Below are 72,089 nucleotides of genomic sequence, written 5' to 3'. Positions count from 1 at the left end.
AGGAATACATGTCAACAGAAAACATACATGGTCAATGAAATGTCAGCAAATGGAACTTTTGAATTGGTGCATTTTGTAAGGGACAACACAAAAAAGGAAACCACCTGCGGAATACTGCAGAGTAAATCGAATTAATGTACAGCTTTCAGGTCACATGGACAGCCAAGACACAGATGCATCAAGTAATTGAAAACCGAAAGGAATTGTTTCCTCTATTTCAACCAGCTTGACTAACAGGAGTACGATGCTGGAATACTGTGAACGGTTCTGAAGCCCTTCAGGGTAATACCGTTTATCTTATCGTTGGCAGCAGTTGAGAGAGTGTTCATTGACCTAATCCCTCGTAAACACAGATTGCCTTCTGAGCAAAGGATACAGCTGCTGGCACAACCCATTGTAATTCACAAAAAATGTGGAATAATTTCACTGAAGCAATCAGTATTATTCAGGTTTGATCGTATAAATGTTGAGAGGATGCTTCCCCACATCTAAGAATCTCGACTCAAAGGACGGAGTCTCAAATAAATTTAGGTCACTTTAGACGTGACAAAGAGGAAAATGTTTTCTCAGAGGATTGGGTACCTTTGAAAGACTATGCCATGCAGGGTTCGGGTACTCGCCCCCTGGTGCTTATGTTGGTGTTATGTCAAAAGCTTATTGACCAATAGAGGAACAAATGGTTATTCCTACAAATAAAACTAAAGTCTGGACGCGAAGAACGTCGGACAGCCATAATCGTACTGAATGGAGCATGCTGAAGGATATCAATGACTTAACGCTTTACTCATTTCTCATGGTAATGTGGTCTTATAGAAATAAAAATTGAGAGAAAGCAGCGGAGGCACCAAAATCTCAACGGTCTCCTTCTGTCCTGGAGAAAACTCAGGAAAGGACCCTCACTGATAATCATGTCACGAAGTAATGCTGCCCCTTAAAATGACAAAAACACTGAAAATAATACAGAGACCAAAATTGGTTATGATAATGAAATTAAGATGAGCCTGAGATGAACACAGAAGTTGAACACTGTAGTTATCTCGAAGTGTGCACAGTTCCGGACATGTTGGGTAGGCAACGTCTGCATCATTGCATACAGAGCTGGAATTCACATTATGAGAAATATGTGTTTTTTACTGGAGATTGTACAAAGAATATTTGCCAGAATGTTGCTGGGGGCTGGAGAGTTTCTGTTATGAAGAGATTTCGACAGACTGGTCTCGTTGTCCTCAATGCAGAATAAATTGAGACGGGGAAATGAAAGAGATGTATAAAATAAATTCTGAGGGGTCAGACACAGTAGATAAGAAGAAAGTTTTCCCCGTGATGCAGGGAGCAGTCACAGGGGCTTAAATCTTCGATCGCTGCATAAGGCTTAGAGGATGCCTGAGGAAAAGTCTTTTCATCAAATGGATCGGTGGAAAATGGGAGTCACTATCTCTAAAGGTGACAGGACCATTTTTGCCTTATTGTCCGAGAGCAAATTGATACAGTGAAGATTTTTTTCTCTAATATGTTATATATTTCTATGATCAGTTGCTGCCAGTTATCTGCGTCTTCTGTGTGACATGAATGTTAAAAGTGTTGTTGAATGTTCTCAATGGAGGTTGGCTGATTTAAGTTGCAGAATGGTGCCCTGCAGAGCATGCGTTCACTTATCGAAGAACATTTTTCGTTTACATAAACGATTTGGATGAAACATAAAATGTGTGGTAATATTAGTTCGGTGGACGACTCAAAAGTCGCTGTTATGTTGACCAGTGAAAAAGGACTTGTCAGTTTTAAAATGGATCTGTACCAATTGTAGAATGATCCGAGGAGTAGCAGATGGAAGTCAATTTGGGTCATTGCGAGGAATTGCGTTTTGTAAAACAACCATCGTTAGAACATGTATAATTAATGGTAGATCCCGAACTGAGTTGGTGGAACAGTGAGATTCCGGGTTTCAGTTGCATAATTCATTCAAATTTACGTCACAGATAAACACCTGGCTAAAAAAAAACACATTTAACATGCTTGTCTACATGGTTCAGTCCACTCAGCAAAGGATTAGGGACAACATGTCGAGGGTGAATGGACGTTGTGAAGCGTCTTCTGGATGTCTTTGTGGTGTTCTGGTCGCACTGCTTCTGGAAGAACATTATTAAATGGAAGAGGATTCAGAAAAGATTCACCATGATGTTGCCGGGACTGGAAGTTGTTAATATAAAATTTAGTCTGGATTGCATAGGACTTATTTCACTGTGTCGTGGAAGAATGATGGGTGATCGTATCGAGGTTTGTAAAATTAGAGGGTCATGGATTAGGTGAACAGCAGGGCTTTGCTTATCCTAATTTTGGAAAAAGCAAAATTGTGGGATCCATTTTTAAGGTGAGGCGAGAAAATTTCACAAAGAGCAAGAGTGGCAAATCTTTTGCATGAAGAGTGGCTTGCATATTGTACAAACTGCGAGAGGAATTTGTGGATCTATGTGCTGCTGCAGTTAAAGAAAAACATTTGGAAAATTACATGAACAGGAAAAATTTGGAGGGAAATCAAATAAAAGTTGCTGTGAAATCTCTGTAGGTCTGGCCGCATCTATGGACATAAATCAGAGTTAATGGTAGCGTCGAGTGACCCTCTTACGAGATAGAGAGAAACAGACGAATGACGAGGAGAAATAACGAGAAAGAAGACTGTTTCAATTTGAGACAGGAAAAATCAAAAGTGATCGAGGGGAATCTGCTCGATGTGGGGTAAGGAAGTAAGGAATAGAAGCAAAGGGAGACAAAAGGGTGTTTGTGGAATGTGGTGTGACAGACAGACAACACACACTCACACAGAGAGAGGCAGGCAGGCAGACAGACAGTAATAGAGACACACGGAGGCATAGACAGAGAGATCGAGAGAGAGAGAAGCGGTCAGAGACTTCATGGGGACAGATGGAGAGAAAGACAGAGAGACAAACAGAGAGAGTGATATATGCAGAGAGAAAACAGAGAGAGATAGGTAGGGAGAGGCACAAACAAATAGAGCGAGACAGTTACAGAGACAGATATACAGTAAGATAGAGGGGCAGGAAGAGACAGATGAACTGAGATAGAGGAACAAACAGAGCGAGAGAGCCAGAGTAAGTGATGCGCAGAGAGACTGACACACAGAGAGATACAGAAAGTGACAGATATGACAGCAGATAAAAATAGAAGTAATAGACGGGCAGCAGTGGACTGAGCTTAAGAGACTGAAATACCCCATAACGAGTTAGATGTCTTTGATTCCCTGCCTATGCTCAAAACCATTCTGTGGTGTGAAACGTCCTTCAGGATTAGATCGCAGAGGTACTGACGTGAATCCTATAGGTTATATAGAGCAGATCAGACAGAAGCAGGGTCTTGTATAAAACGTATCTGTTCTCATGATGTCGTTTGCTAAAGAGAGCTTAGATTATTACCTGTTCAAGATTAAATGTAAGTTCAGATCCACTAGAATGTGCTTGGCTGTATACTTCCTTGGGGAATGTTTTCAGAGTAAAGGTCAATTGCTGATGGTCAACAAATGCTGTCCTTGTCAACAATGACAATATCCCATGTAATGACAACGTTAAATATTAAAACAATCAATGAAAAGATTCTGGAGGTCTGAAAAAATAAAATGGAAAATGCTCGTGAAACTGCACCATTATGGAAACCTCTATTGAGAGTTAGCATTGCAAATCTCCTGACCATACATCGGTACTGAAAGAAGCTGGAAAACAGTATGATTGATTTTGGTCTCAGGAATGTCTGTTTTGAATGGAAGAAGGAGTAAGTTCAACAGGTAGAGAGAAAGAGAAAACCAGTATTGTCGATGATTATCTGAGGTAGGAATGGAATGTGATGTAAATGTCTTTCTTTTTCTTGTCCCCATAATCCTATGTAACATCCCCATGTAGGTTACATCCCGTTCTTTGATTAAATTGAGTTATGACCCTGCTATCTCTCTTCCGTGATTGTCGTAATCATGTCTACTCAATAATACGGTAGGCGTGTTGCTACTTGGGGCGGGGGGGGGGGGAGGTGGGGAGATGGGGGGGATTTATTTTTCTTTACAAGATTCGTTTGTGAAGTTGTCATCGCATTGCCTTCTTGAAATACTGCAGTCCATGTGTTGTACATTTCCGGTCTCTGCGTCCATCCAGATCCATTTTTTATCATTTGAAGGGATTCAAACAGCGGAGAGGCTGGCTTGCCTATTCCTAATGTCAACACGATTGGGCCTGGATCTGTAATGCAAAGACCAGACCAGGTGAAGATGACGGATTGGTTCCGTGAAGGACACTAGTGAGCCAGACAAGTTCTTGCTAACAATAGACAAGCACTTCATAAAATCCAAAATTCCAGATAATTTATTGACTTCAAATTCCACCATCTGCCGTGGTAGGGTTCGCATCTAAGGTCTGGCCCCTCTGTCACTGGATATAGTTTTAGTCATAAAGTTGCGAGGCCATTGTCTCCCCAGCATCTCCAAAAATTGTGGACTGCACAAGGATACAGTTGTATTTTTACAAACACGTTGTACATGCCAGGTAATTGGAAAAGCACATGTAATAATAAAACTAATAGTTTTCATACCAATTCCTGCATTTGAGGACCGTTTTCCAAGAGTCTTAATTGACTGTTTAGGATTTCTATCTAAACCTAAAAGTTAATAAAAATATTTGTTGAAAATAATGGGAGTGTCCACTAGATTTCCAGAGGGTGTTACACTTCACAATATCACAGCCAAAAAGATTGGCGAAGAGTTACTCAAACTGGTGTTTTAAAAACTTAATTCGAGCGCCAATGACCTCCAACTTTACACGACAGGAACAGCAGGAGCTATGACCAGCTGGCTACCAGTAAGATAAATTACTGCTTTTCAAAACTTACTTTGTGAATAGGTGGAGCGTACACTGAGCAGGAGCAGCCACGGGACAAATGAGAAAGTGAGGCAATATACTTGTGTGGATGCGTTATCCGAAACATTACTTATTTAGTGTCCCCCATGCATTCTGTTCCACACACCAAAAATATGTTCTGTGAGCCGGACTGGTGATGTTCGCAGATATCGTTTTCCAATAATATCTTCGGGAATTTAGAACAGAGAAAATTGCGTTTCGGGCATTTTAATCCCCCTCCAGTAGAATGTGGGAAGTAGGGGTTACCACTAATGTCCCTTTTTTCTTTATCTGCAGGAAGTGCGCGCAAAACCAGCTCCTCAGCAATTAGGTTAAGGAACTGGAGCTGGAGCGGAATGAATTTCAGATCATTCAGTCGGCTGAAGGGATAATCATGACGCGTTATAGGAAGGGAGTCACACCTCAGTTACAGGAAAAAAAGGAGATGGGTTGCAGTTGGATGACAGAAAGGGGACCGGTAGGCAGTTCAGGTATCTCCTGTGGCCATTCCCCTCAGTAACAAGTACAGTTTTTTAGATACTGTTGGGCAGGGGACGACAGACCATGGGTAAGTCACAGCGTTTAATTTCCTGGCACCGAGTCGATCTCTCTCATTCAGAAGAGAAGGGGAGAGGCAGCAAGTATTAGACATTGGGGATGCCATAGTGTGGGGGAAAGATTGGAGTTTCATGGGAACGAACGAGACTTAGGGTTAGTATGTTGACTCCAAGGTGCGAGAGTTTGTGATGTCACGAATCGTGTTTTTGGGAACATTAAGGGGGAGGGGGAGCAGACCAAAGCCGTGATCCACATACGTACCAACAAAATAGTTTGTAAAAAGGATCAAGATTTCATGCAGAATGCAGGGAGCAATTATGGAAACATACAGTTAGAACAAACAGATTTGTTATGTTTGGTTTGTTACCCGTGCCACGTGCTAGCGAGGCAAGGAAAAGGGAGCGAGAGGAGTTGAACGCGTGGCTACAGTGATGGTGCAGGAGGGACGGATTCGGATATCTGGAAATTTGGGGCTACATCTGGGGGAGGTAGGACCGCTAGAAACAGCACCTGAACCAGAGGTGTACCAATACTATGTGGCGGGAGGGAGCGAGTGGAATTAGCTAATACTCTTCGAGGTGGTCTAACATGCATTCAGCAGTGGGATGGGAAACGAATGTGCATAGCAGGTTGTGAATAGTGAGATCATAAATTAGGATTCAAGGTCGCAAGAGTGTATCAGTTGGCAGGAAGCTGTCTTGAAGTGTGTCAACTTCAAAACCAGGAGCATTTGGAATTTGGTTGGTGAAATTGTGGCATCGTTTGGTATCTGGAAATTCGATGTAGTGGCCATTTCGAAGACATGGATAGAGCAAGGACAGAAATGGGTGTTGCGGGATCCAGGGGAGATATTCAGTAGAAAAGGGTAAGTGGTCAAAGAGGGTGAGGTATGGCATTGTTAGTCAAGGATAGTGTTGTGGTGGCAGAAAGGATGCTTGATGAGGTCTCGACTACTTATGTTGATGTCATAAACAGGAAAGGAGAGGTGACGCTGTTGGGAATTTGTACAGGCTTCCGAAAAGTTCCAGAGATGTAGAGAAAAGGATTGAAAGGATGATTGTGGATAGGAACAAAAATAACAGGGTAGTTGTTATTGTGGAATATAACTTCTCAAAATTTGTCCAACAACGCAATAGTTCGAGCCCTGCAGATGGGTCAGGTATTTTTCCAATGAGAACAGGAAGGTTTTTGACACATTATGCAGATACATGAACAAAAGGAGAGGGCCACAGTGGATTTGGTACTGGGTGATGTATAAGTACAGGTGAGAGATTTGGAGGTAGGTGAGTACTTTCGTAACAGTGATCACAATTCTTCAGGTTCCCTTTAGCGATGGAAAGAGATAGACTTATAGGGACGGAGGGCAAGAGTTCCAGCTGGGAAAAGGCAATTATGATGCGACTAGGCATGAGTTAGAATGCATAGCGGATGGGAAGGAAACTGCAGGGAAATTGGGTGCAATTGAAATGCAGAGCATATTCAAGGAAAAGCGACTGCGTGTTGTTGGTATGCATGTATCTGTCAGGCTGGGGGAAGTGTTGGAATGAGGGAGACATGTTTAATCAAGAAGCTGACTCTCTTCTCAAGCAGGAAAAGAAAGCCAATGTTGAGATGAGACGAGAAGGTTCAGTTTGGGCGCTTGACATTTACAGGTTTGCAAGGGAGGCTTTAAACGGAAAGCTGAGAAGAGCCAGGAGGTGACATGAAAAGTCTTTGGCAGTTGGGATCAAGGAAAACGCTAAATCTTTTCATAGGAATGCCAAGACCAAGACAATGACTATAGCAAGATTAGGGCTGGTCAGGAGCAGTAGTGGGAAGTTGTGTGTGGAGTGCGAGGAGGTGGGAGAAACGCTAAGTAGATGTTTTCCCACAGTATTCACAATGCAAAATGATAACATTGTCGAGGAGAACATTGAGATGCAGGCTATCAGACGAGATGGGATTGTGGAGCATCGGAAGAGGTGTTAGCAATTATCAAAACTGGGGAAAAGATTTGGACCACTTGGACGACAGGGATTTATTTTAGGATCGCAATTCGGGTTTACACCAATGGGGACGTTCAGTCTGAAAGAAAAATGTTTATCATTTTACTTCCTGTGATCTCGGATGATTTTATCCTGTAATGGTCAATGTTAATGTAGTTAACACAGTTAACACACAGTTATCGCTGTGGCATTTTGGAGTAACGTTCCGTGTATCTTCATCCCTTTGTGCTGGAATTGGGCTTCATGCTGAAGCTCCTCAGTTGCTGCACAAGCACCGCGATATATACCGTGACCCAGACTAGGTGGGGAGTGAGGCCAACTGGCGGACAGAGAGAGAATGGATATTCAGGAAGCGATAGAGAGAGAGGAATTGGAAGGTGGGGTGGAGAGAGTAAGTTGGGGTTGGGAGACGGAGATAAATTGGAGGAGGCGAGGCAGAGTGGGGCGCAGGGAGAGAGAGAGGAAAAGGGAGTCGAGATAGAAACAGAGTGAGTGGGTGGTGTGAGAGAGAGTGGGGTTCGAGTTAGAAATCGTGTGTGGAGGGAGAGGCAGCAAGGTGGGAAGGGAGAGAGAATGGGGGTGAGGGACAGAGAACCAGTTGGAGGGGTGGAGGGGTGGGAAGAGAGGGAGAGGGAGAGAGAGGAGAGAGTGAGGGAGCACAGATACAAAGGGGTAGGGGTGAGAGTACGAAACAGAGGGAAGAAAGAGTGGGGGAGAGAGGAGCACAGACGGACAGACAGAGTGGATTAGAGAGACAGAGAGAGGGTGGAAAGAGCAGAGAGAGAGAGATAATGAAATATTATTATGGAGAGGGGTGAGAAAGGGAGAGAGAGTGTGGGGGAGAGAGAGAGAGCATGGGAGGGTAGAGAGAGGATCAGATTTGGAGGGGGCAGAGAGAGAGAGAAAGTGGGGAGGGACAGAGACGCAGATACAGACAGAAAGAGAGCAAGAGAGGGGTAGAGAGACAGAAGATGACAGTAGAAGACATAACAAGAGATAGGGGGAGGGGGGAGTAGAGAGAATGAGGTCGGGAGGGGTTCGAAGAGTCGGACAAAGAAAACGGGATGAGAGATGGAGATTGAGAGAGAGATTGAGAGAAAGGGATTGGAAGGTCGGTTAGAGAGAGTAAGAGAGAGCGTTGGGAGACGGAGAGAGAATGGAGGGTAGAGGCAGAATGGGGCGGAGGGAGAGGGAAAAAACGTGTTATGGCAGACAGACTATCGAGGAAAGAGAGAGGGCGTTGGAAAGAGGGAGAGAGACAGTGAGTGCGACAGAGAGAGCGAGAGGGGGTGCATAAAGAGAGAGTTGAACGGGGGAGAGAGAGAAATCGATAGAGGTGGTATGGGAGAGATTGCATGGAGAGAGTGCAGGGGAGATAGTGGAAAAGTGGGAAGAGAGAGAACGGAGGATAACTTGAGAGCGAGAGAGAGTGAAACATATGTGTGACAGAATGGGAGGGGGACAGAGAGAGTGTGAGGGTCGGAGAGAGTGCGGGTGGATAGAGAGAGTGAGCAAGGGGGTGGGGAGAGTGTGTGGAGCGTGAGCGAGGGAGGAGAGACAGAATTGAATGGTAGTGGAAGATAGAGAGAGTCAGGGAGGGTAAGGTGTCAGAGAGACAGAGAACGTGTAAGAACGAGGGAGAGAGAGTGAGACAGAGATTGGGAGAGAGAGATCAAGAGAAAAAGAGCAGAAGAGACACAAACAGGCAAGGGTGAGGCAGCGAGAGAGTGGGAGGTGAGAGAGAGATGGCGAGGAGAGATAAGGAGAGTTGGGAGTGGGGAAAGAGAGTTGGGGAAGAGAGAGGGAGTGGTGGAGAGAGGTATTGGGAGGGAGACAGAGGGAGAGAGTGGGCGCGTTTGTGGAGAGACAGAATGGGAGGGGGTGCGAGAAAGAGTGAAAGAGTGGGAGGGATTAAACAGAGAGAGCGGATGGGGAGTAGAGAGAGTGGAAGGAGGTTAAAGAGATAGGGTGGGGGTGTGGAGAGAGAGAGTGAAGGAACTGGAGGGAAGAGAGAGGGCGAGACCGTGTGAGAGAGAGACACAGAAAACATGGGAGGGCGAGAGGACGAGAGAGTGTAAATAGGACAAGGGAGAGGGGTAGGGGGCAAACGGTGTCCGGGAGAGTGGGAGGGGGAGAGCAAGACAGATTAGGAGGACATAGAGGAGGGAATGGGAGTGTGGAAGAGACAGTAATGTGAGACAGAGCGAGAAAGGGGGGGGAGCGTGTAGAGGGCGTGGCAGTTGAGGAGAGAGAGTGAGCGGGAGAAAATGAGAGAGGATGTGGGGAGAGAGGGGAGCGTACACAGAGTGTGGGAGTGGAGGAGAGAGAGTGGGAGAGGGAGAGGGGGTGAGAGAGGAGGGAGAGAGTGGGAAGAGAAGAGGGTGATAGAGAGACAGAGAGAGCAGTTGAGCGTGGAGGTGGAGACAAAGAGAAGTTGGAAAAGGGAGAGGTTTCGAAAGAAGGAGATGGGATGGAGAGAGCGAGAGAGAAGGAAGTGGGAGAGACAGAGCGAGTGGGATTGGGAGAGAGAGAGCCAGCGTGTGAGAGGTTTAATGTGAAAGACAGAGCGTGGTGTTAGAGACATAGAGAGAGTGGAAGGGCTGTAGAGGGAGAGAGAGCGGGGGAGATTGGAGGTGGGTAGAAAGAGATAAAATGGGAAGGGGCAAAGAGAAAAAGAGAGAGAGTATATGGTGTAGTGGATAGAGGAACAGAGAGTGCCAGGGAGAGAGGGAGAGACTAGATTTGTATGTGTGAGCGAGAGTAGGAGGTTGGGGAGGGAGACCGCGGTGAGTGGAGAGAAAACGGGAGAGTGGGAGAGGAGAGAGAATGGGGGAGGGACAGGCGGGGGGATTGAGAGTGGGAGTGGAAGGCATAGACAGAGTGAGACAGAGAGGGAGAGGGGAGAGAGGGATTGGGAGCCGGGGAGATGGAGAATGAGGAGGAGGAGACGTGAGAGAGAGAGAGAGGGAGGGTAAGAGTAGAGAGACAGAGAGAGCGTGGAAGCGGGGAGAGAGCTAGGGAGAAAGTGTGTTGGGACAGCGTGAACGAGAGAACTATTGGGGCGAGATAGAGAGAGTGGGAACCATGGAGATGGAGAGAAATGGAGACAGTGGGAGGACAGAATGGGAACGAGCGAGTGACAGCGAGCTTGGGGGAAGTGAGATGCTATTGCAGCGACAGATTGAGCGGAGAGATATACAGAGTGTTGGAAAAGAGAGATTGGAAGGGGAGAGAAAGAGAGTGGACGTAGCAGAGGGATTGGAAGTGAACGATAGAGAGTGGATGGGCGGAAATGAATGAGGGGGAGAAAATGTGTGTGGGTGGGGAGAGAGGGAGTCGGAGTGGGAGAGAGTGTGGGGGAGGAGAAGATTGGATAGGGACGGGGAGATTAAGGGGGAGAGAGAGAGAGACAGGGAGCGGAAAGGGGGAGAGAGGGAAAGAGAGAGCGAGAGAGGGCATTCGGGGAGACAGAGAGAAAAACAGTGGAACACGAGGAGATGTTGACAGATGGAGAGAGTGGGAAGGCACATCGGGAGCAAGCGGTAAAATGAGGGACTGCGGAAGAATGGCATAGAGGGAGTGGCAGAAGGAAATAGAGAGAGTGGAAGGGAGAGAGATTGGCAGGGTGAGAGAACGAATAGGGGGAGAAATTGTGGTGGAGAGTGGGAAGGGCCAAAGGGAAAGAGAGAGAATATGGTGTAGTGGATAGAGGAACAGAGAGTGCCAGGGAGAGAGGGAGAGAATAATTTGGTATGTGTGAGCGAGAGTAGGAGGTTGGGGAGGGAGACCACGGTGAGTGGAGAGAAAACGGGATAGTGGGAGAGGAGAGAGAATGAGGGAGCGACAGGCGGGGGATTGAGAGTGGAAGTGGAAGGCAAAGACAGATTGAGACAGAGATGGAGCGGGGAGAGAGGGATTTGGAGCCGGGGAGATGGAGAATGAGGAGGAGGAGAGAGAGAGGAAGAGTGTGAGGAGCTACAGAAAGAGGGTGTGTCAGCAGGGAAATTGAGAGAAAGAATGGGCGTGAAATCGAGAGAGATTTGGGAGGAGTGCATGCAGCGAGAAAGAGTGAAGAAGAGAGGGAGAAAGTGGGGCATCAGGGGAGGAAGATAGACAGTGGGAGGGCGGAGAGAATGTGAGAGAGGGAGAGAGGGTGCAGTGGTGGAAGATAGAGAGTGTGAGAAGGTGGGGGGGGGAAGATCGCGAGACGCCAGAGAGGAAGACAGATAGAGTTTGGTGAGACAGGGTGAGAGAGAGATGGTAGTGGGTCAGCGGCAAGTCATAATAGGAGGGGGAAATGAAAGAGAGTATGAGATAGAGAGATGAGTGGGAGTGGTGAGCGGAATGATATCGGTAGACACTGTAGGAGGGGAGAGAGAATGAGAGAGGGAAAGAGTGGGGGAGATAATGTGAGAGGAAAGAGATGGGGAGAAGGGGGACAGAGAGAGAAGAAGGGGACAAGCTGTGTAGAGGAGAGAGATAATGGGATGGGGTATAGTGCGATGTGGACATTGAGAGATGGGAAAGACAGAGGGAGGAGAAGAGTGAGGGGAGGGGGAGGGGGAGGGAGAGAGGGAGAAAGTTGGAGGAGCGAGAGAGACGGTAAGAGTAGGAGAGAGAAACAGTGTGAGGGGAGGATGTAGAGTGGGATGGGGAGAGAGAATGGGAAGGGATGAGAAAGCGACTGGGATGCGGAGGTCGAGGAGAGAGAGTGAGATGCGTGACAATGAGGGCTTGAGAGAGAAGCTGAAGTGAGATTAATGTAGAGAGAGAGGCAAGAGAGATGTATGAGCAGACGAGAATGAAATTGGGTGGAGATAGAAAATTAAAATAGGAAAGAGTGATAGTCAGGGAGAGGGAAAATTTTGAGGGGACAGTGAGAGAGTGGGACAGGTAAAGAGTGGAATGGGCGGCGGGAGAGAGAGCTGTGCAGTAGGATTGTGTGCCAGAGTCTGGGAGGGGGACAGACAGATAGACTGAGGGGAGAGATGGAGTGGGATGGAGAAAGAGAGTGGGATGGGTGAAAGAGAGTGTGACAATGGACAGAGAGAGAGAGAAAAAACACTGGTCTGGAGAAAGAGAGAAAGTTTTAGAGCATGTACAGAGAGAGAGTGCGAGTGGAGTAGAGAGCGAGAGACAGTGGGAGTGGTGCACAGAAAAGTGGGAGAAGCATAGAGTGCGAGAGCACGTGAGAGGCTAGAAAAATTGGAAGTGAGAGAGAATCGAAGCGCAGGGGAGAGAGAGTGTGAGGGGATGAGAGAGTGCGAGGCGGGGGTGGCAGAAAGGAGCATAGGGAAGAGCAATAGGGGAGGAGGGAGCGAGACTGAGTGAGGAGAGAGATGGGTTAGAACGAGGGAGGGGGAGAAAGACAGAGTGGAAAGGGAGGGAGTTGAGGTGAGAGAGTGTTTGGGGACATAGACTGAGAGAGAGGAATGAGGGCAGACAGTGTGGGTGATGTGGCTGGAGAAAGAGAGATCGAGAGGTAGAGAGGGTGGGATGGGAGAGAGAGATGTCGAGTAGAAAGAGGGAATACGTGTCATGCGGGACGAGAGAGTGGTGTGGGCTGAGCATGGATTGGGAGACATAGACAGAGAAAGAAGTGGAGATAGAAAATGAGGGATGAGAAAGAGACAGGGTGGGAGGGTACAGACAGGGAGAACATGGGAGTGGTGTCGGGAGGAAGGTGGGACGGCTGCAGACAGCAAGAGACAGTGTGGCAAGAGAGAATGCGGGAGACAGAGAGTGTGGCATGGGGAGAGAGTTAGATGGGGAGGGAGAGAAATAGAGATGGGGAGCGAGAGTGGAATGGACAGAGGAAGAGCGTGGATAAGTGAGAGAGAGTGGCGGGACGAAGAGAGAGTGGGAGGTGGAGAGACACAGTTAAGAGGGATGAAGAGAGCGAGAGTGATTGAGGGGAGAGGGCGAGTTGGGGAGAGAGAGAGAAAGATTGGGAGGGCAGGAGAGAAAGAGGGAGAGCGAGGGATGAGAGAACACTGGAGGAGAAAAGTTAAAGGGAATGAAGAAGTGAGAGAGTGAGCGAGGAGAGTGCGTGTGAGGAGGATATTGAGAGAGTGAGATGGAGGAGGGTGTGAGAGTGGAATGAGAGAGGGATTGAGAAAGGGGAGAGAATGAATGCATGGGAGGGTATACAGAGAGAGAGCTTAATTGGTTTGAGAAGGAAAGAGTGTGTGCACGGTGTAGAGGAAACTGGGAGGGATGCAGAGAGGATAAATAGCAAGCGAGGAATGGAGAGAGTGGGCCAGCAGTTGAGCAAGAGAGAGTGGGCGAGAGAGCAAAACAGGGAGGGGAAAGTGAGTGTGGAACAGAGAGAGAGTGGGAAGGCGGAATAGAGTGTGTTGAAGAAGAGTTTGAAGGGTGAGAGTGGAGAGGGAAGAGAGAGATCTTGGTGAGACCGAGCGAATGGGGATGAGAGAACGCTGATTAGGAGATACAGCTACAGAAAGAGGGCAATGGGACAGAGACAGAGCGCGTGAGGGAGACAGGGAGAGAGAGAGAGATGGAGAAAGTAGATGTAGTATATGACATTGTGCATCTGTTGCACAAACACAAATTTCATCTACAATGTGAGATAGTAGGCAGACAGACTGGGAGGCGGTACTGAGAGAATCGGGAGTGGGATGGGGAGACAGTGCGGGAGGCAGAAAGGGAGAGAGGACGTGAGGCAGAGTGAGGAAGAAAGGATTGAGAGAGAGTGGTGGTTTCGAGAGAAAGAGAGAGTGGGAATGGCGAGAGGAAGAGAGTGGTAGTCAGGGAGATAAGGAGGGTTGGTGAACAGAGAGTGGCGGGAGGTAATGACAGAAAGAGAGCGACTGGGAGTGGGGTAGTGAGGGACCGTGGGTGTCAGGTTGAACAAGAGAGGTGGTAGGGGAGTAAAGAGCGAGAGATATTCGGAGGTTCGATAACGTGTGGTGAGACCGACAGTTGTAGGGTATCCAGAGTCGCTGGAGAGAGAGATTAGGAGGTTGGGAGATAGATAGAGAGTGGGGAAGAGGGAGGACGAGGGAGAGAAAAGTGGCGGGGTGGGCGAGCAAGGTGAGAGACAGTGGGGTAAAGAGAGAATGGGAAGGGGAGAGAGGGAGCAAGAGAGAGAGGGCAGTGGGAGAGAGAAAGAGTCATCTGTGAGAGAGAGAGAGACAGAAAAATTTTGAGTGGAAGGAGAATAGAGAGAGAGTGTGGAGGAGAGAGAGTGGGAGACGGGAGTTGGCGAGAATGACAGTTAGCTATAGAGTGGGAAGGGGTGAGAGAGGACGTAGTGTGAATAGGATGGTTGACTGGGACGGTGGGGTTAGAGAGACAGAGTGGTGGAGAGTTGGAGAGACTGTTGGTGACGAGATAGTGGGTGTGGAGAGTGAGTGGGAGTTGGGCAAAGAGAGAAGGACAGCGTAGTAATGAGTTGAGAAAGAGGGAGAGACAGAGTGAATGGGTTAGAGAGTAAGTGCTGGAGAGGGAGACAGAGAGTGGGGGTTGAGAGAGAGTGGATGTTAAGGAGAGAGGGTGGGGAGAAAGAGGGCGGCGAGAAAGAGTGGAAGTGGAAGGAGAAAGACAGAGATTGACGGGACAGAGAGTGACGCATTGTTAAGGGGAAAGAGTGTGGGGAAGAGAAAGAGTGAGAGGATGGGAGAGGGCGTCGTGGTTGGACGAGGGAGAGACATTGAGGAAGTGTTAGAGGGAAGTGAGAGAGGGGACAGGAGAGAGATGGAGGGAACAGAGAGAAGAGGGGCGAAGAGAGACTGGAGGACTGATAGACAGACAGAGAGGAGTGAGAGAGAAGGAGGGAGAGAGTGGTGCTGCGAGATTGGGGAAAAGACAGAGAGAGTGGGAGCTAGAGATAGATTGAGAGGAGGAGGGCGAGAGTTGGAGCGAGAGAGAATGGGAGGGCGTAGAGAGAGAGAGTGGGAGTGGGGTAGATAGAGAGGGGGAAAGAGAGGCTGTGTTTGGAGATAGAGTCAGAGGGTCGCAGAGAGAGATGAAGATAATGGAAAGGGGAGATATAGACAGAGTGGGTGGGGCTAACGAGAATAAGGGAATGAGAAAGATGGGAACAGAGACAGAGAGAGGATGAGGCAGAAGAGAGAGACAACGTCAGGGGGTGCAGAGAGAGTCACGGAGGGGATAGAGAGTGTGGGGAGCATGGAGAAGGAAAGAGCAATTGACAGAGAGGAAGGGACGGATGTGAGAGAGCGGTGGGCGGAGACAAAGAGCGCAAGAGAGTACTAGTCCGGAGACAGCGAGTGTGAAATGAGGAAAGCGAGAGAGAGGAAGGGGCAGGTGGGAAAGAGCACGACAGTGGCAGGGGCACTGACAGAGAGAGAGAGACTGGAAGTGGCGTAGAGGGGGAGAGAGAGTCATAGTAGAATCAAGAGAGATGGGATGGTTGTAGAGAACGAAAGACAGTGGTTGCAGCGAGTGGGAGGTGGGGAGGCAAGTGTGTGGTGATACAAAGAGTGGCAGGAAAGAGTTGGAAGGCGGGAGAAAGACAGATAATGGGAATTGGAGACAGAGAGGGAGAGGACATAGAGAGTGGAAGGGGACAGAGAGAGAGGGAAGGGAGAAAGGAAGCGAGAGAGAGATGGGAGTGGGAGAGAGGGAGAGACAGAGAGAGGTTGCAGGTACGGGGAGAGACACGGAGAAACTGCAAGGGTAGAGATAGGTAGCTGGGCGGAGATCGTTGGAGGGGGAGAAAGTGGGTTCGGTGACAGAGAGGAAGAGTGGGAGGGGTAGAGAGAAAGATTGCGGGAGTGGTGTAGAGAGAGACAGAGTGGCGGTGGTAAAGAGAAAGAGACAGAGAGATTGGAAATGGGTTATAGTTAGTATGCCAGAGAGGAAAGTGAGAGCGAATTCGAAGGGATTTATCGAGAGAGTGGGAGGGTAAGGATAGGGTGATTGTGGAGAGAGATCGAGAGACATTAGTGAAGTGAGAGAACGTGTGTTTGGGACAAAGATCGTGTTTCTGGGGGCAGAGAGTGCGAGAGAGAGAGGGAGGAGGAGAATGAAAATGTGGCGGACGAGAGAAAGAGTGGGAACATGGGAGTGGAGGCAGTGGTGGTTGGAGGAAACAGTGCGAGAGAGGTTACTGGGTAAAAATAGAGGTGAGTCGGAGTGCGGGGAGTGAGATTCTTGGACTGAGAGAGACATCGAGAGAGAGTGGCAAGAGAGAGTGAGTGGGAGGGAGAGAGAGGGGAGGTAGTGGAGACAGATGGATAGTGGGAATGGAGGGAAATAGAGAGAAAGAGGAGGGCGTAGGGAGGGAATGAGGTGGAGAGACAGTGGGGGCGGGGGCATTGAGAGATAGTGCGAGAGAGAGTGAAGTGGCAGAAAGATAAAGTGGAAGAGAGAGAGGGAGGTGACAGTTGGAGACAAAGACTGAGAAAGTGGAAGTGTACAGTGAAGAGAGAGGGAGGAGAAAGAGGGTGGTAGAGGGGAGAGAGGAAGAGTTGGAGGGGAGAGATAGAGAGAGGGAGGAAGGAAAGAAATAGCGAGAATGACTTTAGGGAAGAGAGGGAAAGCGAAAGATGGGTAAGCAAGAGCGCGTGGGAGAGGGAAGCTCGAGCGAGAATTGGAGGGATATGAGACAGCGAGAGAGAGCGTGGAAGGGGGAGATCGAGAGAGTGGAAGGGTGAGAGAGCGTGGGTGGGAGAGAGGGAGTAGGTGAGAGAGAGAGGTTTAATGGGAGGTCGTTAGAGAGAAAGTGTGGGTGAGTGAGCGAGTGAGTTTCGGAGAGAGTGTGGATGTGAAGCAAGTGTGGGAGTGTTAGAGAGGGAGGAAGGGTGAGCGTGTGACAGATGTACAGAGAGACAGAATGGGAGGAGGCAAGAGAAAGTGAGTCAGTAGGAGTGGTTTGGAGAGAAATCGAGAAACGTGGTGCAGAGAGCGCGCGCAGCGCTGCAGAGAGTTGGGTAGTGAAGAGAGAGTTGGAGGACAGGAGAAAGAGAGAGTGGGGACAGAGAGATTGGGAGAGTGAGAAAGACAGTGGCACGCGAGAGAGAGACTCATGTTGGGAGCAGAGGAGAAAAAGAGTTAGAGGGAGGAGAAAGTGAGTGAAGGTGAGAGAGGGAGAGTGGAGGGTGGGGAGAGTGTGGGAGGGAGAAAAGTGTGTGGGGGAAGATCGAGAGAGTGGGGGCTAGAGCGAGTGGGAGTAAAGAGAGGGTGAGGGAGAAGAGAGTGTGGGGGAGAGAGACTGGGGGTAGAGGGAGAGTGGGAGTATTTAGAAACAGCAAGAAAAGAGAGGGTAGGAGAGGACAGATGGTGGCAGAGCACAGACAGCGAGGTAGAGATGGGGAGGGCAATAGACTGAGACAGAGTGGGAGGTTTAAGTGAAAGAGAGTTTGAGATGGAGCAGGCAGATAGTGAGAGAATGATTTTGCAGATAGAGAGAATGAGACGGGATAGAGAGAGTCACGGAGGGAAAAGTTGGAGGGAAGGGATTTGCAGAAAGAAAGAGAGGGCGTGAGACCGAGGAAAGGATGAGAGAAAGTGGTTGGTGTAGAGAGAAAGAACGAAAGAGTGTGTGACTCAGTGAGACAGAGAGAGGAGTTAAGGACAGCGTGAGAGAAAGAGGGGCTAGTGAAGAGAGCATGGCGGGGTAAAGACAGAGAGAGGTGGGATGGTTATAGAGGATGAATGATAGTGGGTGGGTAGGTTGTGTAGGTTGGAGGTAGTTGGACTGGGAGAAAGAGTGTGCCTGGAGACAGAGAGAAAGGGAAGGCGGGAGTGAAACAGAGAATGGTTGGAGAGAGAGGGAATGAGAGACAGAGAGAGTGAGTTGACATTGAGGGAGCTGAGACAGAGTTGGAGGGGAGAAATAGAATGATGAGTGAGGAGAGGGTGCAAGAAGAGGGGAGTGTGAGATTCAGAGTGAGAAATATTCGGGTGAGAGAGATGGAGTCGGAGTAAGTGCGAGGGGATAAAATGAGGAGAGAGTGGGAGTGGGCAAACAAGTGTGGGAGAGCGGAGATAGAGAGAGTGGAAGTGAGAGATAGAATTTGGGCGGCAGAGAGAGTGGGAAAGGCAACAGAGAGGAATATTTGAGGGGTAGAGAGGCAGTGGGGTGAAGAGAGAGCGGGTGTTGGGAGAATGCGAGGCACGTGGAGAGAGAGGGAGAGAGTGGGAAGGGGTAGGTAGAGGGTAGAATAGAGATAGAGAGTATGAGATGGTAGAGACAGTGTTCCAGAGAGGGAGAAAAAGGAAGTGGGAAGGAAACGAGCTCGTGTAAGTGTGTGAAAAAGAGAGGGAGGGTCCGACAAGAGAGTGCGGTGAGCAGACAGAGAGAGTAAGATCGACTTAGGGGGAGATGAGTGTGGACAAGTGCAAAGAACAAGAGATTGTTTGAGGGGACAGAGAGCGCGACAGTGTGTCAGAGGGAGAGAGATTATATAGGTGTAGAGAGAGTGGTAGAATGGGAAGAGACAGAGGTGTTTGGAATGAGAGAGCTAGAGCGACAAGACCCTCGTTTGAATCCCATTTTGGCACACTTACACCTTCTCCCTGACTATCTGGGTTTCCTCTGGGTGCCTCGGTTTCCTTTCGCAGTAAAAACACTTGCAGGTTCAGTGAACTGATCATGTTAAATTGTGTACAGGGATGTGTCGCTTGGTTGCATTTATCCGAGGGAAATATAGAGTAGGAGCGGAATGGTTCTGGGTGAGTTCATCTTTGGATGTTCTTGTTGGGCTGAAGGCCCTGTCTTCATATTCAACGAAACTTCAACGGATTTTGCTGACTATTCAATATACAATTCGTTTTCCTATAACTTTTTTTATTAAACGATGTGGATGTAAAGCGATTAGTGAATTGAAGAATTTTATATATATAAATCGAACTCCATTTCACTGCTACACAATTCTATCCTGGCGCTAACTGATGAGCAAAATGCAACCTCAGAATCCACTGCCTGGAAAATGCAAAGCAGAGCTACAACAGGAAAGGAATCAGCTCGATAAGCCTGAGAAATGAGCTTGAAAGTGGTAATCTCTTGTACATTTAGAAGGAACTTAATTTCACACTGGACCAAAATTTAGAGAGAACTGGAATTCCGTGAAGGCATCATGTGCTCAGTCAGTTTGCACTTTCTCTGATGAAGCACATCATGAAAGGTACAATGCTGCAGTCAGTGATTGTAGTATTAAAGTGTTTCATTTACAGAAAAGTTTCATTACAATATATAATTTAAAATTGAACGACACTGTGTTAAGGTAATCATTATTTCTGTTTTGATTTTTAACGAGATTTGTGGCATTTCGCCCGAGACATGTTTTTCGCATAAGTTTCATTATTTTAATTCCATGGTTTTGTATAACATGGTGTTCCACAGGAACTCAGCTGCCAGCTTATAAAAACTAACTGTAATGACTGCTGATCCTCGACCCAAAAGCCACAGCTTGCATTGTTTCCATTACTTTCGTGTCCAGAAATCCTTACATTCGATGCCTTTGGTTTTTATTGCCTCATCTGTGAGAGAATTCTGAGTTTCGCCAGTGTCTGAGTGCCGACGTTTATTCTCATCTCAATGCCTTTACCTAATATTGTTGCTGCTTGTTTTAGAAGTACAAGCCCGGGGAATTATCATCCTTGCTTCCAATGTGTCTCAATCTTTGACAGTTTGTCCCTGAGATCTCCAGTCAATCTCCTAAAGCTTGCGGAATATGACCCCAAACCTGATCCCACGACAAGCTTGTCAGCCCAGAGATCAGTCTGGTCTTTCTTTGCTGCAATCCATCAATGTCGGGTTTGTGCCTTATTATGAAGGGAAATTAGAACTGCACTCATTCCTCCACAATGTTGGCGATGAGGTCTCACCAAGACTCTGTACAGCTGCACTAAGCGACCAATAGCTGCACTATTATAGGGCAAGCCAAACAGAGAACAGCCAGGGAATTCCTAGAGGCATGGCAATCATCCACAGACTCTATCAACAAACACATCGACCTGGACCCAATATACCGGCCACTGCAGTGGACAGCTTGCACTGACAACCGGAAGCGGCAGAGACAGGCCACTATAAATGCCGGAGGAAACAGCACAGAAGCGCTTCACAGGTGGCTCCCAAGCACTGAGGATGTCACCTAGACAGGGGACGAAACGTTTGCAAGACAAATTCCCAACTCGGCGAACAGAACCACAACAATATCACTGGATGAATTTTATCTGTTTTTAATTTAGTTTAATTTAAATCTAGTTCAATTTAGCAAAGGGCTTTACCCTGTGCTGTAACAGCTTAGGGGGTCGTAGACAGAATTTGAACAGTTTGGGTCATGGATTCGTGATTTGAACACGTTTAAAAAATCCAGACAGCGATTTGGATAGATTTGAATACATTTGTGGTCCTAAAAAGCCCAGTTGATTGAAACATTAATATTTTAGTGTCTTGATCATTAAATAAAACATGGGCCATACAATCGATGTGATTTCAGTGATTAAATGTGGTTAATTAAATGAGAAGTGAGAGGAATGGCTCTAAAATTGCTAAAGAGCTTCTGCGATATTAAGATGATTATGAACTTTGCCAAGTAAGTGTACAACTAAAGAAAAAGGCCGTCCTTTTAAAATTATAAGAAGCAGTTTGATTTGCGTTAAACTAATGACGAATGTAAAGCTAACATTGTAAAGGAATTACTCAAACATTTACATGAGTCAGAGTAACAGATCAGTGCAGTAGATGTAGAGAAAAGATAAATAGCAACTGACGAAAATTGAGGTCGAAGATAAACAAAGGGAGAGACAAAGAGAAAGTGAGAGAGAAGAAAGAGGAAGAGGGAGAGAGAAGAAACAGGAAGAAGAGAAAGGAAAAAGAGAGAAAAATTGAGCAAAGAGAGAGAGACGAAAGGGAGACAGAGAGGGAGAGAGAGGATTTGAATTTGAAAAGTTGCGACTCAGTCAGCAAAGACAAGTTAACAGGATGGAGATTAAAAGAGACGGTATTGATATTTAAATATATGTCAAAACTTTATCATGATGTAATGCGAAATATGTTGAAGACTTCTTTATTTCAATATAAAAATTGGCTGGGCAGATGTCGTGGTTCGAGGAATAATGGGTATTCCAGAATAATGTTTTCGGCAGAGTAAGTAAGTCATTTGCCGCATTGTCAGATGAGGGGTCTAGACATTATGAAGAGGTAAAACAGGCTATTTTAAGTGCTTATGCATTGGTATCTGTGGAAGCCGTTCTCTTGGCTATGGCTTCCCTCCTGGTTAAGGAACCCTGTTGTTGAAGGACCCCTCCCCCAACAGATCAAAAGCATTTGGTATGTAGCCTTGTGTGGCTGTCTCGCAAATAGCTTAGTTCCTGTCCCACTGTGATACTTTTCTGGTTTGTGCACCTTAATTGCTCAAAGACGCCTCGTCTTGTCAATTAGCGTCTCTCTCTCAACGTCACATTAAGGAAATCTGTCCAGCATTTGTCACGGACCTTTTGGTAATAGCATGTTAGGTGATAACTTTCACTGCTGTTTACTTGCAGAACGTGCAGCATCTTTTAGGGATGACCTTGACAGCTGACCCCTGATTCGCTACCTCCTCGGACCATCCTGACCCTTTATAGTTAATGGTCAATCTGTGTCTCAGTCTTGTCTTCTTTTCTATATAATCTTGTAACTTTGTGCTGTACTTCAGAATCCAACCGAGCCACATTTAAGGCCAAGGATATATCCATGATGAGTCTTGTAATAAACGGACTAATGCTCAAGTTCTGCCTCTCAAGATTTTCTTGAACAATTGGTACAGCTGGCATGGTCCCCGTCATTACGGGGTCTTGTGCAGAAATGAATTAGTGCTTTCAACAGTTTAAATTTGCGTAAGTGTAAATGGGAGTGATGCATGGGGCGAATTAAAATTGCAGTTTTCGGTTAAGTACATTATCCTAACCTGTGCTGAACACTACTAACTTTTGATGACCTTGAGAATTGTCTATAGCGCCACAGTTTTGTCTTTGTTTGTGCCCTCTTTGTTTGCCGAAAGGTAACGTTTCCGTGCATACGACTAGGCAGGTGACAATTAGATCAAATCATTCTACATGTAAGATCAAAACAGCGGTGACGGGGTCAAGGCAATCTTGTTCTGCTGTGCAGGCCGAACTCCGTGCTTTTGTCCCCACGGAAGCGGCACTGAAACGCCATGGTAGACAACTAAATGCAACACCTAAGTTAGGCGATTACATTGGATAACGTGAAGATTACAGATGCTAGAGATTTGAGTCGAGAGTGTGGTAATGGAAAAGCAGAGCAGTTCTGGCAGCATCCGATGAGCTGGGGAGTCGCCATTTTGGTCAAATTCTTTTTCCTTGTTGTATTTATGAATGTGGCTGAGGGCCATCAGCCCGTACATTTGCAATCAAAATCAGCGTTCAGCGAACACTTTCAAAAACTTCCCTCGGGACTGGCACCCTATTCCCCTAAATATCCCAAAATTACCGTCCCAAACTGGATTGTTGCTTTTGTCACTTCCCAAAAGACTAGGAAAGCTGGCCAGAGACAGAATGCTGTTTAAAAAGCTGTTACAGTTCTCGCTACCTCTCCACATTTTATGAGTGCAAGTCCTCAACAGGGCTCTAGTGTCTGGACTCCAAGTGTTGGTAAAAGAATCTCACGATTCACAGAGATTGGTAATAAAGAACTTGCTTGTCTAGAATTATGACCGGTGAAAGCCCATTTAACAGTCATTGGACCGACCTTGAGGTTTGTGTCATGCTTCAATACGCCCCAGTAAGCTCTTGTGCCTAACAAGTTTAATTGACTTGTACAAATATGCATTATTTATAGTTGCTTGCCTCAGAATGTCCAGACTTTCCTGAGTTGAACCAATGGGACACGAGGGCGACTATTACATTCTCCATTGTATTTTCCTCTTCGTCATCAACTACTGTAGAAGCACGCACACCTAGGCTTGTAAACGTTATTAGAATTGGAACTCCCTAATTTTGACTTTTCGGGAATGCAAATTTTTCATGACACTTAGTTTCACCAGAATCTAAAAAAACCTGAAAGAGAAAAATTGTTGCCAGGAAGAGAGAGAGACCCTCTCAGCCTCGAAACTCTGACGCTGGCAGAACAGTGACCTTTTTGTGGTCTTTTATTGATGCACATTTGCTTGTTGTTGATTGAATTTTTCTGTTTTGTTTCCTGGCGTTCGAGGTCCAGTAGTGTTGTTCTCCTAGACTGTGATGGCAAGACTATCAATTGTTAACTCGCCTTTTTAAAATTTTCATGAAATTCAAAATGGCGGGAGACGACATTACAATCTTTAAACAAAAAATTCTCATCAGATTTTACAATATTTGACACAAGTGTAAACCAGCTCGCAACTCTCACATAACCTCTGCTTCAGACAAAGATGGATTTCACCCGTTATCACCGGGTGTTGGACTTATTGAAAGATTGAGTGAAGTCAGTTGAAGTTGTACCTCTGTAACCCTCTGATTCGAGTGCAGAATGATTCTATACCGGTTTGGAAATAGGTATCTGTTTATTACTTTTAAAAAGACTATCTAATCATTACATTGAGGGCAATAATATCAGACTTTAAAGTCTGATCATTCAGTAGAGGAATTGCAGTGAACATCACAAAAATAATATTAAAAAATTGCAAAACTGGAAGTATGAAGGTGGATGTAAATATCCCAAACCAGCGGTAGAGTTTTCAGTAAATGATTCGAGCAGAATTAATTTTTAGACTGCTGCATCTCATTTGTGCGTACGCAGTGTCATTCGTAACTTTATTCGATGTCAATTTCCGTTCCTCATTAAAAACTCAAGTATCAGTTCAACATGATTTTCTGAGGAAGAAATCATGTGACAAAAGTTAAGATCGTATTGTTGATATCAGTGTCTTTTGATAACGTTTTCATTTATGAATACGAAGCATTTTGATACTGTGTGAGTAGACATGACTTTATTGATGCAGCTGCAGTCATTTGACACCCTATGATACACTGACTGAGCAATGACTGATCAGAACCGCTTGAGGAACTAAATCTGGGATTCACATTGAGAGTCTGCAACCGGTTATTTATAATGGATTTCAGAATTGGGAACAGTGCACATTTTATATTATGCAATTGGGTCTGGAATGAGTGAATTTCACTTTCATATTGAAATCTAAAGGCAAAACTATTACTAAATAGGAACAAAACCTGGAATCTAATAAGCTGCGTGTGATATGCACTGAATAGAACAATCCTGATACAATTTCATGACTGCAATTTTACGCACACTTGAATCATTTTAGCAATTTTAAAATCTGTTTGTTCTTATTAATTAATCGGGAAATGTTTCAGTCACGTGTTCACTTTCCATCTTGCGTGAACAAGATTGGCAAGATTGAATAGTTTATGCACTATCATGCATTTTCAGTCATCTGTGTTATTGCCTCATAATTAGTTGAAAGCATGGCAACATTGACTAATATTTACCTCAACCATCCCATACGATAAATTGAGTACTGCACATCCAATTGGCAATGGAAGTAAGCGATGTAATAGAAAGTATAAAAAATGGTATTGAAGCAAAAGCGCTGTAAAAGAACCTAAGTACTAATCGGGATCCTGAGCTTATGTCTGACATACTACACTATTTCAGGATGGGGATGACACTGATATGGATGGGGGAAAGGGTTGTTATTCAAGGACAGCCAGTGAGACCCTAATATCTCATGATAGTCTCCAGCACACAACAGACAATAGGCAATATGTGCAGCAGTGGGCTATTCGGCCCTACGAGCCATCACCACCATTCATTATGATCTTTGTGGAATTTAAATCGATTTGACTCAATTATTAGCAAGAGCCAAGAAAGGAGCTTTATTTTAAATTCTGCAGAATTGATTCCATTACACTAAAGTAGATACCTCAATGTAAGGAGTACTGAGCATTGTTTTGATGCTTTACTTATACTATTTCTTATCAAGCTCTCAATGGCAAAGATTGGGAGAATTCAAGTTGCTATTGTCTCATCCCCTGGTCTTAGACACATTAGTTCTTCAGCTTTTTCTGTGTTCAACTGTTGCAAGTTCGTGTTGGATTTGGACAGAATTCAACCAGTGATAAGCTGACTGCAGGCGTTAGAAAAGCAGAAAAGGATTATCTTTCAAATTTCACAATAATTAAATAATTTTCCATTCCATTTTCCATTTTTTTTTGTTACTTTATGACATCAAGGACAACTACAGCAACAACAAACAAAAATACAGAGCCAGAGTAGTTATACCTCAAACAATGTTAAGGAAATACCAGACCTTTCCTCAGACAACACCGAGTTTGTGGTGGTATCGTCACTTGCTCTGGTGTGCCCTGTACACAGCCCATGTTCACACGTCACACTCGTCAACGCTATGGTAGGGTGAGGTCCACGCAATGCCTCAGCCCCTATGAATAGTCCTACCAGGGTGCTTGCTAAAATTTTGAGCTGGGGCAGACCCATATTCGTATGAGGCTTCGAATCACTACTTGCACTTAATTGGTTCCGGTGCTGTCTGATGTTTACTCAGGCCCAGCTACACACTTGCAATATCTGGCGTGTGTCCATGTGGCTCTTTCTGCGATCATAACTGCTGTCTGTGTTGCACGGATCACTTAAAATGGTCCAAGCAACCTCTTCACCTTCCAGTTCTTCCTCCTGACGTCTTTCACCACTACCCACTCTCCAGGTGCTCGATCAAGCAGCTTCCCTCCTGTTGGTTGTTGAAGTGCTGCTTTCACTTGGTTCTATGCCTTGTTGGCTTCTTACATCCATCTTAGCCTTCCCCTGTCAGTCACCCAGTGGATCATGCTCCAGAACCAACTGAGGCTGTCTGTGTTGGCACTGTCTCGCCCATCAGTCCATTGCTCCGCAAACAAAGCATTCACCAGATCTACCCCTGCCCGCGCCGCGAACTTCACCTCTGCCTCTCTCTCTTCCTGCAGCCCCTCCCTCCAATGGCTGGGTGACCATCTGAATGATCTTTATGTGTTTGCTGTTCCATCTTTAGCTTCCGCTTATCTTTTTCTTGGGTAAGCATGTATCGCGTGTTGTTCTATCAAATTCAGCTTTCCCATGTCCTAGGTAATACATGCCTCTTTTATATGTTTTTGCTTTTTTGTCTTTCATTCCATTGATGAAGCTGTTACTCAGGTGTGCCTCATAAAATATGGTTTCTGACGCAATTATGTTGTCAGGTGGTCTCAGTCCACTATGGGCATTATGGACTTCAGTGAGGCACGTCAGTTACTGGGACACGGTCTCACCTTCCCGTTGTTTACACATTGTAATTTTGGACATGTCCATTCGCACTGGGAATGCCTGTCTACAGGTGGTTGTCAGTGCTGCAACAAAAGCATTGAAGTCTCCGTTCTGCTCCGCTTGTGTGTGCCATGAACGTTTGCATTCGGCTGGGTATACTTCATTTTCGTAACATTGGCACCTCCCTTTCGTCCCAGAAGACATCTCATCTCATGTGACGTGGGACGGAACTCAGTACAGAACTTTGTCACTTCTTCGGTGAACTTATTACCTCAAACCTCGTGTGAATCAGGCAACTTTCTTTGCTCTTGCAAATAATTGAGTCAGGTCAATTTAATTTCCACGACAATGATCATGGCTGATCATCCACAATCAGTATCCTGCTTTTGCCTTATCCACATGACCTTTGATTCCACAGCTCCATTTCTGTGAAGATGAAGGGTTCAGCATTGGTAACCGTCTTCATAGCTAACGTCATAAAAGTAAGTGGCCTGAGTAATCCATAACCGGGGCTGTCTCCTAAAGCAGATTAATGTTAATGAAACAAGCCCCTGACTGCAAGGAGAACAAGTCCAATTGCTCAATATATTCGAAGACAATACGGATTATAATGCCACTCCTCGGGCCCGTCTGTAGTTATGACGATATGAAGGCTTGATTCTCTGGCAATGACAACCAGGCGTACCACTCAATGCCATCATTAGAACGAGTTTTACAACAACCTGCAAATATTCGTGATGAACTGAAATGCAATCTCAAACCTTTGGAGTCAGGACGTCAATACTGCAATATGTTGCCTGGTAAGGAATTTTTATCAGGCAATCAACTTTTCAATTTCCAAGCTGACTCACATTCGTTTAATGTGATGCTTTTGCGATGTATTCCTTCTGGTGTCACCGACATGTTTCAGACAAATGAGATGAACTAGTCTAACAATTCCATGCACAACTCCAGTAAGCAGTGATTTTCTACTGGGATGTCCAGAATGAGACCAAACCACGATCGAGGTTGCAAGCAAAACCGAAGAGGTCCAACAACCTAGCAATCCCTATGGCCATTAGCCAACCCCGAAAAAGTTGATTGAAACAAACATACCAACTGGGGGCGCAAACTATCTCAGATGCTCACACAACAACCACTACTGAGCAGCCCATTCCCGAGGGGACACTGGAAAATTTAACAGGCAGACCCTTACTTTAACTAGAAATGTAGCTACTAAGGAGAGAAGTGTCTTTGCAGCTTCCTTGGAGGTTATGTTAGGTTTGACATGTTGCATTCGAGCAAAAGGATGACTCTCATTGTGCTTTTGGTGTAGCCACGATTACAGAGCCTTGTAGGAACATAGAATATTTAATCCTCACAGAGACAAGGTAAAGACGGAAATGCCTGATCTGGGTAAGGCACAGCAATCAGAGCGGTAAGACTAGGCTGAAGACCACAAGCTATGGACTCCAATCGGGTGCTCCCTCGGGACTCAAACCAAGATATGGGTGCCCAAAGCGGTAAAAGTTTGTGTTCCTTCGTTGCTTCTGCCTGTTTTAGCTGATTATGTGCAAAGTTGTACACACTTGGGCAAGGAGGGTTCCAAATTCACTCCCTTGCCTGGTGGTCCTTTTTACTTTTCTCTAACTTGTTTTCTCTACATTGGTACAAATACCGTCTAATTATAGTAGTTGAACTGAGTCAATGAATCCTCCCAACGACTGACACTACTGCCACAACACTGGTAGAAAAGTGGGAAATATCTGCATACGTAAACTAATAGTCTTTAATGTTTATAGTCACAGGCACACTAAGTCTAAGAAGGGGGACCGCCGAAAATCGGACCCTATGTGGGAATGCCAGGATCTTGTTTGAATAATCACCCGCACAGCAGTCAAAATTCAAGGAAGACTCGAGTGGGCGCAAAGACATTGATGCAAGAGAGCACTGCCTCAGTGGGAACCCAGCTCCCGGTGGGACTTGTGGAGTTGCTTGGGCTCGTCGCTCAGATCTTTGGCCAGTGCCCTTCGACAAGTGCTCATTGTCCTTGTTTTCTGTGTTCTTCGTGCGATCGTTGTTAGTTTCATTAAGCGATGTTGTGCGTGCTTTGTCTCACTTCTCGTCTCCATCTCATAATTAGCCCAACTGGTCACGGTTCCCCTTCACTGGAATAGGCCCTGAGCCCCAGATCCCAGCCCTAACATCGCTGACACATCAGATTCGTGGGACTACCTGTCTGATTTAGAACCTCCACGTCTAGACAGGTCCCTTGGCTCTCGCTAGTTTCACGCTTTTGCTGAAGATCCTGACCTGCTTTTTAGATGGTGAAAAGAAAATGGACGATTGTGGAAGCCATTTTCTTGGATGTTATTTCCGTCCTGTTTCAGAAACCATTTGGCTTAAGTGCCCCTCACGTCAGCAGAAGAAAATCCTTGGTATATGAGTTGTGCCTGTCTCAAAACCCCCGCACGTTGCTCTCATTATGATGCAACGCCAGTTTATAGTTTATCTGTTCAAGACGCCATTGTTTGCCTGCTCCTTGTTTCCTCACTCTGATGTATTGCTAGAACATATAGCTTAGTTGCTGAAACATACTTAGCTCTGTCATTTCGTTTACGATATATTGCTAATATATGTTTCTGCTCTACTTAAGACTTCTGTCCTACATTTGTTGCAAGTCCCTGCAACAAACATGACGTGATAAAGTTCACTACAGTCCACTTGTGGAATGTGTCATATCAATTACGGCTGACTCTGAGAGATGTCATCTGACTCAGTACCAAACTGATATCATGTAATTAACCGTCAGCCTATGTCTGAGCTCATGCCTGGTTTTCTATATAATCCTGCAACTTTCTGTTGTACTTCGGAGTTCTGCTGAGCCGGACTTTGGACAGTGCTCTCCCCATTTCGTAATAAACTTTTAATGCTCAAGGGCTGTCTCAGAAGGTTTTGTTCAACAAGTACATAATTCAAATCACATTTTCTTACTGTGCGTACTGGCGAATCGATTTGATCAAACTGTGACGTGCCCGACCAAATGGAAAATGCCGAAGTTGTGACCACATTTTCCCTTTCTTGAAACGCTTAACATCTGTCTTCGAAGTGACAGGTGGCTTACGTCATCAACAGAGTGAAACTTCATGACATGTCTTGGAATTAAGATTAAAAAATTCCAAATTCCAATCCATAATTGAGAATTTCATTGGCTCACCAAAGGTTATACCGGTCTAATTTGTTGCAGTCAATGCGTTCAGTCCATCAGTGATCACTCTTCCGTGTCTTTGATAAATCGCACTATTTTGATGCGAAACTGTCCTCAGTGTCTTCTTCTTTGATTCTGCATCTGCTTAGCATGTACTTGTGTTGCGGCTGTCTATGTGTGGACATTTGCTACGATGATGACTAATGCTGCATTTGCATTTGCTGAATGTGTCGGTCTCTGCTTTTCTAAGTGGTTCTGTGTGTATGAGCTGAAAATATATTGTTGGAAAAGCTTAGCAGGTCAGGCAGCATCCAAGGAGCAGGGGAATCGACGGTTCGGCCATAAGCCCTTCTTCAGAACTCTTTGTGTATGTTTTGTTGCATATTTATATCTGAATTTATAGATGGGTCACTGTTTGTACGTCTGCGCTATTGTAACCTTGCTTGTGAGAGTACGTATGTGTTTTACATTTGTAGATGTTGCATTCTTCGCATGTCTTTGTGCTCAGTGTGTGACTGTGTGATATTCTCTCTGTATTTATATTTGTCGGTGAGTGTGCCAATTATTGCATGGAGAAAAAGTTGATACATACGTCTGTCCTTATCTTCATTTCCACCTATTCATATCCATGTATGTTTGTTCACACACGCCTGTGTCTATACTTGAAAGTCCGCATTTATTAATTTGCCAATATTGTGTTTCATTTTTTTCATTTTTTTTTCTGTGTGAGAGAACTTGTTTCTACCAATTTCATTGGTATCATAATCGCGATGGGTTGGCCAGGACTCCTTCCCTCTGTTTTTCTCTGCTTCTGCACGTCTATTTGTTTTTGCACATGTATCTTTATATCTGTGTCGATGTGCACAATGACATCTGCGTCCTTTTGGATGTTTTCTTACCTATGTGCGTTTTGTTCCGTACATGTATGTATATCACTGTAAGACTGTGAGGCTTTGTAGTGTTTGTAGTCAGTGCTGGATTGACTGTGTGATTGTCTGCTGGTGCCTGATTATCTGCAGGTCACTATCGATGCTTATGTGTGGAATGAAAAGAATATGTGCATTTATCTGTACGCTAAGATGCACGAAAGCACGCATGCTAAAATGTCTGCATTTTAGCGCATTTTTCCTTGTGTTTGTGGGTTCCAATGAGAGAGAAGTAGACACCCGAAATAAGTGACCCTTTCTCCCTCTGTATTTGCAACACCGTCAAATTACAACATTTTGCTATCCTCAAATGTATGGCAAAGTATCCGAACTGGACTTTAAAATCTCCAACCTCAGTCTCTGCAAATACTCCATTCAAGGCAATTGTGTAAACTGTAAGCAAAATACTTCGAAAATTAAGTCAAAACAAACAGCAAATTCAGCTGCGCAAAGCTCAAAACAATGTCAATGTAATGAACCAAAAAGGCTTTATTTTCAGCATAATAAGTGCAAGACTGGAGGATACACAATCACAGTGAAGGGATAAGTCAAATACAGAGAAACACGAATCAGACCCTATTACTTGGCAGATTTCCACGATGCGTCATTCTGCATGCATAGATAATTACTTCTAGATTGTTTTTATGATGGTATGTATTATAATTCACCTAGTAAAGAGGACATAACTCATATATCGTCATTTTCTATTCTCTGAAACTGTAAGAGCCTTCTGGGGGATATTAGGCAGAGAGGTTTCAAAGCTGCATGCTGTAATGACAACAAAGAATTGTTCTTCTGAAAGCAGCTGTCCAAAGTCCATTTAGCAGTCTGCCGACATAATGAGAGAACAATGATCGTCACTATGAGATTCCTCCTCCCACTCATCGTGTGCCATCTCCTTTAATATGAGGTTTTGTCCGGACTTTAGTCGAACTAATTCCTATGTAGGATCTTTCGATCAGGTAACAACCCGCGTTGAACCTCAAACATGAACTCCCGAATATACAAAAGCCTGTTTGTTATCACTTGTGTTTTCATTGTAACACTTGCACGTGGTCTAAAACTCAACTTTAGCTTATAGCTTTAGCTGGAAACCAAAACCGATTTGGAAAATCAGATTAACAAAAAAAATCGACTAGGTCTCCGTAAACATAGTTGATCACATGCTTCGTTCTGCATGGCTCTCCTTGCCTGTGAGAAGATCTATGTGCTTGTGCATGTGTTTTTGGGTGCTGCGAGTTTCCGTTTTCAGTCTACAAATTTTAGGGTGATTGTTTGTGTATGTTGATGTTTGGCTTTACATAGATCTTCATGTTGTTCTCTTTATACGTATGAATCTGGTCTGTCTCAGTGTGTGATGCATGGTGTGTAAGTTTGTGAATAAACCAGTGTCTCCGTATCTGCCACTGTCTGCCCCCATATTGGACAAGCAGAATGATGGATGAAAGACAGACAGCATTAGGAGGTGGACGATTTATCTTCTCGGGTGTAGCCCGCTTTCTGGACTGGTGGTCGGTGTAACGGGCGCTGGGTATAAACGGGGTTGCGGACAGGGTGGCGAGGTGGGGGTGGGTGAGCACAGGTAGATGGTACAGCCTGTTTGGTAGATGGGAGAAATGATCAATTTGATGGCGAGAAGAAAGGACCGATGAGACGAATGGAAGGGAAAAGGGAGAGGCTATGATTGGTGTTGGGTTATGGGAAAGGACGTTATTTGAAATTAAAGCACTCAGCTTTGAGAACTCTGAGCTGCATGCTGCCTCAGTGGAAGGTGAGGTGTTGTTCCACCAATTTACAATGCCATTCGCTGTGGCAATAGACCACGCCAAAGCTGGCCATGTTGGAAAAGGAGTCGGAAGAAGAACTAAAAAGAGCGGAGACTGGCTGATCAGGTCGGCCCCTGCAGGTCTGGCTGAGATATTTGATGAAACTGTCCTTTGGTTTATATTTGGTCTGCTCGAAAAAGAGAAAACCACATCGGGAGGACCTGATGAAGTAAATTAGTTTAGATAAGAGGAAGGTGAACCTCTGTCTCACCTGGAAGGATTTTATGAGGCCCTTGATGAAGGTAATGGGCGTGATGTGCCTGTCTGTCCATGCCATACTATCTATGGTAGAGGATTGCGATGGTACATACACACTTTCCTGTTAAAATATGAAAACTCGGAAACAATCTGGATGGTGGAAAAGTCATGCAATTGGACTGTACATGCGGGGCAAATGATGGATGATAAATGAGAATCGAGGTATACAAAGCAACTTAAAGCATCAGAGGAATTGTGCATTTATTGTGGAAAAACCCCTTCTTCCAAAGCATAACGAATCTGATTAATTCGATCGACCAAACTACAGTGGACGCAGTGACAATTAGCAAATTTAAGGATGAGTTACACGGCTTTTACTCTGTAACGGGTTGAAGAAATATAAAGAGAAGGCAGGAAAATAACGGTGATGAGCATATCCGCCATCACAGAATGGATCCTTTCTGCTCCTATCGCTTATGAAGTTATGAACTTATGAGAGAAGAGATGAAAGAAGAGAAAAAATATCGAATGAAGGCATCTTCAAATGAACTTTTCTTTTCTTTAAGGGAGAATAAAGAAGGAAAACGCATACATATTAACATTTCCTCTCGTTGGAGACCAATCTCGCTAAGACTACCAAATTAAATGTTGGCAGTTAGAAATCCACGACTTTCATAACCATTTTGCTTTTACAATTGCCTCAAATTTGTGTACAGATCTGTTCTTTGTTTTCTTCCGAGTTGCTATCGAATTCTGTAATACTTTCCGTGCAATGTGGTAGCTTTTTCTAGATTTTTTGGCATTTACCCACATGACATCATTTGTGGATATTTCTCATATCCATCCCTTTGTTTTGCAGTCATAAATTCTCTGATTAGCTTGACATCACCTCATCAGTTATTTTATGACAAATTCTCACGGCCTTTATTCTAACTGAAAGTCTAAGCAAACAGTTCGAAATAATTGAGTCGAAATTTTGCAACTCGTGTTTTAAAGGTAAGTGAAATATTCAAAGGCAGGTGGGGAGCATCTGAAAGCACTTCTGCAACGTATCAAGCAGACAAAAGTTATTTACACAAATTAAAGTTGTGAAGACAATTCTGAATCGTAGATTGACGACAAAGTTAAGGCTATTCGGCACAACAAGGCCACACTCCCCTTCCAAATAGAATCACGTTCACTCTCAACTCCATACCACATTCCTGTAAACCTGCATTTCAATGACTATTGCACCTAACCTACAAACTCCTGAAACCTATTGGCAATTTAGCATGGCTAATTCAACTAGTTTGCAGCTATTTAGACTGTAGGAGGGAACTGGAACATCCATTCAATCTATTTAACTCTCTACCTGGTGAACGCACTATGCAACTGCAAATTGCAAATTCAAAACTGGCTATTGAGGAGCCCAAAATCATTCGCGAATATCGACATTCCAGATGTAAACATGGATAAATCTTGAACGACTTTATTAAGGGATCGCATAGAATACTGAAAGCCGAGATTTCTCACCAGCTATCCTGAAAATGTTGATCCCATGTGCCAGAAGTAGCAAGTCCATCTCTAGCCTAACGTATTTGACGTAGATTTACCAAAGTATTTCATAGAAGGTCAGTTAACTGGGATTTTGAATTGAGAACGCGCATACTGCCAAATTCGCCCTCTGCAAAAACCACCTAGCACATATTCGGTATTGATTACCGCATTTTCTTTCTTTCTGGCCAGTTTATCAAAGGGGAAATGGTTATTCTTTGTGTTCTGTATTTCCTGCTGCCAGACAGCTGCCTTCCGTGTATAGTTAAGTTGCAAGCAAAGAACAATCATAGAGTCTCTGTCCTGAGAACCTGCTCCGCCACTCAATATTATTGTGGCTGTTTAAACTACAAGTGACATATTCAAAGCATATAAGATCTAATTTAATGGGTGGAGCCGGACATAATTTTCCCTCTTGTGAGACCAATGGGATCCATCAAGGTTTTTATTTAAAATGGGGCATCCATTTAAGACAAAAATGAGAAATGTTCCAGTTGTTCTGTTATACTTCGGTGAGTTTTCTGGGTCTCCCTTCCTCAAAATTCAGCGAATGCAGGCAATAGAGATCTTTTGTTGAATGATCACTGAATTCTGAGTGGATGAAAGACTGTCTTTGAATTTGGAGCTGAGGTTAAAATCAGACCGGGGATCACATTGGATCATTTGAGCAGGCTGGAAGGGTCGATGGGCATGCACTTGTTGTTCGCCGTTTGTTAAAAGGGCCATCCATGTTTAAATGTCGCATACGATGGTGGAAAGTGCAATATAAAGCATATTCGTTACCAGTATAAATGAAGCACGTTTCTATTCAACAACAGAACTCACTGCTAGTGGTTTGCTTTGGTTATATCGGAAGTGTGAAGACCAATCCGATTGTAGAAATCCTGTGATTATGATGGCAATGCGACGCCTGGGTATTTGGGCCTTATTAACACACTCAGTTTCCTTCAGGTCCTGAAGCGACCACAGCCACGCAGTGTCCCTCCTCCTGGACTAATTCCACATTCCTCCGGGCTTGCTCATTGACCATTTCCTGAAGCTTTAGCGCACAATGGAAAACAAGATGCTTACACTGAGAGTAGGAGACGAAACAGAGTCAAAGGTATGGTCAAACGGAGACAGGAGCATGGAGGGGAATGGCGCAGATTGAGAAACACACAAAGTGGGCTGGAATCAGAGACAGGGACATGGAAGGGAGTAGAAAAGAGAGGCAATGGCATCATTTCGGTATAACCAGTGAAATGGGAGAGACGGGCTTGAGAAACATGGGGGGGGGGGGCGGCGAGAGTGATGTATAATAGGACAGAAACAGAAGACAAAATTTGATGGAGAAATCAAAACATGAAAGGCAGCGAAGAAGCAAAAATCTCGATTTTTTTGTCCGTGTGACGCAAATAGAAAACATGAGAGGTTTATCATTGCTCAGCTCCTCCCCAAAACAGTTATTATATGCAGTTGCTGGGGCGAGGGTGATGGTCGAACACGTGGCGTGGCATTGGATGTGGGTAATTTCCGTCTGCCCTCTTTGTACATTGGAATCTCTTACCGTTCTTAGCGTGATTTTCTTCGCCTCTTTGTTGTCAATCTCTGTGTCCGAAATGATCATCACATGAACCCATTGATGCGGAGTGTCTAAGTGTAATACTTACGACATCAAACAAATTACACACACATATAGTTCTGGACAGGATATAGAATTGATTTTTAAAATGTCCCTACCAGATTGGATTCACTTTTGACCTGGTAGTAATTGTTTGTTCTATCTGCACATCTGTATATTGTTATTCTGCCTTCAGTTCACTATTCTTATCTCCTCTCTCTCATCTCTCAATTAGCATGCTTCACTCTATGCTTCTAATGGTCTGCTGCTCATTGATTCCATTTCACAAGCAACTTATTTCCATCCTTACTCAATTCCAGACTTCCAGTTCCACCCTCGCCTCATGATCAGAGTGATCAATAAATGACACATGGAGTTAAGGAGACACAGGTGAAGGGAAACAGATGTAGATAGGAAGACCCAAATGCAGAGGATTTCAAAAGGAAGGACTGAAGGTGGTGTTTGACATTAAACACGAAGCTTCATGAACCACTTTGAAGGTTCTACAATAACCAGTCCACCCTGCAGTGTATGCCCCACTTAATATTCTTGATCGTCAATGGTGATAAAAGAACTGTATACATAGCATTGAGGTTCCAGGAGTCATCACACGAATACAGATAATACAAGTGAGTCAATGATTTCCAGGACGCAACCTCAATCACTAAACCCTGGTAAGTTTGGTGGATGTTCAAGAAACCAATTAAGGAGCAAATAATCGACATGAGAAAACAAATGTGAACAACTTTCTGGTTAATCCAAAGATATTCTGCAATTATATCAAGATGAAGTGCATAACCAGGGAACGATCAGTCCCAAACAAACGATCAGTTTGTGTCTAGTGGGCCAACACTGGAAGAATATTAAATGAGACACAATATTTGAGCAGCTAAATCCGCATTGCATTGTTCCCTGCAGGTCATGGCTCAAAAGGCTTGCTAATTGTTTTGAATAGGTGTCCAAGTGTTTGGCAGAATATCAATTAATCAGTATTTCGGAAATAAATTTGACACAAATCCAAGCCAAAACGCATGAAGTTAAAATTGCAAAGGATGCAGCGGAATTTGGCAATTCTGATTTAAATAAAAATGCCCAGAGACAGAGCAGTTGGTTATGCTAAAGGCCAGTGTGTGGAACCAGTATCAGTGGGTACCATTGTTATCATTGTTGGGTCACTTAATCGTTGAGATGTTCACAAATAACTTTGATCTGCAGATACGAATTTCAGAGTGTAGTCACACGGGCATGCTAAATAAGCTTGCAGGTTATACAAAATTTAGCCAAATAGGTGATATTAAATATTTTAAAATATATATTAGATGAATGGATTTTGTCAGGTGGCATTTTTCACCTGATACATGTGACGAAGCAACAACCAAGGCTTGGTTTCAGAGAGGAGAAAAGTCATGTTAGTGCCCTTGTTCACAGATACATGAATCTCGCAGGAGAATTCAACCGGCTAGTTGACAAGGCGCATTGGATTCTTGTCATTTTGAGGCGTCCCATTGTGAAAACAACATGGTGGACAATTTGGATCTGCAGAAAGTTTTACTCAGTTCATTGCTGAACTACTGTGTGCGTTTTTGGTCATCACACTGTCGGAAGGTGTGGTTATACTGGAAAGGGTCAAAAGAATATTTGTCAGGTGGTTGCCTTGGATGAAGCTATGAAGAGGTGATGCATATCGTCTTTTGGTTTGAGTGTGTCAGTTTGAATGGGGATCCCAGACTGGTAGACAAGATAAGCACATACATGAACAGGGTGAAATGAAAGGCGCTGTTTCTCATGGTAGAAATATCCATATCAAGGGGAAAATGTTGAAGTGAATGGCAGAAAGCTTCCAGGATGTTGAAAGAATATCATTTTCGCTAGATGTGTTTGGGTTTTGATTGCACTGTCAGCAATGATAGTACTGGTGGGAACCGTCACAAAACTTTGAAAGTACTTGGATGAGCATTCAAAGTAACATACGATTAAAGACTATCGGCCGAGTGCGGCAAAGTTGGACTTGCAAAGTTGGTATTATTACCATTGTCAGTATAAACTTAATCAGTCAATCAGGCTCTCCAGTAATTTATCATTCTCGTGGTAACTACCGTGAAACATTACATTCTATGCACCTCAGGCAACACATTCCAAACTCCTCAGTCATTCCATCTAACTCCAATTAGCCACTGCATCCCACTTCCCTCAGCCGCTGCACAATACCCTGACTCACTACTTCTTAGTTAGGTTAGCTATCCAAGCTATCAGTCAGTTAAACTTACTGACTCTGCCTTTATCGCAAGTACATTCTTGATCAGGTAAGTCGACAGAAACTGCGTACAATATTCAGTCGTGTTCTCATATAAGGCATGTACAATTATCACAAGACATGCCAGATCCTATATTCAAAACGTTTTGCTTTGAAAAGCGACATTTCATTTACTTCTTGACCTACTCGCATGATTTCCTTTTGCAGCTGGGACAGTCAAATCTTTTTCCACATTACACTGTCTCATTATGCAGCCATTTTGATTTTAAACTCTCTTCTCATTTTTGCTGCTACAATTGACTTCATCCTGCATTGTTTTCCCACTCATTCAACTTGACAAAACGACACAGATGTTATCTGCATTTTCTCGCAAGTCACCACACCACGCAGCTTGGTGTTCATATACTTTCCCTGATTTGTTCCATAACCCACAAATCCCTCACCTTGCTCAGCATTAGTCTGAAGGTTATAAAATTCCGTAGGGTTGGATGGAAGTGTAAACGAATTCAAAGTAGAAGTCTCAGACCCTGAAGAGTCAGGCGAGGCAATGCCAATCGAAAATGTTGTCGATAGATCCTTGTGTCTTTGATTTAGTACTCTTTCTGCAATAGGAATAAAGGATGGTGGCATATGAACTTACTGTTTTGAAAGGTTACATAATCATTAGATAATGCATCTACTTCGCAAAAAAAAACACTCCATACTTGCACTGCGTGTCTCAATAAAATACTCTTAGTGGGGTCGGACGATAGAATCAGAGCAGTGCCAAACCCGAAGTCATCACAAGAGCACAAGTGTCATAAAATTGACAAGAAATTGCCAGAACCACGACAATGCCGACACAGAGAAATGTTTGATGGATGAGAAAGAAGAGAGTTAATCGGGCTAAACAAGTGCATAAGATAACTCTGGCGGGTAACAAAAAGGGGAATATACACAGATTCTATGAAAATATCAAAAGGAAGTGAATTCTGGGAAAGGAGTTGGTCCTATTGTGGACGAAGGCGGCAATTGTTGCTTTAACTGAAGCACATTGGCAAAACGCTGAAACATTACTTTACAGATTTTTTTTCACGAGGAGGACAATACAATCACAAAATGTCGGAACTGACGTTAAGAGGCTAGGAGGTATGAGAGGACCTTTTAAGAATTTAACAGTGGAGAAATATTCAGTTTTTAACAATAGGTCTCCAGGATTGCTCAGGAAGATAATTCGAATTGCCTGAGCCAAGTTTTCCATTTGAGCTCATGTCGTAGAGAGGATGAAAGAAGATACCAAAACGACTAACGCCAAAACCTCCATTCAACAATAATCTCGTAAACAAATACTAGGGAGCTATTGACCAGTAACCTTCATGTAATTATTAGGAAGGCTTTTGAAGAAAGAACAAGTGAAGCATAAAATGAGTTTTCATTTGGCGAAGCAAACATTGAAAGGGTATTCACTGCCTCTTTGCCAAAGGGAGATGTTATACAAAAGACTTCTGGAATATTTCTGCGAGGTAACATAATGTTTGACACTTTATATCATTTATAGTAATTTCTACAATAACTTTCACAAGATTCAATATGGGAAACTTAGGTAAAAATGTAAAAACCCGGCAAATTTAACAAGTAGGTTCCAGGATTTTCAGAATGATCGGAGAAAGTTGGTCTGTTGTTGAATTGACAGCAGTGTGTAACACAGTGATCATCGCTGGTTCACTTATTTTTCATATTCTTAAGTAAAATAGATGTGTAGCTTCAAATTTGAGTGTATGAGCACTGAGGACCTTTATGAAATTATGATGTTACAAAGATTGGCCAATTAAGTACAATGACAAACAAGTTATTCGGTGACAGGTGGATACACATACTTTGCCAGGTAGACGGTTGTGTGCCAGGTGAAATGTAAAGCTGACATATGTGTGAAGGTACACTTTACAAGAGGGAAGAATACGCGTCACAACTTAATGAATGATTGGACATTCGGAATCAAAGAAGAACAGAAGTGTCTTGCAGTATGTGGACACAGATTCCTGAATGTGTCAAGACAGGTTGACGAGATAATTAAAGAAGCACATTGGTTAATTCCATTTCCCAGGTGCTCTTTTCACTCATAAATGCAGGGAGATAAGATTTCAGATCCAAATGACTGTGTTTCAGTTACTGTTGGAGTACTGTGAGTAGGCTGCACGATAGGAAGATTTAATTGCTCTGGAGTCGGTGCACAGAATATTTTCCACAAAGGTGCCTTGAATAAAGCTATATACAGAGATTGGATACGCTCGAGTTGTTCCCTTTGGACAGGAAGATGCTGAATGTGGTCGTGACAGCGTGGTTGAGATAAGGGAGTGCATCGACAGGCTGAAAAAAATACAACCTCTTTCCCTTCATAAAACTAATGTAACAAATGATGCAAATGTCAAGTGTAAGGTAAAAGGCTGAGGAGATTTTTGGAGTTGAAGCTTATGGACAAAAGCAATATTGGGGATTGGAATACATTGGCTGGGAGTTTTTCTGGTCATCAACATCTCAACTGGTAATATGTAGTGAACCAGCATTTGAAGTGTCATAATAGTCAAGACTACAGGTTTATTTGGAGGAATGGAGAAACATGAAGGTGGTGATGTGTCATTATTCAATTTACCTCTGCGGTTGGACTGGAATCTATAACTCTGTGTGTTTTCTCTCCTGCATCGTTGCATTCAACTCACTCTTTCACTTCATCCCGATCACCTCAGTCATTAAATTATACACGAAATCCCATTTTTGTCAAATGTGACTTCTCTGTTCCCAGTTCACGATTTTGACTCAATTAAGACACTGACTCCCACTTCCACCAGTCATGAGGTCGTACCCGCTCAGTCACGACATCCTGCTTTCTGATTTACTGAATTCCATTCACCTTAATCACGGTCTTCTAACCTTGTCTGTCAACACATCAAATTCCCCTCCAAACCTCCATCTCACTTCCTTAAGTCACTCACTTCATCACTCCTCCCATGCCAGTCACAACATCCCACCATCTTCAGACACTGTGTTATATTGCCATCAGTAACAAATTCCCAGTCCAATCAGGCACAGTATTCTGTTACCGTCAGTAAAAGCATTACCCTCCATTCGGGGACTATATTCTATTCCTTTCATTGACCACATCCCACTCCCGTCATGCACTTTATTCTACTCCAGTCTTTAACAGCATCCCACTGGGCTGGAGCATTTTACCGCTCGATCATCACGCCCTCTTTCACACTTGGATGAGTTACAGCATCCGACTCCTATCAGTCTGCCAATTCATTTTTCCTCACTTCAGAATCCGCCAAGTTCTACTCTATCTCAGATGTTCATCTGAACTGCTCAGAATTACACTTGGACTTTGCAATTTTTGGGACTTTTTGTATATCAGGTTGAAGTTCAGGTTGTCAGTTTGCTCCCTGCGCTGGTAGGTTTGTTACCAGCTGGTTCATTACCACACGACTTGACATAATCAGTGAGACTCTGTTGAAGCGCTGTCTTCTGTCCTGCTTTTTCGTTATGTGCCTTGGTCTGTTAAAGTGGGTGATATCATTTCCGGTTCTTTCCGAAGTGGTTGGTAAATAGGATTACTACAGATATGTTTATTGATGGAGTTTCGGTTTGAATGCCAGGGATCACAGAATTCCCGTGCGTGTCTACATTTGGCTGTCCGAGTATGGATGTGATATTGATGTCGTGTATTTCTTTATCCGTGTGTTAAGATACTAGTTATAGATGATCATGTCTTTTAATGACTGTTGTGGTTGTGTATCCAGGAGGCGAGATTTCGTCCTGGCTGCAGGGTGCAGTGTTTGATATAACCCTTTTAGGGTATCTTGTAAATGACATTCGAATTAGGGGTTGGTCGTCAAGTGTCCTTTAGGTTCATCAGTAGCAGTTTCATTCCAGTGGTTGATTTGTGGGCTACCAACACTGAATCGGACAAACAAGCAGGAAAATAGCCATCAGGATAAACGAACACCAGCTAGGTATCAACATTCATGACTAGCTATCACAACGATCCTTACACACAGACGAAGAAGGACACCACTTTGATTGTGACAGCACATCTATTTTCGGACAGACGAAACAAAGACAGGCACGGGAATTCCTAAAGGCCTAGCATTCAAACAGGAACTCCGCCAATATACACATTGATTTCGACCGCATTTACCAAACTCTGAGAAAAAAGAAACAATATTTATGTCACCCACCCTCAGACCAAGAAAATAAACGGAAAGTGGGACAGAACACCATTGGTCGAACGGAGGCTCACATTTGACGAAACGTCTGTGAAAAAAATAATAAGACACAGAACATCGATCAATGGAGTGCAGAACAGGCCATTCGACCCTCGATGTTGCGCCAAACTATGAACTAGTCTAAGCCCATCCCGACATTACACCATCATTATCCATGTGCTTATAGTTATGTTCGAAACTCACTAATGTTGCTGAATTAACTACATTGTCAGGGAGGGCTTTCCATGCCATTAATACTCTGTGAGTGAAGAAATTGCCTCTGACTTCTGTCTTAAATTTTTCAAGCATCAATTTGTAGCTGTGTCCCCTCGTAGAAGTTGATGGCACCATCACCAGAATAAAAGACTTTCATGTCAACCCATTCTAATCCTCTGATCGTCTTGTATGTCTCCATCAAATCCCCTCTTGGCCTTTTCCTTTCCAATGAGAATACAATTAAAATCTCTCAGCCTTTCCTCATAAGACTTCTCTCCAGACTACGCAACACCGTGGTAAATCTCCTCTTCATCTTTTCCAATGTTTCCACATCCTTCCTGTAATGGGGCGACCAGAACTCTACACAATATTTCAAGTGCGACCACACTTGCGTTTTGCATAATTGCAACTTGACATTACGGCTCCGGAACTCAATCCCTCGACCAATGAAACCATCATAATGCATGCCTTCTTACAGCACAACCAGGTTGGCAATTTTCAGTGAACTATGTACATGGACTCCAAGATACATCTGCACATTCACACTGCCAAGACACTTTCCATTGATCCAGTATTCGGTCTTCCTTTTATTCTTCTCAAAGATAATCTCCTCACATTTATGAATATTGTACTCCATTAGTCACCTCTTAGCGCAATTCTGCAGTTCATGCAAGTCGTCCTGAAACCTGCAACATTATTCCAAACTATCCACTACTCCAACGACTTTAAAGTCATCTGCAAATTTACTAACAGATTCACCTACCCCCGCATCCAAGTCTATTATAAAAACTACAAACAGCAGTGGTCCTAAAACAGATTCGTGTGGCACACCACAAGGAAGCTGACGCCAGTCTGAATATTTTCCATCAACCACCAATTGCTGCTTTCTTGCAGAAAGCGAATTTCCAATCCAAACAGCTAAATCAATCTCAGTTCCATACTCTGCATTCTCTCCAACTGCCTAGCATGTGGGAACTTATCAAAGGCTTTCCTCAGGTCCATGTATACCATGTCAACTGTCCTGCCCTCATCGACATGCTTGGTTAACTTCGCAAAAAACTCAATGAGTTCGGTGAGACTTGACCTGTCTTTGATGAAACCATGTTGACTACCTGCAATCCGTTCTCGACAGAGCCCACACACAACTTCCCACTTCTATCTGTGAATGGCACGATCCCGATTCTAGTCATCCTTTTATTCCTCACACAATTAGAGAAAGCTTCATGGTTCTCCTTTGTTTTGCCTGCTAAAGCCTGCTCATGTTTTCTCTTTGATCTTCTGAACTCGCTCTTTAAATCCTACCTCGCAAATCTGCAACTCTCCGTCGTCTCATCTGAACCATGGTCACATAAGCCTTCTTCTTTCGCTTAACAAGTGATGGAATTCCTTTAGTAAACCACAGTTCGCTAATGTTATCACTTCGCCCCTGCCTGGCAGGGATATATGTATCAAGGAAACGCACTATCTGTTCCTTAAACCAGCTCGACATTTCGAATATCTCTCCCTGTATTTTGCTACCTCTTTCTTTGCATCCGACGTCTTGCCTAATCGTATTATAATTGCCCTTACACCATCTATATCTCATGCCTGTGGCATGTTTTATCCATCTTCGACGCTGAACTAATCGAAACCGAATTATGGTCGCTTTCCAAAGTGCTCACCTGATACTAAATCAAGCACCTGGCCTGATCCATTACCAAGTATTAGATCCACTGTTGCCGTCACTCTTATCGGTTCTTCGACATACTGTGTCAGAAAACTAATCCATCCGACATACTCGAAATATAACGTTTCTCATGAATGCTGTGGAATTTAAAGTCCCCCATAATGACCACGCTGTACATTTCACTTCTACCCAGAATCGTTTTGCCGAAACTCTCTTCCACATTAGGTGCGGCAGAGTGGCTCAGTGGTGAGCACTGCTGCATCCCAGCACTAGGATTCCAAGGTTCAATTACAGCCTCGGGTTACTGTCTGAGTGGAGTTTGCACATTTTCCCTGTGTCTGCGTGGGTTTCCTCCGGGTGCTCAAATTTCCTCCCACCATACAAAGATGTGTTGGTCAGGTGAATTTGCAATGCTGAATTGCTCCAAAGTGTTAGGTCAATTATCGGAGAAAAATAGGTCTGTCTGGGTAACCCTTCTGAGGGTCGTTGTGGACCGGTTCAGCCAAAGAGCCTGTTTCCACACTGTAGGGAATCTAATCTAATCCCTGGTAATCTGCGGAGGCCTATAAGAAACCTCCCAGCAGTGTGACCTCTCCTCTCTTGTTTCTCAGCACACCCCATGCTATCTCAATAGACGAGTCCTCGTTAGACGTTCTTTCAACCACCATTGTACTTGTCTTGACGAACAAGGCCACACTTCCCACACAACCTATTTTACTTCCTTCCCTGTTCTGAATGGAAGATCTAAACCCTGGAACCTACAACATCCATTCCTCCCCCTGCTCTATCCACAAATAGACACAGCATTGAAGTCCCAGGTACCTATCCATGCTGCAAGCTCACCTACCTTATTTCGGATACTTCTGGCTTTGAAGAAGACTCACTTCAAACCAGTTTGCTACCTGCCAGCCCATTCCTGTGACCACGAAATCCTGTCCATGTCCTCCCTACTCTCATCCTTCTGTGCACTGGAACTACACCTCAGGTTCCCATTCTCCTGGTGAGTTAGTTTAACCCCACCGAATAGCACCAGCAGATTTTCAACCCAGTATAGATATACCCCTCTGGTTCAAGTGGCTGTAGACCCACCAGCTCAGTGAGCAAACTCACAACCGGACACTTGGTCTCCTCTATAATCTCTACGCTCCAATGGAGGTAGAGAGTGAGTGACATGGAGAACACATCATGTTTTCCAGAAATTAGGAACAGGACCACACAGTATCTCATCTCATTTTTGCTTTCTCATTACCGAATAAGGTGTGCTTGTAACATTCTAAAAGAATTGCGTGAAATCTCAGAACCACACTGTGGGTGGTAACTTACTTATTACGTACCTGCACAATATCCAGCATTACAGAATTGTGTCGGCTTCAACTCATACACAAAGAAAGTGGAACATTTCTTGATGATGATGTCTTGGCTGGAGGAGCAGTTATTACTATTCCAATTAAAACAGATAGTCCTGGTTACCTCCCCTTCACTCACGGAGGGATGGCGACCTGCAATTCATTGTTAATAATCGGAAATGAATAAAAGATCAAATGAACAGTGCGTACTCGAGAATAAAATATGGCAGATGAATAGTTGGTTATACCATTTACCCAGCCTGTACTCCTTGTGCAGCAGTGATCAATTGGGATAGCATTCTCTGGAATCATCCATTCACCAGAACTGAAATAAAAATTACAGAGTCAGCTCCTGATCTGATCACATGTATTACCTGACTGGTAAAATGCTCGAGACTTCCAAAATTCGTGCCCCTTTCCAAAACATACACTCTGAATGAAATATTTCCCTCCAGCCGGAATATATACTGTTAGCTGTTGGCTCAGGTTCAGGTATTTGCAAGATTGTACAGAGGATTTACTGCATAGAAAGTGGACATTCTTTCTACTGTTTTTTTTTCAATTATTTACACATACACGAACTTTCAAGCACGACCTATCGATATCCTCTCATCAACATTAATCTATCCTGGTTTATCCTCAAGTGTTTTACGAGCTTTATTCCATTAAACACGTAAGAAAAGTTGAAGTCAATACCCGTTCTTGTGGTCGTGAGCTGAACATTCAAATCATTCCCTTGATAGAGGAGTCTGTTCAGAATTCTCCATTAGATTCATAATTAACCCTCACAGCGATTGTCTCATTCATGCTTGGTTGGAATCACTTTGAAAGAGAACACAGTTCTCTTGGTGTAAATTAATGGAAGAACATGAATACCAGAGTAGGTGTCCCTCGTTTGCACAAGCAGAAGAACATCAAGACCAAAACAAAATGTTGAGCTCCTAATGCGGAGCACCAATCTGTGTACAGTGCTCTTTCTGTAAATTAACTGATGGCTATGGAGACAGGAAATGTGTGCTGCATTTCAATTGTGGTGTGATAAATGTTTAAAACAGAGTTCCACATGATTATGAACGAGTTTGTTTTTAATTTTATAAAAAAAGTCACAGGTTCTTCCCTAAAATGCATTTATGTTTCTCTCTTTGCGAAACATGATGTTTTCAGTTTCAACAATGAGGGAGATAAGTTTAGTATTCCGGAATAACAGATGTTTTTGTTTAACTCCCACTAATTCTCTCATGGTTTTACACTGGTCCCGAGGACAAGGAAACCATTGACAGTGCAAATACTGAGCCATCACCCCGCCTTTTACAATCATACGAAATTTCCAAGAAAGTTCACTCCTTACCTACTAAACCTGTACCATCCCTGTTGGAGATTTTTACCACATTCATCTCGGTGTAAGCATTCTTTTACACCCAATTCAATGTTCCTCCTGGTCGGGTCCAAGACTGTGTGGTTCACACATGGATCGGCGATTTTGCTGTCTGGGACTGAGGGTCACAAAAAAAAATGTTTAATATTATGTTGTAAAGAACAGTGAATTTAACATAGCGATATGAGCTGCCAGAAGCGTCAAAACTATAATTGATATTAGCAAGACGAGTGACACAGTAATTTGGAACGACTGAAATTTCAATTGTAGTCATTTGCGAAGTAGTGGTTGAGTGAAGTTTTGAACAAAAAAACATTAAAAGTCACGAGTGGTTTTTACAGTGTCGATTACGAGACAAAGTGATCGTATTGACAAAAATATTGAAAACAAGAAAGCAGTTGCTTGAGTCATTGAGTCATAGAGATTACAGCACGAAAACATATCTTTTAGTCCAACCCATCGATGTCGACCAGTTACCCCAACCCGGTCTCGTCCCATTTCCCAGCACGTATCCCCCCAAATCATTCCTATTCATATATACATCCAAATGCCTTTTAAATTTTGCAATTGTACCAGCCTCCGCTACTTCCTCTGGCTGCTATTTACGTACACGTACCACCACTTAGGTCGCTTTTATAACTTCCCCTTCTCACCCTAAACCTCTGCTCTCTCGTTGTGGACTCCCCCAACCCAGGAAAAAAGACTTTGCCAATTTATCCTCTCCATGCCCCTCTGAATTTTCTAAACCTTTATAAGATCAATTAATGATATTCTGAAATGCAGATACATTGTTCTCCGCAGCTATTGTTATCAGGAACTTTTGCCTAAGAGTCTAATGTAGACAGCGGCAATCCGCTCTATGAGATGGAATTGGATGCGTATCAGAACAGGTGAGGTGAAGGGTGGAGGTGAAGGGTTATGAACTGATTGCAGAAAATTGATTCGTGGCAAAGGACACCTTCTGAGACACAGCAGAGTCACGACGTGCCAGTTGGCTTCCTCTTCTTCTTAAGCATTTTGTTGGAGTCTAGTGTAGTGTAATGGATACTATAGTGCTCTTCCCGAATTAATCATGAATTTTATGCTAATAGTTAATAACAAGGGAGACAATTTGACAGAGTAGTGCCCATTCAGTATATTACATAATAGTTTTTTTCCGTAAGATTATCTCTTATAAGCACTGTAAATACAATAGCTATTTTTAAAAAGTTACAAATGCACCATGGGTAATGTTTATGCATGATTAAAACAATTAAACAGGGTGAAGTTTGAATGAGTATTCAGAAACTTACACATCAAACCGAGAATAAGCAGTAGACTCCTCATGCCACTGTGTGATAATCTGTAAATAGGAACAAAGAATTACCATTAGAAAGTGTCAATAAAGAGCGACATTATGGGAGATAAATTAAAGATTGGTCGTCCTTGAATACGAATTAGTATGACGGTTTGGCTTCAAACCATGTTCCATTCACTGGGGCAACTGCAGTAAAAATGAGATGCACGTCTGTGTTCCACCGGAACGACCACAGACAGGGTGCGATCGAACTCTCTTCATCATTATTATCATCAAGAGAATTAGAAGCACCTCTCTCACATTAGAGCATCTGTCTGTACACGTCCTTACAACTTTCATCTCATGTGTACAAGTAACAGTTACTGTAAGGTAATTGTAGTCCGAATATCACAATTACCAGAACCTCAACTGACTTGAATGCTATGTTCTAAACAATGAACCAGCTCCTTTTACTGTATCATTATTTGGTGATATTTGAGAACAACTCCAATTGCAAAGACTTCAATCGGTAGAGGATAAGCAGTTCTCCCATCACCGAAACAAGTGAGTATAAGTGACAGCTTTATGAGCTTGTTAGCGTCTTCCTTTATTTCATTCCACTTACCTGTCTCTTTTGAAGTCAGTTTCGCTGCGTGGTATTCCAGTTCTGCTGCTACCTTTTTGGTCCCATCAAACCTCTGCTATGCATTGTGCCAGTTGCACAACAACTCACACCACATCGTCACAAGACTCTGAGCAAAGTGCTGGTTGGCTGCAAACTCAATGGTTTAAAGTGTGGCAACTTCAATGCAAATTAAATATTTTCCATGAAATGGCATACAGAAAGAGAACAATGGCATATCTTTCCTGGCGTTGGAACATGTTGTTTGGTTGTACTTGGTCCTAATGTTCCCTTGATTTGACTAGCGCCTCACATCCACACCCTCACACAAATGATGCAGGAATATTAGAATTGACAGAGTACATGACCATGCTATTGCCGGCACCGTCCAGGCTTCCTGAATTTGCATGGCCGTTAATCTGGCACTTGCAACGTCCAGTACATAGGGCATCAGACTTGAGTACGTGTTGCGTTTGGGATACTAGGGGCCTGACAAGGCTGACAAACATTGCAAGCTGAATCTAAGACGTCGTAAAAGCCAACATGACTTTTAGTTCCATGTTCACCATTAAACTCTGACATATTCTTCATCACTTTCGGATCCTCTAATACAATTAGGTTCTCAAAAAGTGATAGCGTCTGCATAAGCTTAACACCACTAATGGTGTCAAGATGTAAAATAGTGACAGAGAGCCTGTCCACTTCAAGACCGTTCAAATGTTCAGAAAATACATTACTACCGGGGTATATGTTAATTTCAGGATGGTATAAACTTCAGGCTTTGTCCTCGACTCAGACTCTGTAAGTTGTAGCGCCTGTCTGTAGTATGGTCGTTATCATTTTCACAGTTTATATTAAGTGCAAGTTGTGCTTTAGTTGAAAAGACTGCATTGTCTTTAGGCTTTTTATCAATTTTCAGAGCCGGAAATAATTCTGAGTCTGTGACAGGTTTAGGGTCTGTAATATTTCTAAAGGGTCTACATTAGTTTCTGAACTTGCATCAGATTCAGAGACGTATTACTTTCTGGTCTGTATGTGTTTCAGTGTCTGCATTTGGATGTGTTATTGATTAAAATGTCCATCAGCGTAAGGGGTTGTTTTCTCGTTTAAAGTCTAAATTTGATTCAATTACCATATCATTTTCATGGTCTGTTTTCCATACAAGGCCTTTAGAGTGTTTATTGTTTTCAACGTATGTATCAGTTTCAGTTATTTTGTCTGCATTACTTTCATGGACTGCATCATTGCAGGGTTTACATCACTTTCAATTTTTGAATCAGTTTCTATTTTAGGGTGTGTATTAGTTTCGAGACCTGTGTCACTTAAGTGCCAATTTTCAGTCGCTATTCGATTCAATAGAAGTATCAGGTTCAGTTTTTTTTTAAGTCGTGTCAGGAGCAGTAATAATTTCAATTTCGATATCAGTTTCAGATTTTGTTTTCGATTAAGGCTATTCATTAATTTCAGGCACTGCATGCGTTTCAGGTTTAGTGTTCATTTAAGGATCTGCATTACTTTCAGGGTATATGTCCATTTCACAGTCTATATCAATTTCACTGTCTGTTTTCGTCTCGTCTGCATTGGTTCCTGACCAGTTATCTGTATTACTTTAGAATACGCTCAGGTAATGTGCTGTCAATTTAGCCTCACTCCTCGAACCACTCCACGCCTCAAGTACAAAATGGAATTACAAAATCTCTTCGTTTGGTACACAGTAAGTCTGCATTTAAATAAAATCACAACTTAACGAGGCTTTGTGTTTCCATTGGAACTCAATGCAGAGCAGTCCGTCTATTGGACTTTGCCTACTTTTCTGGAGTTTCACAATCTTACATGTTCTGAAAAAGCAGGTTCTCCAGCAGCTCATTCACTCTCTGCATTTATTTGCATTTTATTTGCATTTCTTGCCGCATCTGTTGTATGCAGTCCTTTATTCCTGAATAACATTGCAAATCACAATTTCTCTCAATATTATGCAATCAAAAATAAACCAAATCCCATTATTTACGGAACATGACAATCATTAAATTCTGATCTCCCTTATCAACAGACATCTACCTTCTTTCTTTCCCTTGCTTTCAGAATGTTTATTGTTTTCAGTGTTTCAATTTTAGCGTTTGTATCACATTCATGAAATGCAACTTTACAAGATTTTCATTACTTTCAGCTTCTGTCTTATTTTCTGTTTTGGGGCCTGCGAAAAAATCAAGAAATGTGTCACTGACTCAGTCGGATTAACAGTATTTATTAAATGTAGGAGATTTGATAGTTTCAACAACAGTTTCATTAACAATATCATGCACATACTTTTCAAGCTTCTTATTAGATTAAGAACGAACATTAGTTTAAGGAAATCTGTTCATTTCAGGGTGTACATCAATTTCACTGTCTGATCCCGGTCTGTATACTTTCACAGTCTCTATTAGATTCAGCGACAATTTTAGCTTAAGAATGTGTGTCAGTATTAGGGTCACCCCAAGTTCAGGAAATGCGCTTTCAATGTAGCCTGGGTCCTCTACACTCCACCCCTGAAATGCAATTTAACCTTCCAATAATTCTTTGTTGGTGACATAATGAATTTCGATTTAAATAAAATGACCGTTTCACAATGCATTGCTTTCCCAGTGTTACTCAGTGCCAAGACATCAGTGTGTTGATTTTTGCCTTCTGTTCAGGAGTTCCACAATTTTAGACGTTCTGAACAAATAGACAATCTACAAGATCTTTCACTTTCCTGTATTTTACTTGAATGTGTTCTTGAACGTGATTTGTAAAATCCCTTAGTCCTGAATTCCATATCAATAGGCAAATGTTCTCGTTCTCTCAATATTCTGCCAAGTTTAGAAAAGTAAATCCAACATTTACAGAGCAAGTATGTGGGAAAATCCTGAGCTCCTCCATCACCGAAGATCGACTTTCCTCCTTATGCCATTCCACATAAATCTACTTCTGCCAGTTTTGACAACTCAACAAAAAGAAGAATTAGTGAGCCTGCTCCAGTTATTTGCATAATCTATGACTATTTCATTATTTTCTTTTGAAGACTGTGCTCAGCGACCTTTTCAAAATACCAAACAAAGGCAGTCCATCAGTGAGGGTACTTTAGATTTGCATAAAAATAACTGCACGTCATTTGTTTCACAATAGTCCAGGGTGTCTATTTATTTCCTTGTTTCTCAAAGCTCTTTCATTCCGCAGTTTCTAATTTGCATGAATGTGTCTGATTAGTACTTTCTGGATAATGTTACAGCATACAGGTCCTGTTGCAAGTCAGAAATTCAATGACGTTGTTTGTTATGGAAACATTGTACCTGATCTTGACTGTGATAGGTACCCAGCCATGGGTACCTGGATGCATCCCAGCTATGCCTGTCTATTTGACAGTCATATCGAATATTCCCGCTTCAGCATTTTCACAGGTATTGTACCCGAACTTTTCAATGGTTACATCGATGGCTGCATCAATACAGCGTCTTACACTCAGGGTGACCTGGAACAGAACATCGACTTCACCGACAACTTCCACACCGCTATGAAATTAACTTGATCATTCTCACAGCCCTCCTACTACTTCCTCGACCACCTTTTTCCATCTCCAGTGACAGAATTCAAACGGACGTCTACTATAGACACCCATAACTACCTGAACTGCACCTTCTCCCACCCCGTATCCTGCAATAATTCCATCCCAATCTCACAATTGCTCCAAAGCCTGTGCATCTGCTTGGATGCAGACATATCCCAATCGCAAGCATCCCAGATATTGACCTGTTTTGAATATCCATATAGCCCTCCACCGCACCACCTCCTTTCCATTACCACCACTCTGAACACACTCATTCCATCCACGATAAGAAATGAGCGTCCTATGTTGTCCTACCACCCCACTAGTCTCCGCCTGCAATGCATTATCCTCAAACACAACCATGAACCCCAAACAAACATCACAGCCAGGAAAATCTTCCTGTCCCCACCCCTATCAGGTTTCTGCAAGGCCCGTTCCCTCCATCATTCCTTCGTTCACTGCACCTTCTCTTCCCCGCTGAACCCTCAGGTAACGTGCCCTGCAACCAGGAAAATGCAAACAAATGCAAGTATGCCACCTACATCACCTCCCTCCAGGGCTCCAAACACACCTTCCAGAGAGACAAAAAATATTCTGCTTCTCTTCCAACTTAGGATAATGTATCAGAAGCTCACAATGAGGTCCTCTCGACATCGGGGAGACAGAGTCTAAACTTAGGGAACAGCTTGCCGAATTTCACATGATGGTCCGAAGCGGACGACCGTACTTCCCAGTCTCTGCCCATTTCAATTCCCCAGCCTTTGACTTTCCAACATGCCCATCTTTGGCCTATTCCATGTCCAAAACAAACCGCAGCGTCAATTGGAGAATCAACACTTTATCTTAAGGTTAGGCACTCTACAGATCGGAGGATTCAACACTGAGTTTGACAATTCCAAGTCACCTCACTCCCAATCTCCCGACTCCCTTCCAAACCCCTACTCCTGACTGCCATTTCTCCCTGTCAACAACTGGATTATTTCATCCCATTGACTAAACAGGTCATACACGTTACCTTCCATCATGTATCCTTTCTTCACCACTCTGATCCTGGCTACCCCTTCAGCTGCAGCAACCCCATACCACACCCAGTTCTGAAAAATGGTGAACCCGAAATTTCGACTTCTCCCCCCCCCCCCCCCCCGCCGATGCTGCCTGGCTTGCTGTGTTCGTCCAGCCTCCTGCCTGTCTAATTTGAATTCCAGCATCTGCAGTTGATTCGTTTCTTGACTGTAATGACCAGACATTTGACCTGGAAATGAGGAGGAAGAAATTTAATGGAACACACTGAATCTCAGACTTTATAAGTAGGAGGAATTTCACCTAAACATACATTCAATATCATGTCTTTCGCAATGAATTTAAATTTCTAGGAATTTCACATTCGTGACGCACCAGAAAACACAGAAAGTTGCACTCAGAATGGAGGTGCCTGTGACTCTTCAACATGGATTCTATACTGTCAAATGCCTGAGGTCATCAGGTCGATGGAGAAGAATCCAAACTATTTGATTGCCATCAATTGCTGACTCCTTCATTCATCTGTCTCCATGGTAGTCCTGTCGGGATCAATGTCAGTGTTCCTGTTCTGTCTGCTATATGGAATCAACTTCTACTTAGATGTCTAAGAGTTGATAAGTTAGGTTGTGGATGATTAAACTTTTTATGCGGTGGTAAATAATGCGGAGAATAACTTGAGATCACAATAGGACATAGAGATTTGTCAGAAGGGCTGCGTCATTACAATAAAATTCAAACAGAATAAGTGTGGCGTTTTGTACCTTGGCAGACAAACAAGGCAAGAGAATACATAATGAATGGTAGACCTGCAAAAAGCATGCAACCCATCCCAGACTTCCGTGGGCAGACACTAAAGTGGGGAATTTGGCATATAGGCCAGCTGCAAATCAGATGTTTAAAATTAGAAGGTGCAAAGGTAGATTTGACACCAACGAAGTTTTGCTTTGAAACAGAGATCAATAACGAAATGGTCCAAAGTTTACGACTGGGGTTGAAAGCTACAAGGCGATCTGAGAACCATAAATCTTTTCATTTTTTAAGCCAGACGCTAATCGGAATCAAGAACAGACTGCCTGTAATGCAGGATGAGACAGGCGACCTCCGAACACCGAAAACAATTTAAATGTGTACTTACAATGCCCAACTGTACAAGACAATGGGCCAAATGCTGTGCATTTGCCCAGAATAATATGTGATTGTTGTTGAGCAGCTTAGATTCTAAAAGCCAAAAAGCAAACACCTACATTCTTCACCTCCTTGGACCCCAAATACTGGTTGATCAATCAATCCTCCTCCTGGTTTACCCTTACAGGAAAGACTGTCCAGCAAATGGAGACTCAGTGAGAGAAATCAGTCTCTATCAATCAAGTGTTACTTGCACGGAGACTACCTGAGTCTTGTCAGAGTTAGAACAGCGATGTAAGGAGAAGATATATTCAAATGGTCTGTGTAGAATGAGATTGCTGATTGGAAGGCATGTACAACTTCTTTGGTTGAGACGTTGAAAATGCCAATGCAACAGTTAGTTGTTGACTGCTGCATAATTTCCAAAATTAATTTAAAATTTAAACAAGTAGTATAACTCAGACTGATGCTACCTGTATAAAGATCTCTATTAACGTTAGGCTTTTAGTTACAGTCAGAATATTCATTACTGTCAGTATTTCTGTAAATATCAGAATATCTAACAGTTTCAGAAAATTCCATAATGCCAAGACTTTTGCAAGTTTCCAGACCTTTGTTTGAATCAGTGCCTTTGTGAGCTCTGAGCCTGTTTGGGCATCAGTGTCTACATTAGTGTGACGTTTTCTGTTGTGAGAATCCCTCTGACAGTGTCAGCATTTTGTTACAATGAATCATATCATTTTTCAGCAAAGTCCTGAGCCTTACCAGTGACGACAGAACAGAGGCAGAGTTCGTTTTCTAACTCCATTTTCTCAAAGAATTAACTGTAATTTGTGTATGACCCGAAGGTTACAAATCGCTTCTGCCATCCTCCCAATCTTCCCATGCACTGTTTATGTTCCAACCATCAGAAAACTGAGATACCTGCGAAGGCCAGCATCACTAGTCGTATCTCGATTTTGACAAAGGAAAACCTGGCACTTGGCTTCTCTCGGATAAACCTGAATTTCTTTGTGGACCATCTCACTGAAAGGAGTGGCGTCAACGTTTCCGAGAACTGGCAGTGGTGTCCAGACAACCAGAGAAGCAGATGGTGCCAGCTTATATATCATATATATATATATATATATATATATATATATATCATCAGCTTATATATCATCTTTTGTCAGTTTAATCTAGAGGGTGAGGAACACTGGGCAGCAATGCGTAGAAATGTCGAACTGTAGATGACAAACTACACTCAACCGATATTATCCATTATAATATTCTGTGAAATTTGCAATTCTCTTTGAAAAATAAATAAGTGCAAAACCCTTTCGCATATTCAAGTCTTCTTACACGTCGCTGCTCTGAGATTCTTGCAGTTGCTGTCTCTCTTCCTACAGGCACCAGCATATAGGAATGGCATGTATCATTGAGATAGGTATTCTTGCAATTTGGGAGAGGGCAAAATGCCACATATTATATTCAGTCATCACGGCTGCTTCCAGAGATCGAAACAATAAGGAAAATGAGAAACAAGGGCAATATGTGCCAATGAAAGGAAAGAAGGTATTTTAGATTTGGCGACTGAAGCCACGAGAGAAATCAACAGCAACACAGAGCACGCATCAGAAATGCAGCGAGCCATATCAGAAGCAGCTCGAGCGTACATTCGCGAGACGTATGGAAAATCCACCACATATAAGAAATAAATATGTCTTTTATCTGAGACAAATCAAGCTTTCATTGGATGTGAATCGATCCATACCAGAAATAACATTTACACAAAGCAAATCATAGACATCTGTTAGAAGGGACAATAGAACACATAACAGAGAACACAGAACAATACAGCACAAAACAGTCCCTTCAGCCATCGATGATCCGCGGACCTGTGAACTATTCTCAGCTCATCCCCCTACACTATCCCATCATTATCCATGTGCTTATCCAAAGATTATGTCAACCTCCCGAATCTGGCTGAGTTGCCTACATTGGCAGGTAGGGCATTCCCCTCCCTTAACTCTCCCTGAGTAAAGAACCTCCCTCTGACATCTTTCTTACCCCTCAATTTGTACTTATGCCGCTCTACTACATGCTGATGCCATCATCCTATGAGGAAGACTTTCACTGCTTACACTATCTAATCCTCTGACCATCTTGGATGTCTCTATCAAATCCCCTCTTAGCCTTATTCTTTCCAATGAGAACAGACCAAAGTCTCTCAGCCTTTGCTCATAAGAACTTCCAACCAGAAAAGACAACATCCTGGTAAATGCCCTCTGCACCTTTTCACATGCTTCCACATCCTTCCCGAAATGTGGTGACCAGAACTGTACACAATATGCCAAGTGTGGCCGCACCAGCGTTTTGTTGAATTGCAGCATGATATTCCTGCTTCAGAACTCAATCTCTCTACCAATGAAACCTAACACACCTTGTGCCTTCTTAAATGCACTCTCAACCCAGTTGGCAACTTTCAGGGATCTATGTATATGGATTCCAAGATCCCTCTGCACCTCCACACTAACACAAATCTTTCCATTGAGCCAGTACTCTCTCTTCCTGTTATTCTTTCCAAAGTGCATCACTTCACTTTTAGCTACATTGACGTCCATTTGCCACCCCTCTGCCCAATTGTGTAGTTTATCCAAGTCCTGCTGCAACTTGTAACATTCTTCCAAACTGTCCACTACTCGACTGCCTTTTGTATTATCTGCAATGTTAATAATCCATCCACCTATATCTGCGTCAAAGTAATTTTCAAAAACAAACAGCAGTGGTCCCAAAACATATCCTTGTGGCCACACCAGTAGTAACTGGACACCAGGCAAAGTATTTGCCGTCAACCGTCACTCACTGCCTTCTTTCAGAAAGGCAGTTTCTAATCCAAACTGCTAAATCACCCTCACTTTCATGCCTCTACATTTTCTCCAACAGCCTACCATGTGGAACCGTATCACAGGTTTATTGAAGTATACCATGTCAACTGCCCTACCCTCATCTACATGCTTGGTCATCTTCTGATAAAAACTCAATGAGGTTTGTGAGACTCGACCTGTCCTTGACGAAACCATGTTAACGACTTGAAATCAAATTGTTGCTTGCTGGATGATTATAATTTTTATCTGTTATAATCCTGTCAAAAACCTTTCCTAGTACAGAAGTAAGGCTCATTAGTCTATAATTACCTGGGTCATCTCCAATGCCCTTCTTGAACAAGGGCACAGAATTTGCAATCCTCCAGTCCTCTGGTACTAAACCTGTGAACAATGACGACTCAAATTTCAAAGCCAAAGGCTCTGCTATCTCCTCGCTAGCTTCACGGAGAATCGTCGTATAAATCCCAATCGGCCCAGGGAACTTGACTTTTTCACTCCTTCTAGACTTGATACCAACTACTTGTAACTAACGTCAGTCATTTCCAGTCTAATATCTCGTACCTCATTCTTCTCTTCTGCAATATTATACTTTTCCTGAGTAAAAATCGATGAGAAATGTTCGTTTACCACCTCTCCGATTTCCATCGGGGCCACATTCAACTTCCCATTTCTGTCTTTGAATGGCCCTATTACTACCCTGGTCATCCTTTTATTCCTCACATACCTACAGAAAGCTTTAAGGTTCTTCTTTATTCTATTTGCTAAACACTGCTCGTGACCTCTCTTTTCTCTTCTTAAGTCTCTCTTTAAATTCTTCCTGGCTGATCTGTAATTCTCCATCACCTCATCTAAACCATCTTGCCTCATCAACACATAAGCGTCCTTCTCCTGCTTAACAAGAGATGCAATTTCTGCAGTAAACCACGGTTCCCTTACCTTATCACTGCCTCCCTGCCTCACATGGACATACCTATCAAGGACATGCAACATCTATTCCTTAAACCAGTTCCACATTTCCATTGTCTGAATTCCCTGCATTTTGCTACCGATTCTATGCATTCTAATTCTTGCCTAATCGCATCATAATTGCCCTTGCCCCATCGATAACTCTTGACCTGTGACATGTTCCTATCACTTTCCATCGCTAAACAAAACGTAAGTGAATTATAGTCACTCTCTCCAAAGTGCTCATCTACAACCAAATCAAACACCTGACCTGGTTCATTAACTAACAGCAAATCCAATGTGGTCTCCCTTTTTGTTGCCCCTTCGACAAGCGTCGGGAAACCTTCGTGTATACATTGCACAAAACTGATCTATCTGACAAACTAGATTATAGCATTTGCAGTCAATATTGGGGAAGTTAAAGTCTTCCATAATGACTATCCTGTTCCTTTGTCTCCTGGACAGAATAATGTTGCCAATCCTCTCTTCCACCACCCTGGAACTCTGTGGAGGCCTATAAAAATCTCCAAGCTTTGTGACCTCTCCTCTAACGTCACCCCACACTACTTTAGTCGAGTCCTCACCAAAAGTTCTTTCAGCCACCTGACCTTGGCTAACAAGGCCACACCTCCCCTTCATTTCCTGCCTTGCCTGTTCTTAATTAAAGATCTAAACCCTGGAACCTGCAGCATCCATTCCTCACCCTGCTCTATCCATGTCTGCGAAATAGCAACAATATCGAAGTCCGAACAATGTATAAGAGAGTTTGACGGTCTGGCACTGTCAGCATTTTTCTCAGCCATATATTACACGCCGTATATCAGAGGCAAATTCGACTCTAGTTACAGAAGAATTGCTCATTGATTGAGAAAAAACAGATGCCACATTAAAGGCTGGTTTGTTATGCATCACCAAAAAAAGTCCTTTCCATCTCAAAGCCATGGGAAATGCACAAGAAATCCGGATCAAAATGAAGCTGGATCAGGTTTTGACACTTGTGTTTACTTAAAAGGTAGATGTCCCTGAAGAAATTGATTTGGCAGGTGTATAGTTCGATTAATAGTGCAATGCATAGAATAACGTAAAATGGAAATTAGTTTATCAGTTGTATAATGAGATTAATAGAGCAATGCCTAGAAACATGTAATGCGGAAATTCATTTGGCAGTTGTATGTTTAACTTGATAGAGCTATGCATAGAATCATATAACAGATGAGCAATCGATGAGTTAATTCTGTCAATAATGGCAACACGATATGGTGGGCGAATCAAAACAAGTGATAGGTGAGTATATGTACCGATCAGGCAGGAAAGAAATGGTCGTGTCAGGGAGCCTTGTTTGACGAGGGAGGTTGAATGTCTAGTAAAGAGGAAGAAGGAGGCTTACATAAGGTTGAGGAAACAAGGTTCAGACAGAGCAGTGGAGGGATACAGGATAGCCAGAAGGGACCTGAAGAAAGGGATTAGGACAGCTAAGAGAGGGCATGAAAAATCCCTGGCGGATAGGATCAAGGATAACCCCAAGGCATTCTACGCGTATGTGAGAAACCTGAGATTGACGAGAACGAGGGTAGGTCCGATCAAGGACAGTGGTGGGAGACTGTGTATTGAGTCGGAAGAGATAGGAGAGGTCTTGAACAAGTACTTCTCTTCAGTATTTACGAACGAGAGGGACCGTATTGTTGAAGAGGAGAGTGTGAAACGGACTGATAAGCTAGAAGAGATACCTGTTAGGAAGGAAGATGTGTTGGACATTTTGAACAACTTGAGGATAGACAAGTCCCCCGGGCCTGACGGGATATATCCTAGGATTATGTGGGAAGCAAGAGAGGAAATTGCAGTACCGTTGGCAATGATCTTCTCGTCTTCACTGGCAACTGGGGTGGTACCAGGGGACTGGAGAGTAGCGAATGTTGTGCCCCTGTTCAAAAAAGGGAATAGGGATAACCCCGGGAATTACAGGCCAGTTAGTCTTACTTCTGTGGTAGGCAAAGTAATGGAAAGGGTACTGAGGGATAGGATTTACGAGTATCTGGAAAGACACTGCTTGATTAGGGACAGTAGGCACGGATTTGTGAAGGGTAGGTCTTGCCTTACAAGTCTTATTGAATTCTTCGAGGAGGTGACCAAGCATGTGGATGAGGGTAGAGCAGTGGATGTAGTGTACATGGATTTTAGTAAGGCTTTTGATAAGGTTCCCCATGGTAGGCTTATGCGGAAAGTCAGGAGGCATGGGATAGAGGGAAATTTGGCCAATTGGATAGAAAACTGGCTAACCGGTCGAAGTCAGAGAGTGGTGGTAGATGGTAAATATTCAGCATGGAGTCCAGTTACAAGTGGAGTTCCGCAGGGATCAGTTCTGGGTCCTCTGCTGTTTGTAATTTTTATTAATGACTTAGAGGAGGGAGTCGAAGGGTGGGTCAGTAAATTTGCAGATGATACAAAGATAGGTGGAGTTGTGGACAGTGAGGAGGGCTGTTGTCGGCTGCAGAGGGACTTAGATATGATGCAGAGCTGGGCTGAGGAGTGGCAGATGGAGTTCAACCCTGCCAAGTGTGAGGTTGTCCATTTTGGAAGAACAAATAAGAATGCGGAATACAGGGTTAAGGGTAGGGTTCTTGGTCAGGTGGAGGAACAGAGGGATCTTGGGGTCTATGTACATAGATCTTTGAAGGTTGCCACTCAGGTGGATAGAGTTTGTAAGAAGGCCTATGGAGTATTATCGTTCATTAGCAGAGGGATTGAATTCAAGAGTCGTGAGGTGATGTTGCAGCTGTACAGGACTTTGGTTAGGCCACATTTGGAGTACTGTGTGCAGTTCTGGTCGCCTCACTTTAGGAAAGATGTGGAAGCTTTGGAGAGGGTGCAGAGAAGATTTGCCAGGATGTTGCCTGGAATGGAGAGTAGGTCGTACGAGGATAGGTTGAGAGTTCTCGGCCTTTTCTCGTTGGAACGGCGAAGGATGAGGGGTGACTTGATAGAGGTTTATAAGATGATCAGAGGAATAGATAGAGTAGACAGTCAGAAACTTTTTCCCCGGGTACAACAGAGTGTTACAAGGGGACACAAATTTAAGGTGAAGGGTGGAAGGTATAGGGGAGATGTCAGGGGTGGGTTCTTTACCCAGAGAGTGGTGGGGGCATGGAATGCGCTGCCCGAGGGAGTGGTAGAGTCAGATTCATTGGCGACCTTTAAGTGGCATTTGGATAGGTACATGGATGGGTGCTTAATCTAGGATAGAAGTGCGGCACAACATCGTGGGCCGAAGGGCCTGTTCTGTGCTGTATTGTTCTATGTTCTATGTTCTATGTTCTAATATGGTAGCATAATGTGATAGGTTAAGTGTAAACCAGAAGACCATTACGGCAGAGGATAATTTGTTTAGAAAAGCAATGCAAGCTAGTGTGTTTGGTTATTGCCATGACACCAGATAAGCACGGCAACGAGAAAATTATAAAAAGTAGTGAGCCCCAAGTATCGCGGGCAGCCAGGAAGCAATTGTCTGATTGTGTCAGCTTTTGTCTGCAAGTAAAAGTTCAAATTCGCGATGAATATTCTGTGCCTCCTTGTGAATGTCACGGAGCATTGCACACAAACTTTCGACAACAAATTTGGCGCTGCGAGTAGACTCGGGGAAAATAATCATCTGAACAGAGGCAGCAGGCAGACGGCACTTCCCAGTCGATTGGGGACCGTCCTGAGCATGACAGAATTAGGTTTGGCCAAGCTTAAATACATATGAGCATTTTTCTGATCGTTTGGATTAAATTCTATTGAGTGAGGAATGATCTCGGGATGCAGACGTGCAGAAAAGCAGCTGAAAGGTTTCTCTGATCCAAAGAAGCGAAGAGTCCAGTAGTAAATTGAAATTTCAGGAGACGCAGAGGATTTTTCAGGAATTCTGCACAGTGGTGTGATTAAGTGCAGAGCAAAGCGATTGGCTGAGAGAGAATTACACGTAGTGTTACAAAATCACTGTGGACACCACCTTGCTGTAACGAGTGTCTGAACAGTCAGGCTGGACCATCCTGCAGATGCCGCCGTAAGAAATTAACAGGTCTGAATGGGACGTTTGGACAGTCCCTGTGGATACTACTGTGCCGGTAAAGAGAGTCAGAACGGTCAGGGCAGGATGATATTGCGAATAATGCCGCAGGGAATTTAGGTGTTTGCGCAGGCAGGGAGGAATATTTTATGGATAGCGGTCTGGAAATATAAGGGCTCTATACAGGCAGAACAAGTCAGGAAAGACTACATCATCGTTAGTATTATTGATCCTGATTAAAATTGAATGCCGGCAATTTGGTAATAGATGACTAAAGTAAACATAACTGAGAATAACCACATATTTCCAAGCGCAACTAGACTGTAAAGTTGTATCAAGAGAATTACAGTATGATAACTGTACTGATGTAATTTTAAACATCAACAAAGGGAGAACGTTGAAATATAGAGCAAGAAATTCCCAGTCACAAGAAATAATATTGTAAATTCACCGAAAAATGGGGAGAAAACTCAGAATTTTTTATCTGAACGGCCAAAGAATGTACGTTTGATATAAATATGCTGAAATGGAAGTGTTAATTAAGAACCACAAACAAAAGGTAAAACTAAAAAGAGGAAGTACAAAAGGGAATGGAAGGCAGAAATATTAACATTTTTCAGATGAGAGGTAGAAAAGCTGATAAAAATCGCACCAGACACCTGGAGTGACCAGGCAGGCTGCTAAAGAACAAATAAGCAGTCTGTGGAAAGTGGAGTTCAGAAAGATAAACTTTATTTGAGTCAAGACTTAGGCGAACTGGACGACCTTCTAACTACTGCATCACAGAAAACACAAAGCCATCACCTTTGATAAAGGGAACGGTGGAAATAGAAGGAGAAATTGAATGGGTTGAGGACAAGGACGAGAAAGCTGAACTGAATCAGAGATGGAAGGGTGTGAAGGGGTTAATCAACGAAAGGCAGAAAGAGAGAAATGTGTTTTGAGGGCAAGTGAAAAAGGCAAAAACACAAAGGGAAATTTAGACGAGAAATTCAGGTTCCTTCAGACAGTACAAGAAGAAAACTCTACGCGGATTTTCTAAATTGTAAACGGAGTATTGAATAGGCCCAGATGGAAAATGAGCCAGAGAAGGGGCAAAATGGGGTAGAAAAGCGTGTTCAGAGGAAGGCCTGACCAGTAGCAGCACGGGACGGTTGGGATGCGTTGGAGATGGAATAATGGTCAGGATCTGTGTGTCTGTGTGTGTGTGTGTGTGTGTATCTTGCAGCTTGCAGAAAGGTTAACTGTTTGTGATCTAGTTTGAATGCACTTTTGGTTGATGGTGATTGAATGTTTGTTTTTTTTTTATTTCTGGAGCTCAACATACAGGACTGTTTTGAATTTATTTTACATTTTGGAAATTTAGGACGATTTCTTTTGAGGGATTCAGGAAACTACCGATGATTATGAAAAAACAACTTCAAGAATAAATGGTAATACTAATAAAATATTAACGCACTCGTTCTTTTGACGGACCTTGCGGGTAATTTAGGATTCCCTTGATGCGATCTGCCAAAGATTTCCCATGTCCCCTCCTGGCTATTCATAGGTCTCTTTTAGGTCCTTCCTTACAAACTTGTGTCTCTTAACCGCCCTAACTGAACATTCATGCCTCATCTTTACATCAGCTTCCTCTTCCTCTTGACAAGAGACACAACTTCTCTCCTCAACCGTGGTTTCGTCGCCAGGCCATTTCTTCCCTGACTGACAGGTACATACTTATCAAGGACACGCATTAGCTGTTCCTTGAACAATCTCCACATTTCAGTTATGCCCAACCCCTGCACCTTCCTTCCGCAATCTATGCATCCTAACTCTTGCCTAGTCACCTCATATTTGCCTTTTCCCAGCAGTACCTCTTGCCCTGCAGCATATACCCACCTCTTTCCATCGCTAAATTAAACAACCGAATTGTGGGAGCTATCACCAAAGTGCTCACTTACCATCAAATTAACATCTGGTTACGCAGTACCTAATTCAATATGACTTCGCCTCTTGTTGGCCTATCCATATTCTGTGTCAGCTGGCCCTCCTGCTCACATTGTATATAAAAGGACCAAAGTAAACTACTCAAACCATAGCGTTTCCAGTCAACATTTGCAAAGTTAACAGCGCCCATTACTATTAGGAGGAGAAAGAGAGGACTGCAGATGCTGGAGATCAGAGCTGAAAATGTGTTGCTGCAAAAGCGCAGCAGGTCAGGCAGCATCCAAGGAGCAGGAGAATCAACGTTTCGGGCATCAGCCCTTCTTCTGGAATGAGGAAAGTGTGTCCAGCAGGCTAAGATAAAAGGTAGGGAGGAGGGACTTGGGGGAGGGGCTTTGGGAATGCGATAGGTGGAGGGAGGTCAAGGTGAGGGTGATAGACTGAGCTGTAGGTTTGATATCCAAACGTTTCATTACCTGGCTAGGTAACATCATCAGTGGCGACCTCCAAGTGAAACGAAGCTGTTGTCTCCTGCTTTCTATTTATATCTTTCTCCTGGATGGTATTCCTGGGGTTTGTGATGATGTCATTTCCTGTTCGTTTTCTGAGTGGTTGATAGATGACATCGAGATCTATGTGTTTGTCTCTGGCGTTGTGGTTGGATTGCCAGGCCTCTAGGAATTCTCTGGCATGTCGTTGCGTAGCCAATCCCAGGATCTCACCCCTCCTCCCTCCTCCAGGCGCCTTCTCTCTCCCGTTCTACTCTCCACCCACCACCCCGTGTCCCTCTTCCTCCTGCTCACTTTCTCTCCAGCCAGACCTCTCTCTCTTCCACTCTCTCTACACCCCTTCCTATTTCTCCCTCTCTGTCCCTCCCAATCATGCCTCTCACTCACTCCTTCTCTCTCTCCCCTATGTTTGTCCCTCTCTCTCAATCACCCTCCTCCTCTTTCTTCCTTCCCATCTCCCTTCCCCTCTCTCTAGATGCCATCCCCTGCATCTCTGTCTTCTCCTCCAACAGTATCACTCTTCTCATCGTCTCTGCCTTCACTTTCTCGACCTTCCCTCTCTCTCCATCTCTCTCTCTCGCTCCTCGCTCTCTCGGTTGCTTCACCGCTCTCTTTTTGCTGTGTGTTGCTCTCCCTTTCTCTCCCATCTCTCTCCCACCTCCCTCTTGCTCCCTGTCCATCTCTGTCTCCCCTTCCCCCCGCTCTCTGCCCCCACACTCTCTCTATCCGTTCCTGTCTCTCTACTCAAACCTCTCCCTATCTCCCAACAACTCCCTGCCTGCCCGTTCTCAATTCATCGCTTTATCTCCTTCCTTTCTCTATCTCCCCTCACTCTCACTCTGACTCTTAATCAAATCCCCCATCTTTACCCCATCATTACCTCCCCCACCCCCGTCTCTCGCACTCTTTCTCCCATATCTCTCTCTCCACACTGTTCTCTGTCTCCCTCCCACACTCTCTCCCCTCCCCTTCCTCTGTGTCTCCCTTCCCTTCCTCTGTGTCTCCCAAGCCCTTCCCTGCTCCCGAGCTTACTCCATCCACACTCTGTCACATGCCCTGTCTCTATTTCTTCCTCCATTTATCTCATACCCTCCCTACATGTCTTCCGCTCTCCTTCTCTTTCTCCACTACTCCCCTCTCTCTAACTCCTCCTTGCTCTCTAGTCGCTCTCACTGCATCTCTAGCCCCTCCCATTACTCACTCACCCTACCCTCACCCTCTGTCTCACTCTTCTTGCCTTCTGTCTATGGCCCCCTCTTTTCCCCATTCTCGCTCACCCTCTCTCTTCCTCCCCAATCCATGTGACTCCCCCTCAATCAATGCCCCCTCTCGTTTGACCTCCCCTTCCCCAACTCCCTCCCTATCCTCCTCTCTATCTACCTTCCCTCCCTCCCTCTCTCTCTCTCTCGAGATACTCCCCATCTTTCTCTGTTCCCTGCCTCTCCAAATTCCCCCCTCCCCTCTATCTTTTTTCCCTCTCTCGACTCTCTCAACCTTCTCCCCACGCCACCTCACTGTCTCCCTCCACTCCATACCCATCATTCCTCTCCAACCTCAATCTCTCTCACTCTCAATCCTTCCTCTCCTCTCTGTGTCTTCCCTTCTCATTCCCTCAATCTCACTCTGTATCCCCATCTCGGTCTCTGTGAACTTACCTCTACCTCTTTGTCTTCTCCCACCTCTTTCTCCCCGATCTCTCTCTTTTCCCCTTCTCTCTCTCCCTCCCCTTCCCTTGATGCCTCTCCCTCTCACTTTACCTTTCCCTCCCTCTCTGTTCGTCCCCTCCATCTCTTCCTCTCTCCTACTCTCACCTTCTTCATTTTCTCTTCGCACTCCCTCTGTCTCTCGTCCTTCCGTCTCTCTCTCTCACTCTCTCTGCCCTCTCCCTCTGTCTCTCTCTCTTTGTCCGTGCGTCTCTCTCTCCGCTAGCTCTCACTCTCTCACCTATCTCTTCCCCATCACTCTCACTCCATCCACCTCCCTCTTTTCACCTCAACCGCCCTCTCTCACACTCTCCCCCTCCTCTCTCTATTTTCCTTCCCTCTATTTTTCCCCTCATTTACTGTGTCTTCGCTCGCTCTCACACTGTCTCTACACCTCCATTTATTTCAACTCTCTACTCTCCGCCAAATCTCTCTCATCCTATGCTCTCGCATTCTCCCCGCTGTCTCTCGAACCTCTCTCTGGCACACTTACCCACATCTCTCTTTACCTCCCTATCTTCCTCCCCCTGTCACTTAGCTACCTCTGTCAGTGCCTCGACTTTCCTTCTCCCACTTCATCCCTCCCTGCCTTGCCTCTCTCTCCCCACTCCCTCTTTTCCTCCCCTTTACTCACCCTTTCTCTCCCACTGTTTTTCTCGCTTCCTTTCCCTCCCACCAATCCCTCTTACCGCGCCATCTCTCTGCCCCGACTCTCTCTCCCTGCCTCCCTCTCTGCTCCCTACTCTCTCTTTCCCCTCCACACTATCCCTCTCTCTCGACCATACTCTTTTTCCCCCACTCTCTCTCTCCAACCTCCACTCTCTCTCTCTGGCTTCTCGCTCTCCATCTCCCACAGTCACCCTCCCTTCGCTCTCTCTATCCTAACTCACTCTCTATCTTAGCCCCCACTATCCCTCTCTGCCTCCAGTTGCTCTCCCTCAACTGTCTCTCTTTCTCGACTCTCTCCGTCCCCATTCTCTCTCTCTCTCATTTCTCTCAGCCATTATCTTTCTCTCCGCCCCCCGTTCTATTCCTATCACTCTCTCTTCCCCCACTTTCTTTCTCTCCCTCCACTATTCCCTCTCCCTTCCACTTCTCTCTCCTCTTTCTCTATACACCCACCATCTCGCTCCCCACTCGCTCTCTGCTGTCACTCTCACTCCTCCCACTCTACCTCACTTCTACTCGCTCACTCCCCACTGTCTCTGACCGTAGCTCTGTTACTCGCTCTCCACAAACGATCTCCCACACTCTCTCTCATCTCCCTCCCTTCCCCAACCCTTCCAATGCCTCTCTCTCCCGAGGCCCATCCTTTTCTCTCTCCCTGCCCTGCATCTCCCACTTCCTCGCACCCTGTCTTGCCCCTTCTCGTCCTCATCACTTCTCTCTACCCCCACTCCCTCTTTGTATTTGCCACTGTTTCTCCCCATACCTTCTCTCCAGCTCCCTCTCCCTCAAATCTCTTCCAGTTCCTTCCCCCTCTCTCGCTGCTGCTCGACCTCAACACCCTCACTCTCCCCCACGCCCTTAACATTCTGTGTCTTTTTCTCCACCTCACTCTCTGTCTCCCGCTCAAGTGCTCTTTCACCATCCCAATCTCCTTCCAACGAGAATGTCTCTCTCTCGCCTCACTCTCTCCCCCACTACTCTCTCTCGCCTTAGTCTCCGTCTCTCCTCCCCACTCTCTCTATCACACCCACTCTCTCCCCACTTTCTTTTTTCCCCGCTCTCTCTTTATCACACTCTCTGCCTTTAGCACACGCCATTTTACTGTCTCTCCCCCCACAATCTCACACCCTTCCACACTCTCTCCACCCCACATTCTCTCACCGAACACTCACTCGCACCCATTCTGTCGATGCCCCCTATCTCTCTCACACAGTCTCTCCCCCACTCTGTCTCCACTACACAACTTTCTCCTCTCACTGACTCTGTCTCTCTCTGACCCACTCACTCTCAATGTCCTCCCACTCACTGTCACTACATACCATATGCTCTCTCTGACTCCACTCTCTCTTTTGCTTGCTCTCCCTCTCTCTCTCTCCCCACTTCACTCTCTCTCCCTACTGACTCTGTCTACCACAGTCTCTCTTCACTCTCTGCCTCTATACTCCACTCCTCCCTCGACTCATTGTCTCTCTCTCTCTACCCCATTCTATCTCTCTCTCCCCAAAGTCTCTATTCCACACCAACGTTCTCTATCACTCCACTGCTCTCTCTCCCAACCCACGCTCTCCCTCTGAACTCACGGTCTCTCACGCCTTTCCTGCTCTCCATGCTCTCTCCCAACTCTCTCTTCTCCCACTCTCTATCCCCTTTCTCTCTATACATCCACCCTCTCACTCACCCCAAAACTCTGTCTGTCTGCCCCCACTCTCTCTGCGCATCTGACTCTTTCAAAATCTTCCCTTCTCTCTCTCTCTCCTCACTCTCTCAAATCTCCCACTCTCTCTCTTCCACTCGCCTCCCTACCCACTCCGTTTAAATCTGTCTTTCTCTGCCCCTCTCTCCCTCCCTGCCCGTCCCTTTACTGATTCTCCCGCCCTCCCTCACTCTCTGCCGGAAACATTCTCTCCGCTTTCCATTTCGATCCCTCTGACCCAGACATGTGATGCAGGTGGTGATTCTGTGCTTTGGAGGGAGGACAGGGTGGTGTGGGGTTTGGGAGAAGGGAGAAAATTGAGCATAGGTAGAAAGGCTCCAGAGAGATAGAAAGACTCCAGAATGGGAACCAGAGGCAGCATGAGAGTGGGAAATAATGTGGGAGAGACATAGAACACGGGAGGTGGGTGCTGACTCTGGGGGGTGGTGGAGTTGGAAGAGACAGGGATAGGGAAAAGGGAGTGAAAGGGAAAGCAGAACAGAAACTGACAGTGTGCAAAGAGAGAGAGGGAGAGAAATGAGGATAAAGAGAGGGGAGAGGAAATGCGGAGAGAATGCAAGACAGTGGAAGATGGGGGAAGAGTGAGAACAAGTGTTGGACAATGAGAGATAGATGGATGCAATTGAGCAGAGATAGAACATAGAACATAGAACAGGACAGCATAGAACAGACCATTCATCCCACGAAGTTGTGCCAACCATTGATCCTCATGTATGCACCCTCAAATATCTGAGACCATATGCATGCCCAGCAGTCTCTTAAATGTCCCCAGTGACCTTGCTTCTACAACTGCTGCTGGCAACGCGTTCCATGCTCTCACAACTCTGTGTAAAGAACCCGCCTCTGACATCCCCTCTATACTTTCCTCCAACCAGCTTAAATCTATGACCCATCGTGTTAGCCATTTCTGCCCTGGGAAATAGTCTCTGGCTATCGACTCTATGTATGCTCTCATTATCTTGTATACCTCAATTAGGACCCCTATCCTCCTTCTTTACTACAATGAAAACAGTCCGAGCTCAGTCAACCTCTCTTCATAAGATAAGGCCTCCAGTACAGGTCGCATCCTGGTAAACCTCCTCTGAACCATTTCCAAAGCATCCACATCTTTTCTGTAATAGGGAGACCAGAACTGGACACAGTATTCCAAGTGCAGTCTAACCAAAGTTTTATAGAGATGCAACAAGATCTCACAACTCTAAAACCCATTCCCCCTGTTAATGAAAACCAAAACACCATATGCTTTCTGAACATCCCTGTCTACTTGGGTAGCCATTTTAAGGGATCTAAGTACCTGCACACCAAGATCCCACGGTTCCTCCATACTGCCAAGAAACCTATCCTTAATCCATTACTTAGCTTTCATATTCGACTTTCATAAATGCATCACCTCGCATTTATCTAGGTTGAACTCCATCTGCAACCTCTCAGCCCATCTCTGCATCCTGTCAATGTCCCACTGCAGCCTACCACAGCCCGCTATACTGTCAACGACACCTCCAACCTTTGTGTCGTCTGTAAAGTTGCAGACCCAAGCTTCAATCCCCTCATCCAAGTCATTAATAAAAATTACAAACAGTAGAGGCCCAAGGACAGAGCCCAGTGGAACACAACTCACCACTGACTTCCAGGCAGAATATTCTCTTTCTACTACCACTCGTTGTCATCTTTTGGCCAGCCAATTCTGTATCCAGACAGCTACGTTTCCCTGTATCCCATTCCTTCTGACCTTCTGAATGAGCCTACCATGGAGGACCGTATCAAATGCCTTGCTGAAGTCCATATACACCACATCCACAGCTCGACCGTCACAACTTTTCTTGTCAAACTCGAAAAGGTTTGTGAGGCATGACCTGCCCCTCACAAAGCCGTGTTGACTGCATTTAATCAAGCCATGCTCTTCCAGATGGTCATACATGCTATGCCTTTCTAACACCTTGCAAACGACCGACGTGAGACTTACGGGTCGGTAATTGCCGGGGATTTACCTCTTTCTTTTCTTTAAGAGAGGAAATACATTTGCCTCTCTCCAGTCCTCAGCTACGACTCCAGTGGAGAGCGAGGATGGAAAGATCTTCGCAAGTGGCCAAGCAATTGAATTTCTCGTTTCCCAAAGCAACACAGGACAAATCTGGTCCGAGCTTGGCGACTTGTTAATCTTAATGTTTGTCAAAGTTTTCAGCACAACTGCACCCTCTATCACTATCCATTCCAGCATGCACACCTGCTCTTCAAAGTTTTCATTCACTACAAAGTTCGTTTATTTCGTTTAGGGCTTCCCATAGCTCCTCACACTCCACACATAAGTTCCCTATGTTATTCTTGATCGGCCCTATTCTTTCTTTCCTTCTTAAAAAGACCATAATTTTCCCTCAGACGTGGTTGACGATGCTTTCCAACGCATCTCCTCCAGTTCCTGCTCCTCCACCCTTGAACCCCGCCCCTCCAATCGCCACCAGGGCAGAACCCCACTGCTCCTCACCTACCATCCCACCAAACTTCAGATACATCGTATCATCCTTCGTCATTTCTGCCACCTCCAAACAGACCCCACCACCAAGGATATATTTCTCTCTCCTCCCCTATCAGCGTTCCGGAAAGACCACTCCTTCCGCAACTCCCTCATCAGGTCCACACCCCCCACCAACCTAAACTCCACTCTCGGCACCTTCCCTTGCAACCGCAAGAAATGCAAAACTTGCGCCCACACCTCCCCCCTCACTTCCCTCCAACGCCCCATTTGATCCTTCCATATCCGTCACAAATTCACCTGCACCTCCACACACATCATTAACTGCATCCACTGCAGCCAATGTGGCCTCCTATACATTGGAGGCACAGTCTGTCTACTTATGGAACGTTTCAGAGAACACCTCTGGGATACCCGCACCAACCAACCCAACCGCCCCGTGGCTGAACACTTTAACTCCCCCTCCCACTCCGCCAAGGACATTCAGGTCCTTGGCCTCCTCCATCGCCAGACCATAGCAACACGACGCCTGAAGGAAGAGTGCCTCATCTTGCGCCTGGGAACCCGCCAACCACAAGGCATGAACGCACGTTTCTCCAGCTTCC

Source organism: Chiloscyllium punctatum, chromosome Y (assembly GCF_047496795.1).
Source record: "Chiloscyllium punctatum isolate Juve2018m chromosome Y, sChiPun1.3, whole genome shotgun sequence".
NCBI classification, from domain to species: Eukaryota; Metazoa; Chordata; class Chondrichthyes; order Orectolobiformes; family Hemiscylliidae; genus Chiloscyllium; species Chiloscyllium punctatum.
The sequence above is the reverse complement of the archived record's forward strand: the minus strand, read 5'-3'. Positions refer to the sequence as shown.